At 42.7% G+C, this 59,013-nt stretch overlaps 2 protein-coding genes and 1 long non-coding RNA gene across 3 annotated transcripts in view; all 3 read right to left on the bottom strand.

Annotated features, from left to right (window-relative positions):
• Positions 1 to 10,241, bottom strand: part of vps13d (vacuolar protein sorting 13 homolog D) — an 81,863-nt gene extending 71,622 nt beyond the window's left edge. Inside the window, 7 exon segments of the mRNA XM_030733006.1 lie at positions 1,983 to 2,087; positions 3,000 to 3,116; positions 4,913 to 4,993; positions 5,564 to 5,754; positions 8,080 to 8,157; positions 8,742 to 8,930; positions 9,802 to 10,241. Of these exon segments, the coding sequence (XP_030588866.1) occupies positions 1,983 to 2,087; positions 3,000 to 3,116; positions 4,913 to 4,993; positions 5,564 to 5,754; positions 8,080 to 8,157; positions 8,742 to 8,838 (669 nt within the window). The 5' untranslated portion in view covers positions 8,839 to 8,930; positions 9,802 to 10,241.
• Positions 10,242 to 17,836: 7,595 nt separating this feature from the next.
• Positions 17,837 to 18,559, bottom strand: LOC115782552 (uncharacterized). The gene is made up of 3 exons (XR_004020162.1): positions 18,535 to 18,559; positions 18,306 to 18,450; positions 17,837 to 17,941 (listed from the first exon to the last, which is right to left on the bottom strand). It is a non-coding gene; the product is annotated as an uncharacterized LOC115782552 (long non-coding RNA).
• A 7,725-nt stretch (positions 18,560 to 26,284) lies between these two features.
• On the bottom strand, positions 26,285 to 58,751 carry lrrc38a (leucine rich repeat containing 38a). Its single transcript, XM_030734619.1, has 3 exons — positions 57,986 to 58,751; positions 40,446 to 41,171; positions 26,285 to 26,381 (listed from the first exon to the last, which is right to left on the bottom strand). The coding sequence occupies exons 1-2, from the start codon at positions 58,611 to 58,613 to the stop codon at positions 40,924 to 40,926; spliced, it is 876 nt and encodes a 291-aa protein (XP_030590479.1). The 5' UTR covers positions 58,614 to 58,751; the 3' UTR covers positions 26,285 to 26,381; positions 40,446 to 40,923.
• Between the last annotated feature and the right edge of the window lie 262 nt (positions 58,752 to 59,013).

Here is a 59,013-nt window from a genome sequence, read left to right on the forward strand (position 1 = left end):
GTCAGGGTTCATGAGCCTCAGAACTGCACCACGGAGCATTGGAAGAAGGTGGTCTGACGAATTGGGTTTTCTTTTACATCACGTGGATAGTCGGGTGTGTGTGCGTCACTTACCTGGGGAACACCTGGCACCAGGATGCACTGTGGGAAGAACACAAGCCACCAGAGGCACTGTGATACTTTGGGGTCTGCTGGGAAGCCTTGGGTCCTGCCATCCATGTGGATGTTACTTTGACACGTACCACCTACCTCAGCACTGCTGCAGACCCTTTCATGGGAACAGTATTCCCTGATGGCTGTGGGCTCTTTCAGCAGGATAATGCTCCCTGCCACAAACCAAAAATGGTTCGGGAATGGCTTGAGGAGAGTTTGAGGTGTTTACTTGGCCTCCAAATCCCCCAGATCTCAATCCAATCTGTGGGATGTGCTGGACAAACAAGTCTGGAGGCCCCATCTCAAAATTTGCAGGACTTAAAGGATCTGTTGCTAACATCTTGGTGCAGATACCACAGCACACCTGCAGGGGTCTAATGGAGTCCATGCCTCGATGGGTCAGGGCTGTTTGAGCAGCAAGAGGGAGACCAACACAATATTATGCGGGTGGTCCCTAATTTCCTTTGGGATCAATAAAGTATCTATATATAATGTTATGTCTGATCAGTGTATTTCTCCCATATTGGCTTCTCTTCACTGGCTCCCTGTTAAATCTAGAATAGAATTTAAAATCCTTCTCCTCACATACAAGGTCTTGAATAATCAGGCACCATCTTATCTCAAAGACCTCATAGTACCATATCACCCCAACAGAGCACTTCTCTCTCAGACTGCTGGCTTACTTGTGGTTCCTAGGATACTTAAGAGTAGAACGGGAGGCAGAGCCTTCAGCTTTCAGGCCCCTCTTCTGTGGAACCAGCTCCCAGCTTGGATTCAGGAGACAGACACCCTCTCTATTTTTAAGATTAGGCTTAAAACTTTCCTTTATGATGAAGCTTATAGTTAGAGCTGGATCAGGTGACCCTGAACCCTCCCTTAGTTATGCTGCTATAGGCCTAGGCTGCTGGGGGGTTCCCATGATGCACTGAGTGTTTATTCTTTTACTCACCTCTTTTTACTCTCTGTGTTTATACACCACTATTGCATTTAATCAACAGTTATTAATCTCTGGTGCTATATAAATAATACTGACACAAAGGTGACAAATTAAAGGAAAATCTTGAACCCTTAATTGTCACGGTAAGGTAATCTGCAAAGCTGTGGGTATAATTTCACTAGCATAGTTTGAGTCCCTGCAGGATTATGGATATCTGTGCAAACCCGCTCTTCGTTAATCTCGTGCTGTGGCCATTGCAATCATCAGCTACAACCCAACCTGTGGACTTTGGAAGGATTTGGACCAGCATACAGACAGCACTTTTTACCATCATCAGGAAAGCAAACAAGTGAATATTTTTGGAAGATTGCTGTCCGTTCTTTCAGCAGAGTTTCAGTGAACTGAATATTTTATGCCATTAGTCAGCATACTGAAGCTCAATGATGGCACAAGGTGGACCAGTACCCTAACTGAGACACTTCAGACTGTAGCTGTAAGTCTGGCAGTGCAGGTGTTCCACAAAGTAATCCAAAAACCTCCACGAGGTTGTGTTAGAACTCTGCATTTACTGGAACGAACACCACTCTTTCAGAATATTTAAATTGATGTTATATCTGTGCCGTTATTCTGAATTCCACACAGGAGGCTGGAGATCCTTTTGTTGCACCTGGAAATACAACAACTCACAGCTCACCACAGTAAGCTGTCATTCAGTGCTAAAACATTCAGTGCTGCCTGCCAAGGTTTGTGTAGCATTTCTGTTCTGGCTTTTGTATACTTCAGTGTGGTTAGGAGTAAGTTAAACATTATTTTAAAGACAAGGCATCCAGGAACTAAGCTGTAATACTCCAGGGATCACCCACCTAACTGCTGAAGTTAACCACATGACTGACCTGGATCTGATTAGTGGGCAGCTTTCCCAGCATTTCACACTCAGTATCCCAGTAGACACTGAAGTCTTCAATCTCCAGCTGCTTTTGTCTGAAGAGTTTCTGGACCTGCAAAAGAAAAGCACTGCTAAGCTCAAATCCAAAGACCCACAGGACTCCTTTATGGACAAAGGGAGCTGTTTACCTTCCAGTGTCTTTTGTAAATGTAATGCACGTCTGACAGATTGTGGCAGTTTTAGGGCATGTCTCAGTGATGCCGACAGAGAAACAGACTGACGGCCTTTAATGGAACATGTTTGATAAAGCTTCTAATTTTCCACAGAAAAAAGTGAACGGGCACTCAGAGTTTCCTTTGATGATCCTCTGAGGCTCATCACTGATACTTTCTAACAGTTATTTAGTGCTCTGCAGGGGAATATTGTGCTAATTTAACAACTCTATCTAGCTTATATGTAGTACGGTACAGCACAGGATGACCTGTGGTGACTGCTGGTTGCTTGTCTGTCACGGCCCGTTTCATGAAAGAGGTCGAGCACGGGCAGAGCAAGAATCCATTACATTTCGTTGTGTATCAGATCATTTTTTAAAAACACATCAGTGTTGTTAGAGGATGATTTATGCTCACGTTTGTTGTATGCTGTTAATTGTGTGGTTTTTTTTTTTTACACACACGTTGTTTCCTTCTAGTCTTTTTTCTCCATCAGTTGCTTCAGCTGCTGTTTGTCACTGGAAGATGTGACGTTACCTGCTGGCCCAAACTAATAGTATTAATAGCATGTGACGCAGCAGGTTTGGGGCAAAGCTATGTCAGTGCATAAACTAAGATGCAACAGAAGAGCTTCTTTAACTGTGAACTCTTCACTGGCACAATAACTAGAAGTGTCAGATGTCATAAATATTTGGGTTAAAAATGTAACTGGACTTGCTGTAACATCTGTTAAATTATCCACGCCAGTAAAAGTCAAATGAAAAGGAATGTTTGTATTTAATGGTTTAAAGGTGCTTTGAGTGAACACTTACTGATTCTCTGGAAGGGTTCTGAGCACATACGTTGTTGATGCAAACCCCAAAGGAAAAGGGCTTCTCTGGGTTGGAAAAGTCGTCCTCAAACCGCAGATGCACATGTTGGATCTTCAGCTACACATTAAATACACAACATCACAGTTCAGTCTGTAACTCAAGGTCAGATAATAATACCTGCCTAATTATTCTGGCATTTCAACCACAGTTAGATTAACAGTTGAAGGTGTTTATTTTGTACTTTACAGAACATGGACATTACAATAATAAAATATACATCATATTTGCACTTACACAGTTAACACATTCAAGTTACAGCCACGAGTCAAGACTTTCAGCTTTGAGTCAAGGGGTTGAATTAAGCTGGGAGGCAGCCTGTCTCCAAACCATCTCAGTCTGAGTCACACCAGCTTCACTCACTCTCAGACAGACTGCTGTCTCATCAATAAACGCAGACAAACCGCCAACACACTGCACTCAGCTGGAGTCGGTCTGCGCTGATGAGTGCAAGTGACATTACAATATAATCAGTCTCACAAATATGAGTTACTAAGGTTTGTCGCAGGCAATTTCACTGCAACTTGTGCTAAATTTCACATAGAAAAGGATGTGTTACTTAGCAACTGATATGTAATCAATGTATCAGCTGTGGGTGTCTCTAAGCTGGGAATGCAGTGCCAAAACTTTGACTCAAAGGCCCTTTTCCACCGACACGGTGTCGGTGCCAAGTGCTCGAACCGTTTTCCACCGCGAACGCACTCGGTGCTCGGCCGAAAAACGGGTTCAACTCCAGCACCTCCAGCTGATCTGGAACCAAGAACGTAAATGGACTAAACGTATAAATGGACTATTTCTTATATAGTGCTTTTCTACTCTGTTTGAGCACTCAAAGCACTTATACAACATGTTTACATTTACCCATTCATACAAGCACTTCCATGATTAATTAAGCTAAGTGCTTTAATTATCTAACATTCACACTCCAGTCGGAGAGCAACTTGGGGTTCAGTATCTTGCCCAAGGATACATTGGCATGTAGCCTGGAGTAGCCAGGAATCAAACCGCTGACCTTCCGATCAGTAGCAGCTATTAATGGGCCTGTCAGTGTGCTGGATTAACGTCTGAATGTTTCAATTTGTTTTTGGCCTTAATAAGTACCTTCAGAGTGACGTGCATGTTTGCACACGTGGCACAGTAACACACGGACGGCTCAGGATGTGACATTAAATATTTTTGTGTTCTTCTCCACGGTGTAAATGTTAGCTGGTACACAACAGATTTCAGGTCTATAACCATTTCCAACAAAACACCAACTCCTCTTCAGTCTCCTCTCATTAATATGAACTGCTACACTGTATTCAGAGAGGAACACAGATGAGCACGCGCACACTAACACACACACTAACACACATATATACATGTAGATGTATATAGATATAGTTTTGTACCTTTTTAAGATATTAATTTGCTCCAACTTTATTCTATGTTATTGAACAACATGCCATTGTTCTGTTGTTCTGTTTGTTGTGACTGAGAGGACAGTTTGGTAAATCGTGCAGAATAAAGAACTCAGAAACATTACGGCCTGTGATGGATGCTCTCCTACAGGCAGGAATCATTATCCAACACATAACAGAGACATCAGTGAATGGTTGGGGACACAGAGTGCATCCACTCCTGAGCCTCAAGAACAGGATGACCAGGTTAGACTTACCCCCCGACACACACACACACACACACACACACACTAACACACACACACACACACACACAGATATCTGCATTAAGGACATGACAAAATATGACATGGTTCCAATTCTGCTGATCAATAATTATTTAACCTTTATTCACAAAAAGTGGTTGGACACACGCCTTGTTTATGATATATTAGTATGCAGTGTTGGATGCCTTACCTCAATGTTTTCCACAATTCTGGTGACTAATGAGGCAGTCACAGAGTACCAGTACGACTCTCCTCTCTGTTCACACTCACTCTGAAAGAGCCAAAGATGTACCATAAATACTGTGGTCCTACTTCTGTACCTGCCCTAACTAGCTGAAGAAACATTCTTGTGCCATAAATAAGACTAATGAGAGCATTTATGTGTCGCTGAACGCTGTATCAGTGGTACCAATAGTTTTAGCAGCAGCCATTCCTGTGAAAATGGACATGGACCACAAATATGACCTTGTCCTTGAGCAAAATTTGGATGAAGGCCCATTAAGCGATCACTGTGTGCAAGTATGATCAAATATTCTGACACCTACAGTGTGTGTGTGGGGGGGGGGCCGACTGTGGATGTACAGATGCAGCTGTCCTACGTGCAGAGCTGAAAATTATTTTAGCACAATCGAGAATAATAGTTAGGTGGGACAACCTTAAATTCTTTTAGTGTGAACTGATGGAGTGACCTGCATCTACTGTGTCTATGCAGGCATGAGGCTTTTCCCTGTGAGGCTGAGTTTATCAGTAACCAGACAAACTTTAAACCATGAAATGCTCTTACTTTCTCCCCTCACAGTCGCTGGGGAAACACTGAAAAACGCACTTTTGTCCTACTTACTTTGAATTTGTCCTCGAGAGCTTTGAGGAGGCGTTTTTTGCGCTCGCTCTCGTCCTCTTTCTCCTTCTCGCTGTCATACTCCTGCAGCTGGGCAGGGCCAATGATCAGGTTGAGCTCGGACATGGAGATGACCCATGGGTCACTGTGGGGCCGGTAGAAAGGGATCTGGAGAGTGATCTTTCCAATGAAGCCTGGTGAAAGACACAGGATAAGTGCTTTTGGATCATGATGTATGGATCATGTCTCTTAATCATGCATTGGTCTTGTTTTTTTAACTGTGAAGACCAACTGCTGTCTTTTTTAAAGCAAAATGTCTCATTTGTTTATTTTTACCACAGTTTGCTAGCAGGCGCCGCCATTAGCACTAGCAACTGTTCGTAAACACACACACACACACGCACACACGCACACACACACACACACAAACACACACACACAAAAGAGAACTTTGTAGCTGCTCCATCCACCCTGTTTGTTTCACACAGAGAAACATCTGCAGTACGGAAATTAAAATGTGCAGATGAATCGTTAATACGAAAAATAATTTCTTATCTGATTACTCAATTAATCGATGGAATCATTGATAGAATACTCGATTACTAAAATAATCAACAGCTGCACAGCTTCACTGCGTTTCTTAGAAATGAGGCTGTATCTGAGCTCCTCTGTTAAATGGGTACTCCACCAGTTTCACATTAAACTTCACTTTACATCCTACTAGTATCTAATGTCCAGAGGTGGGATGTAATGAAGTACAAATACTTTGTTACTGTACTTAAGTAGATTTTTCAGGTATCTGTACTTTATTTTTCTGACTACTTTTTACTTTTACTCCCTACATTTTTACACAAATATCTGAACTTTCTACTTCTTACATTTTCAAACAGACTCGTTACTTTAGGTTTAAAACGTCTGAGAGAAGTTTTTATTTCCAGTCAGTGTGCCGTCAAACATCCAACAATCTGAGTCTAAATGAAGGAACAACAACACATAAGAGACAATCGTCCTGGTGTATCCTCCATCCCCGCAGTTTATCGCATACAAACAGATTAAAGAGGCAAAACCGTATAATTTATGTATCATATATAGTGCTATAATCAGGGCTAACAGGGGGCCGGGCTGAGGGCAGATGTCCGTAAGTTGTGCTCGCGGTACTTCCAGCATCTTAACTAGCACTGCTGAAGAGGAGCGAAAATAAAGGGAGTAACGTGTGGCAGGTAAATGCAACGTTTCTAAATGCTCAACAAATATCAGCAAACACACAAAGTGTGTGCAGTTTGTCACACAGTGTGTCTGCTAGCTAAAAGAAGAGCTGCTGTATTTCAGGGAGAGCAAAGAGAGAGAAGTTCACTCAGAGATGGAGAAAGAGGACAGGAGAGGAAGGAGAGAGGTTAGATTTAAAGGGAAGGACTGCAAAACAAACTGAGGTATGCTGACTTTGTGTTATTCAAAGATTGTATGAAAATACAGCAGTTTAGTGTGTAATAAACAGGTTAGCTTGTTGTACTGTATTTACAGTAAAGCTCTGTGTTGGTGCACAGAGGCTGTGTTCATGGTCAGAGTTACAGGTTACATCAGTACAGCAGAGATGAGTTTGAATCAAAGCTGCTGATGCTGAGATTCATTCACTGAATCCAACATTTACAGCCTCATACTTTTACTTTCTTACTCTGAGTACATTTCAGAGCCTGTACTTTTTACTTAAGTAAAAGAGTTGAGCCAGTACTTCAACTTTTACCAAAGTATTTTATAACACAGGTACTTGTACTTCTACTTAAGTACCGAATGTCTGTACTTGTGCCACCTCTGCTGATGTCACTGGATGGAGCTTTTCAGTTTTGAAGAATCTCCAAGCAACATATGTCAAAATATGCACAAAAATGTTTTCATACTCAAACCGTAGCAGAAACACGCTGGCTGGCCACGGCCGTTATGGGGAAACTCGAGGCAGCCGGCGGGGCTGCTGTGGGTCACAGAGGATTAAAACACACAACTGTAATTTATTTAGATATTTGGAGGCTGAGGCTCAGGAGTTAAAGCAGGCCGTCTACCCCACCCCACCCCCACCCGCCGTCCTCTGTTGAGCTAGCTACCACACCACTCCATTACATCTGCCTAAGAGGAGGAGAGAGGAATTCACAGGAGTGTGTGTGTGTTAGATAGAAAGTACGAATGTGTGTGAATAGGTGAATGAGGCATCTGAGTGCTCGTGTAGAGAACGATTAACCAAGTCTGACAAACCACAGTCACTACTTGATGGATCCTGGTGATGGCGCACATGAGGGTAAAGGTTCAGTAGTTAATGAACTTATGGGGAAGAAGAAGAAAGTCAAAAAAATAAAAATAATGGAAAGTGCACTGAGTGAGGGAAATGAGTGAGAATTTGTGTGAATTTGCATATGACCGAAATTAAATTATGATAACACACAAAGTGACACCACAATCTACAGAATAAAAGCATAATTTTAGGTTTTTATGAACTATGTGAACCTTCACACAGTTTGAGTGTGTCTCACCTGCTTTAACTTCAAAGGGTAAGTCAAACTCTCGGAGGGCATCCTTCCTCAGAGGGAGGTTCTCTAGCTCCACCGCACCTGAGGGACACACACACACACACACCGTGTTCTGAATTTAGTGAAATGAATGGTTAAACTGGGCCTCACAGCTGGTTACACTGTTGCACACAGCACATACTCTGTTCTAGCTGTGCTGACAGCCCCTTCAGTTACACACAGCTAACATTGCAGCACAGATCATTCAAACAGCAGCAGATCAAACCAATTTCAGTCCACTGGCAGAGCAGGGGGTGCCAGTGCTGATCACCCTGGAATTCATTTACATAGAATTATTATCCATAAACTGGTTAAGGCCTAAGACAATAAAAGCACACATTAAATTCACTGTGATGGATTATTTAGCCAGAGCTTGAGTGAAAGACATTTTTACGACTATTTTACTACCTTCAAATGTGTATTCAGGAATACTGAAGTATGCTTTGCAAAGTAATCAGCATTATTTTTAATGCAGTTCTGTTTTTCCCCCATTGTGCCAGTTTACAACATTAGAGAGGAAGAAAGTGAGCGACAGGAGAAATAACCCCCTTTTAACAAGACACCTAAAGAACTACAGAAACACAAGAAAGAATGAAAGAAGTTACAATGTCAGCACGGGTAATTACCTTTCAGAAGGGCGATAGAGAGTTGATCTGTGTTTAGGTTGCTAACATATTTTCCCAGGTATGTGTTTAGCACCCAGGCAACGAGGCCCTCCAACATCCTGGTGGCTCAGCGGTGATGTGCGCTACCCCGTAGTGGGAGGAAACTGTGACCCTCTTGATTGCAGGCCTTATGAGGGAGGTGTTCAATGTCTAATAAACACAGCAGAAAACCTTTATTTTACCACTTGCATAATGTAGCTTCAAAATTGAACTAATTTGCTATAAGACAGATACAGACAGGTGTCAACTTTAAGTAATCAACCCAAAGCTGTTCTGAGAGATGACTTTATCTTGATATGCTGACATTTTTTCTTGATAGGAGTGGTCTCTTCTGGGATGTCAGTGACCTCATCACTGAATGGTGTGACCAGAACTATGGGAGATTTTCTGACTGAGGGGTTAGACGGTGCTCTCCATCACCAACTTTAAAACGTGAACGGAGGAAATATCTTTTGAAACCATTGTGTTCATCCCTCCTGTAGCGATCCGGAGATTAGGGTAACCAATGCCAAGAAGGACTAAAGCTGCTCTAGCAGCATATGGTGGCCACACACCTCACTGAGCCACGTTTAAATGAGTTTCCCTTTAACTGGTCACCTGTCTTCTGCCACACTAAGAGACCGTAAATCAAGCATTTTATTATCGTTCATTACCTAAACTCGGAACGTGTTTCAGTGCAGCTTTCAAGGCAAGGTTTGCACTGACTTCACTCAACAACGGCACTGGAAACACGGACACACAAACTGCTGTCTGCTGTCCTTCAACGAAGGTGTGATAACATCTACAAGCTGCTATGCTCACGGTTTGCAGAGTTTGCAGGTAGTTTCACCACCGGAATAGTTCCAGTAGGTTAAAGCGAGCCGATCCCGTGTCGTCGCAGTAAAGAAGCAACACGGTTATATATGCCGGGTTAGCGCAGCACCAACTTCAGATGCCTCACCTGGAAAGTTAGCCCTTAGCGGAGCAACTAACATCGGTTAAAGGTTGCGAAGTTTAGCCAACAGCAGCGCCACTGACTCACCGCCAAAATCGACCCATCCTGGAGCTCAGGTCAGTGCCCTGTCAAAGCGCCCAGGACACTTAGCTGTACAGGAACACACACCCAGGAACAGTCGGCATATGCTCCAACATTAACCACAACGCACTGGCTAAATGAGGACAGAAGTGAAATTGAAAGCAAACTTATTGAACAGCGGTGTTCGTCAGCAGGAGCTCCCAACCCGAGGTGGCTGCGACGGATCAGAGCAAGCACGTTAGCCAGTATGCTAAATCTAGCCAGTCCCCATTTAGAGATCACACGCCAAAGCGGCCAGCCCGCGAACCGAAGCCGGCACTGAAGGCAACACAGCGGAGCCTCTCAACAAAAGCAAAAACCTGAGTAGCTGTCCTGTTTCAGTACTTTAGAGCGGTGTGCCGCTATATGGTAAATAAACACACTTCCGAATAACGTCGAACTTCCAACATACACTTCCTGTCACGTGACGAAAACAAACCATTCTTTTCGTGCGGCGTTTACTAACCCTGGGAAACGTTGTTACTAATGTTTCGTCATGAAACTAATTTAGATAAGGAAGCCTTTTGTTGCCATGGATTTGTACACCTATACAAATGCATGGCAGAGTGAGCATTTTCCCCGTATGTCTTTGTCATTAGTTCAAAGACTATTGTCACTTGACGTGTTGTCATCCAAATAATGCAACTGCTGTGTGCTGCCACTGACAAATGAAAGAGACCATAAACACAGCATGGGTCGGTGGTATGCTCCGGCAAATGTGTTTCACACTAGCGATGGGAATTCAAGCTCTTTTCAGAGAGCCGGCTCTTTAGGCTCGGCTCCCAAAGAAGAGCCGGCTCTTTCGGCTCCCATGTGGCTCCTCAGATTTTACTTTAAAAAATGTGTAGAATAAATTACTAATGTAAAAACATACATTATATCAAACGTTTCTTCATATACTCAGCATAGAATAGAGTGCTCCAAATGCAAATTATAAAAAAAAGATTGGAACTCAGAAAAACCAACAGCCTTTGAGGGGTTGAACCTGTTTCTCCTACCTGAAATGACCGGCCCTGTTTTGTTCTTCTAATTGCACTGATGGATGAACAATTTGTATATCTCTGTGCAGGTTGTTTGTGGAGCCTGCTTGATATGAAATTTTAACTTTGCAGTCTACACTCTGCCTATCACATAAAAATGTGTCCAAACTACGTTTTCTGTCACTCATTTTCCTCACCGTTCCCGCATGTAGCACCTATGTAAAGTGCAACTTCTTGTACCCCTTTCTGTCTGAGCGAACTTTGCAGGATCCTCTCCCTCTCTGGGTGTTTGTGTAATCCCTGTGCAGTGTGTCCGTGGCCCCTCCCCTCCCGCTCAGTGTAGACGCACAGATGCTACCACCCATCTTAACCAATCACCTGCAGCTTCCAAACAAACAAAAAAAAAAAAACAAAAAAAAACAAAAAGAAAAGAAAAAAAGAAACGGCTCACAATCAGGAGCCGGCTCGCGTCGTTCACTTCAAAGAGCCGGCTCTTTTAGAGCCGGATCGTTCGCGACCGACCCATCACACTTTTCAGTTCGGACAGCCAGCAGAGAGGGGCTTTCACCCACGGGCCATTCACAGTCCTCCAAAACCAAAGCGGAACTCACGGTTCAGCCTGAGGAGAGTTCTGTGGAGGGGATGTACAAAGTAGTACAGCCGGTCTGTGCTGTTGTTGGTCCGTCATCCCCCTGAAGTGAAAGCGTGTTAAAAACAATGTAAAGTGTCCACTGCAGGCGCCGTCTGTGCGCTGCATGCTGGATTTCTTCAGCAAGATACTAAACCCCAAGTTGCTCCTGGTGTGACTGTTAGAACAGAGTGGTAAATGGACTAGTTCTTATATAGTGCTTTTCTACTCTGTCTGAGCACTCAGAGCACTTATACCTGTTTACATTTACTCCATTCATACAAGCACTAAAATGATTAACTAAGCTAAGTGCTTTTTATTATCGAACATTCGCATTCCAACGCTTGGGTCGGAGATAAGCCGGGACGGAGATAAGTTGCGTCGGCTTAAGTATCTTGCCCAAGGATACATTGGCATGCAGCCTGTAGTAGCCAGAAATCAAACCGCTGACCTTCCGTGTGTTGTAGAGCGTTACTCAGCATACATCATTTGCGGGACTATAAATTACTTAAGAGCGGCTGTACCACATGCTGTGTACAGCGCCCCCATCTGCCAGCTGAGCGCTCTGCAGGCTGAGCCATAAACTGCTTCAGCTGGATTGAGACTGGCTAGAAATTAAAATGTTAATTGCAATATTCAAAGTTAATCTCTACAAAGAAATATGTGAAATGATCAAGAGATGATTATGGATAGATGTATACTGGTGGGAAGGGGGTAAAAAAAAGATGTCAAAAAACTTCTCAAATAATTGTTGCGACCTTATTGTTTCTCCCGGCTGTAACAGACGTTCTTCATATTTGACCTGATGTGATGGCGGTGTATCTGGAAGGTTTCTCAGCTGTGCACATTTAAAATGTGTCACACAAACGTGCTTCTGATATTTCTAGTGTTTGCTGACCTAGAGTACTTCTTCAGGATGACCGCTGGGGCTGACACCGGGTAACTGCAGCCCCGGCAAACGCTCACGAGCCGCGCAGGTGCGTACTTGGCACGTTCGCTCTGACGCAGCAGTCAGTGTACAGTTGGGAGGGGTGCATACGTGTTGACGTCACAGCTCAGCTCCACTGTGTTTTTCCTGCCTTTCCCTCTTAATTTTACTGTAATTAATATTTACAATGAAAATGTAACGCTTAAAAAATTATTATTTAACAAAGTATTTTAAGCACTTTGTCAAAATGCTCGGCTATAAAAGAACCATCAATGTGAAATCATTTGGAAAAGCTGCGGTAAACAATGGACTGATTATAACCTATAATATTAATAATCTAGAGGTGCTGACCTATATATAATATATATGTTATATATTATATTAATCTTATCTCTTGAGCTAAAGGACATCTGCTTGCATTTAGTCTTATTCATGACCATCATTAGTATCCTAACATTGAGATTTATTTGATCTGTTTCATTATTGTCTAATAAATATGAAATGTCACTTCTTTCATTTTTGGCCACAGCGGCTTTATTTGCAGTAGAGGAGAGACAGGAAACAGGGGAAGATACAGGGGAGGACACGTGAGCAAGGTGGTGACAGGGTGGAACTCAAACCTGCGTCACAATGTGGCACATGTATGTGGTTGCTGGCTTTAAGCACTAAGCCACCCGGACGCCCGAAATGTCACTTTTACATAGCGAGTTATTTCATATTGTCACCTACACGTGCTTTATCAGAGCATATGTTCTCTTGAATCACCTGCAAATTGTATTGATAGTATTAATGTATTGTGGCCTGCAGTTCTCCAGCTGCCTCGCTGGCATTTTCCTGTTCAGCATGTAAGATGTGTAGTGATTCCTCAGCCTCTTTCTGTACTAATGGTACTTGTAATAAATGTTTGTAGCTTTGGAAACCAGGTGCACAATGTGCCAAGTTACAAAAATTGAGAGGTGCACAACTGGCAGAAATGGGGGTTAGCAACAGCAGGCGTGACATCAATTTAATGTCAGCTTTGTTGGCCCTTACCTGCCCCCCAGCATGGCCTCCCAAACAGCTAAGAACTCAGGCAGGGTAGGTGACAGTGAGGAGGATGTGTAGTCCAAAACAGAAGCCCCCAGTACACGGTTTCCAATCGATTTTCCCCACTTGGTCTCACACGGCGTGGAAAAACCTCAGGTTATTGGTGACTGTTCTTAGAAACAGGAAGTTAGAGACCATAGTCAAATGTATTGCACCCACCAGAGCAGGCGGCACTGAAGGAAATGTGAAACCAAACCTAACGATAAGCGTAGATTTGGTAAGATGGTAATTCACATTCACAGCTTGCTGCTTGCTGCCTGTACGCTGGAGTTTTCACCGGTACATGAGAGGTCGCTTCCCTGCACCTTCAGGCCAGGTAACAGGTCCTGACTGTTGTTTGCACTAATGACAGTTCAGAGAACCCAGCCTTGTTTACAGAGCCTGAGTGGTTTTCTGTTATTGGACTTCTGTGCAAATCACAGCTGGCTTCCTTGTGGTTCCTCGGATACTTAAGAGTAGAATGGGAGGCAGAGCCTTCAGCTTTCAGGCCCCTCTTCTGTGGAACCAGCTCCCAGCTTGGATTCAGGAGACAGACACCCTCTCTATTTTTAAGATTAGGCTTAAAACTTTCCTTTATGATCAAGCTTATAGTTAGGGCTGGATCAGGTGACCCTGAACCCTCCCTTAGTTATGCTGCTATAGGCCTAGGCTGCTGGGGGGTTCCCATGATGCACTGTTTCTTTTCATTCACCTTATTTACTTTGTTTATACTCCACTCTGCATTTAATCATTAGTTATTATTAATCTCTGTCTCCCCCCCCTCCCTGAGCCTGGTTCTGATGGAGGTTTCTTCCTGTTAAAGGGAGTTTTTCCTTCCCACTGTCACCAAGTGCTGCTCATAGGGGGTCGTTCTGACTGTTGGGTTTTCTCTGTATTATTGTAGGGTCTTTACCTACAATATAAAGCACCTTGAGGTGACTGTTGTTGTGATTTGGTGCTATATAAATAAAATTTAATTGAATTGAATTAAAGTATTGTTTCAACTTTCAAACAATTTTAACAAAATTACACTTGATTTTCAAAACAAAAGCTCAAAAATATTAAAGCTGCTTTTTGGTATTTGTAAAAGATCATGATTTTTCATATACAATTCTCTATCCTGTCACTGCTTCCATAGCTCAATATATTTCTATTGTTGTGCAAGTAGGATGCCTGTGGATGATTTGGCCTGTCAAAATAAATTTCCCTTCATCATAAAATGAACACTGAACACATATTTCCAGCTGACTCTTCATCTAGTTTTTTCCTAAGCTAACAACATCATGCAGCCAATACTTCTCAGAAACTCCAAGAAGAAATTCTTATGAAGATGGTTCTTCATACACCCTGTTAGCTCCCATTGGCTGCTGACCCACCTGGCTGCAGGTGCATTGGTGCACTGTAAAGTTCTCCTGAAATGTTCTTGTAATGACGGTCAGAGCACAGAACCTGCTGTGCTGTGACAGTCACGCAGGTCCAGCCTGGGTTGTTTGGCTTACATTATTACAAATGGAAACCTAATGTCAGTTTGTAACGTAAGCTACGTTACAAAGTAAAGGTTCATCAAATATTGTTTCTGTTTGCACATACAGTGCTACAGTAGTCATGGAGGGTCTTTTCACTGCATTCTGGGACAAATACTAAGGTCAGAGAGCCAGTGGTCATTTGTTAATGAATACAAAGCAAATGAATGAATTAAAGTTTGATGCTCTGCTGAGTGGTTTATATAAATTGTCCATATGAACAACTTAATAAATTATGTAAACACGATGTAAATCTCTTGTGCTATGATATTAGCCCACATGAATGTTTGAAATAATACATGTTTGTGTTATTGGACCTAAGAGCTGATTGGTTGACCTGTAATCCCCATTACCCATAATGCCAACAGGCATCACAAATGGGTACAAAGCACAAACAGTTCTTATATTTTTAATAATATTCATCAAAAGTAACAAACAACCTTTACTGAATAAAAAAACATGGTGATTGATTTATTACATATGTACCTGAATCATAACCCTGATAGCACTCCAGCAGCTGCACCCATGGGCGACTAGTTGTGCAAACGTAACTGAAACATATGAAGTGTATTTAGGCAATATTTGTGTGTTCAGCTTGTGTGTCATTCGGCTCTTGTTAAATCTTACTGAAGCCAACATGTTTCTGAAGTCAGCTGAGCTGTGTTTGTGTTTGCCTCACATTTGTTTGTTTCTTTGTTTTCATTGTAAGCTGGAGACTGGAGCACACAGACGCTGAACTGTGCTCTACTTCTCTGTCCAAAGTGACAATAAGACGAGCAAAGTTTACATATTGTTTAGACAGAATCAGCTGTTGAACATACATGTGTCAGCATACATTTGCATTAACACAAGTAAACAAACGGGAAAAACCCCAAAATGTCGAATTCTGCAACCTCGACTTTACCTCCTTAAAACATTTCTCATTATACAACAACTGCAAATTAATTATATTTCATACAAGGAAAACCTTTAATTACATAAAACTATTGATAATATAATAATAACAGTATAAGAGTATAACAATACAAGTAAATGGCTGACATTCAAAAACTTAAGTCTTCCCCCTGGATGCCTGTTAGAGTGGCTGTCAGATGTCATCTTTATGGGGGAAAGAGTACAAGTACACAAGTATTATCAGCAACGTTTCAATAAAAAAGGGACTGATGATGTCTCAGAAGAATACTGCTTCACTGGAGTTACACACATGCCAGCATTTCTCAGAGCAGGACACCTGCCACTACATTCCTGAAGCTCCCAAAACAAAAACTGGTTTTGATAAAGCAACATTTATTTATGAGTACTGTAACTCACAAAATGTACTATCTATGGAGGACCTGGAGGATTGCATTCATCAAAATAAACCATTTGATGAATTATTAATTAATTGTGCAATAAAATATTCATTAGGGGGTGGCATGGTGGTTAACACTGTTGCCTCACAGCTACAAGGTCTGGGTTTGAATCCACCTCGGCCCGGGCCTCTCTGTGTGGAGTTTGCATGTTCTCCCTGTGTCTGCGTGGGTTTCCTCCCACAGTCCAAAGACATGCAGTTACAGGGGTTAGGTTAGCTGGTGATTCTAAATTGCCCATAGCTGTGAATGTGAGTGTGGATGGTTGTCTGTCTCTCTGTGTTGGCCCTGTGACAGGCTGGCGACCTGTACACGTGTACCCTGCCTCTCACCCTATGACAGCTGGGATAGGCTCCACCTGATGGCTGTGGGCTCTTTCAGCAGGATAATGCTCCCTGCCACAAACCAAAAATGGCTTGAGGAGAGTTTGAGGTGTTGACTTGGCCTCCAAATCCCCCAGATCTCAATCCAATCTGTGGGATGTGCTGGACAGACAAGTCTGGAGGCCCCACCTCAAATCCTACAGGACTTAAAGGATCTGTTGCTAACATCTCAGTTAAGATACCACAGCACAGCTTCAGGGGTTTAGTGGAGTCCATGCCTCGATGGGTCAGGGCTGTTTGAGCAGCAGGAGGGGGACCAACACAGTATTATACGAGTGGTCACAATGTTATGTCTGATCGGTGTTGGTTCTGTGCCCATAACGCTCTGAATGTTGTATACAGCAATGGGACTCCTCTGGAAGATGAGGACACATACATTCCACATCTGTTGCACACCATCTTCACGAAGGCTGTTCCAGCTTTGACAGCACTTTGAGTCCCCTTTTTGGCACCAGGCACCCGTACAGGAGAACCAGCAACCTGGACTGCTTTACCTCCTGATCTCTTTCTCCTTCAACCTTCATCAGTAATGATCATTCCAAAAGAGTCAGGAAAAATTCTTAAGAAGGAAGCTGGTAACATGGACATGTTTGTGAGTTATAGCTTGTAAGTTAAGATTAAAAACATTTAAAAGTATTTGATATATGAAGCTAAATTTTTCATTATATATGTTTAAACTGTGGATGTAAATTAGAGATGGTCGAGCAGAAAATGATGTACAAATTTGCTGATTTGAGATGTAATGACCCAGTGTTTATTTATAATTCCTCTTTTTATTGTAGATTGAAATATCAAACAATAAATTACTTTATTAATGTCTAAATAAATAGAATAAATTAAAAAGTAATTTGTAAATTGAAGTAAATTTACTAATAAATATTTTATTTCAAAATTAATTAACGTATGAAATGCTTTATTTTAAAGAGCACAACTCTCCTGGTCCTCCATATTTAGCAGAGTTGCAGCTCTGAGTAATCCTGAATGTGAAGTAGAAACATAATCATGAAGATATTCCCAGTTTCCCCCCTTCTCCTGCAGCTGGTACTCCAAAGGGAGGTGAAGGTCTGAGCATGATCAGCTGGAGCCTCCAACACTGAACACCAGTTTACAGTTTGTTATCTTTATTTTTGTGTCACACGCAGCTTTTGTACTGTTCCTGTTCGTGCAAGGCTTTGCCCACCAGCTCTAGCTGTTGTCTTTGCTGCTGCCAGCTCCGAACTCCTACAGCCACACACTCATCCCGACAGGCTGCTGCACACATATAAAGAGACGTTATTAGACCATGTCACTTCCCCAGACGCCGTCCTCCCGAACCCCCTGCACCAGCCCTCCACAAACCATTCCACACTACCACATACCCCATCACCCAACTTAGGCCGGGGAGCTGTCCGGCCTAACCTACTCTGCCCCTCCCCACGAGCGAAAGAGGAAGATGGCCATCTGCACACCCAGCCTATGGATCACCTTGAATTTGTGCAGTTGCAAATCTAGGTACCAATGGATGATGTGGGCGTTGGCATCTTTCATGCGATGGAGCCACTGTAGCAGCGTATGGTCCGAGCAGAGAGTGAGGGAGGGTCCCAGGAGGTTATAGTGAAGAGAGTCGACCGCTCACCGGATTGCCAAGCACTCCTCCTCGACAGTGCTGTAGCTGGTCTCACGCTCTGACAGCTTCCGTCTAATGTACACCACCAGGCGGTCGACATCTCCTATCTGCAAACCGACAAAACGGCCACCAGCCCTCTGCTTGAAGCATCAGTCTGCAGAACAGAAGGGAGGGAAAAGTTAGGAGTGTGGAGCAGGGGCTCCCCACAGAAAGCCTGCTTCACTTCTACAAACACCACCTGGCGCTGCTCTGTCCACTGGACCTGATCAGGGACACCCTTTCGGGTGAGGTCAGTTAAGGGTCCATTCAGCTCTGAACGAACCTGCAGTAATAACCAGCCTGCCCCCAAACCCACCTCACTTCTTTTGTGGTCTTGGAAGGTGGGCAGGATAAGATGGCTGCTGTCTTCTCCACCTGACGACACACCTGCCCACCTCCCAATTGGTACCGCCCTCCATCCAACCACACACTTCTTTGGGTTGGCTGTGAACCCCACCTGCCTCAGAAACTCCAGCACTGTGGCCACCCACTGCACATGCTCCACCCAGGTATCAATCACTGTGGATGATGGCATCATCCAGGTAGGCGGTGGCATGTGCAGTGTGCAGATGCAGCACCGTGAGAGGCTAGAAAGTGACCGGGGTGCCGAACAGGCCGCAAAGAAGGGTGACAGCCATGTCTTTTGTCCTGTCTTTTCTTTTCTTTCTTTTTTCTTTTATCTCTTTATTCACAAACCTTTAAGATGAATACATGTGCACAACACCACGCCTGTAAGATTTGTAAAAGGGGAAACTCCCAAGAAGCTGCTTTAGCTTATACAGGGACCCCAGCAACAAAAAAAACAAACAAAAAACATTACATTACAGTACAAAAACAATACAGTAATCCATACCCCCACACTAAAATCAAGTCAAAACATTTCTCCCTCCCCCCAACCAATCACAGCAGACGACCCCCCCTCCCTGAGCCTGGTTCTGCTGGAGGTTTCTTCCTGTTAAAAGGAAGTTTTTCCTTCCCACTGTCACCAAGTGCTGCTCACAGGGGGTCGTCTGATTGTTGGTTTTTTTCTGTACTATTATTGTGGGGTCTTTACCTTACAATATAAAGTACCTTGAGGGGACTGTTTGCTGTGATTTGGTGCTATGTAAATACAACTGAATTGAACTGACAAGCTGATATAACCCATGCAGACATGGCAACCTGCCAGTAGCCCTTGATCAAATCCTGTGTTGTAAAAAAGTGCCCAAACACTCCAGGAGTTTGTTGATCAAATTGTGACAAGTCTTTCTGAACTATTTGTGTCTTGCGTTCAGGTAACTGATAGGGTCATGAACACACGTCACACCTGGGTGAGTCTCAGAGCAGTGCTGGATGAGAATGGTGTGACCAGTCAAAGGGAGAACACATCTGCAAACCACTTTTGTAATGCAGCAACAATTGTTGTTTGGGCTGGAGTGAGATGTCATCACAGTGGAGTGAGGTGGGAATGATTGAGGGTGGCCGTAGCTCAGTAGGTAGAGCAGGTCACCTACTGATCGGAAGGTCAGTGGTTCAATTCCTGGCTACTGCGGGCTGCATGCCAATGTATCCTTGGGCAAGATACTTAACCCCAAGTTGCTCTCCGACCGTTCCGTCGGAGTATGAATGTGTGTGAATGTTAGATAATTAAAGCACTTAGCTTAATTAATTAATCATGGAAGTGCTTGTATGAATGGGTGTGCATGGGTAAATGTAAAATGTGTTGTATAAGTGCTTTGAGTGCTCATATCTGAGTAGAAAAGCGCTATATAAGAACTAGTCCATTTACCATTACCATTGAATTTGGCACCTCGGTCCCCAACTCATCTCTGTCTTTCACCAGGCTCACCAGAGAAACAGCTTCTGCCTCTCTCCATGCTTTCAGGAGGTTGAGGTAGGACATCTGTGTGGCCCATCTCCCATCCGACCACACTACTTAATAATCAATGTCTCCCACTTGTGCGACCACAAAGGGTCCTTGCCACTTGGTGAGTAGTTTTGAGCTGGACGAAGGGAGTAATGCAAGCACTTTGTCTGGCCGCAGCGCCCCAAAGCCATTGAGTGTAGGTGAATCTCCCATCTCCATCCTTGAGCCGTGGAAATGGTGGCACTGGTCCTCCAGGGAAAGCCCCAGCCGGTCCAACGCTGCCCAGCGGATGTGGCTAAAGCTGCCCCGCGACACCAGGGTTGAATTCCTAAAGTCTACAGTCTTGTATATTATTTTAGAGATCAAAAATTACCTACAAAGGCACAAAACCTTCACATGTAGGCTTATTATAAGTAAACAACAACAGTATTTTATTTCATTATGATTCCAATTGTTTGAAATGTTCACTGTATAAACATCCATAAAAATACAGGACAATATTCTGTATGAATGTAAAGGAATTTTCTGTATTGGTTATTTCCAGGTGTTTTTTATATATTTCTTTACTGCAGTGCACAACAGGAGCAAGGACCCCAAAAGGAGGGGAAATTAGGAGGGAGGGCAGAAATCACACTGACAGGCTTCATCTGGATTTTGGACTCTGGAGCTGCTGCTTATAGCCACACCTGCTAATCATGGTAACAGCACCCTCTCAGGGCTTACACAGCTGTGGCTGCTAGTTAGCTAACGAGCTAAAGTCAGTGATATATAGGTAACTGCTGTTTCTGCTGAAGTACTGACAGGGAGGAATAATTTGGGTATAATTTCTGATATAAGTTCTATAATTAAACTCACATTTTACAGTTGCCTTTATTTTCCTTAACACATTATAGATTATGTTTATGTCAAGCTTTTAGCCTAACAGCAAGCAGAGATATTTGTGTGTCTTCAACATTCAGATCTTTAGAGATTATTTTAAAGGTGGATCAACAGCTCTCACCAAATGCAGCACGTTTAGGCACATGCATGCAACTCTACATGTATTATATCAGATGCACTGTGGAGAGCATCCTGACAAACTCCATCACGGTGTGGTATGGAAACTGCACCAGTCAGGACAGGAAGGCTCTCCAGCGTGTCATCAAAACAGCACAATTCATCTGTGGAGCTGCCTTCCCATCACTACAGGACACTTATAATACCCGGGTAATAAAGAGGGCACACAACATCATCAAGGACCGTACCCACCCACAGCACACACTGTTCACACTCCTGCCGTCTGGCAGACGTTACAGGAGTGTAAAAGCAAGAACAACCAGACTAAAAAACAGTTTCTATCCACAGGCCATCAGGCTACTGAACCACTGACTGATTACCAAACTGTGATTACCTGCCTTTCTTTCATCTGTATATATCTGTATATATTGGACTTGCTTTATTATTTATTTATTTTTATTTTCTACTTTTACTTTCCTAATATACTAGTTCTTAAATTTTATTTTAACTTAGTTGCTTATTTCAATTGTTTGTAAAGCAGTCGCAAGTAAGAATTTCATTGCTCAGCATAACCACAGTGTTTTGCGGTGTACATGACAATAAACTTCTTGAATCTTGAATCTTGAATCTTGAATCTTATAGGTAAATTATTAATGATGATCCTCAGCAGGTCTGACCAAAGCATAACTCTGCTCTTTCTTGCTGGCTTTCAGAGGTAGAAATTCAATTTATTTTCAAGTTATTTTCCACCTCAGTTTGCTCAATATTAAACTTTGTAGTTTTATTCATTTTGTTTCATTTGCAGCTTAAAAGAAAACAAACAAAAAAACTTTAATTTCTTACATTTTTCCTCTCAGAATAAATCCCGACCAGGCCCAAATGTGATGCTCTGGGACCGTTTGCCCAGCGTTTTTGTTCCTTTAGCTTCTGTTCTGTCCTTTCCCAGTTTTCATATGGTTTTGATTCCTTTTCTGTTACAGTTTGTAAGTCCTGTTATTAGTTATATTGAGTCCCTGTGTTCTTATCTTCCTCATGTCTCTGTGGCCCTCTGTGTGTTTCTGTATTCAGTTTTAATGCCAGTGTGGTGTCACGTCTGTGTCTGTCTTAGTATTCAGTTATTTCCTGTTTTACTTTGTTAAGTCTTAGTCTTGTATTAATCTACTTCCTGTTCTTGTCCCGTTTAATTATTCCCAGCTGTGTCTCCACCTGTTCCTGAGCCTCTCGTTACCTTGTGTCTGTATTTAAACCCTCGGTCTGTGTCAGTTCTTTGTTGTGTCAGTGTGTTCCCCTGCTGTGTGTGTCTCCCTGTGCCACTGTTTTGTATTTAGTTCTGGCACCTGTCCAGCTCCAGTTTTATTGTTATTATTTCCTTGTCGTTCCCTCAATAAATCACACTAAGTTCAGTCCTGGGTCCAACCTTGCCTTCCACACAGCTCACCACGACTCCAAAGGCTGAGATGGAGGAACAGGACACATTTACCCAGACGGCTGAAGTTCCTGCAATAATGCTTGCTCTTCCCCCAGCCTCTTGTGTCATTTTGTAGTCATGTCTTATTGTTGACTTGTTAGGGTCTGTGTCCACAGAGGTTTTTGCACTGAAAGTGACCATGACCTCATTTTTCTAACATTTAATGGTCATAGAACATATCAAACTTTTCTCCCCTACCAAAGTTAAACAGCATGTTGAGCACAGCAGAGAAAAAGGTGAGCACTGAGAGGGACTGTCACTGAGGATTTTTATAAAAAATGGACACCCCGAGCACGGACTGCTGTTTTAAAGCCTTCATTAAAACATGCAGTTGTAATGGTGCTTTGCTCATTGTCTGCTCCTCATTGTCTTTGAAAAGCTTGTCAGTAAAACATGTATGGTATAATGCTCTTATTTTTAATTTAATGCTTTATTCTGTGTAATTTATTATATGAGCAGAAGTCTGAGGTCCATTTGTTCTGTTCTAATAAATGCAGATTTCATGAACACCTTCTTTTGATCGGTTCAGTTTTATTCATATTGCACCAGTTAGCAGTCTCAGACACTTTATACTGTAAAATAAAGACTACGGTATTCATCTAGGACAGTGATTTCCAAAGTGTAAAAAATAACAAATTCAGATGGAATTTACTCACAAGTACAGTACTGCATACTGTGTGTAGTTATATATTTATATAAATGTATTTGTTTAAATAAAAAGTGAATTCAAACTGGTAACAGGAGGTGGTTAGTTTGTGATATATTACTCATTACTCTGACCTAAATTTACTGCTCTTGTGTTAAAGCAGGGGTAGGGAACTCCAGGCCTCGAGGTCCGGTGTCCTGCAGGTTTTAGATGTGTCCCTGATCCAACGCACCTGACTCAAATGACTGAATTACCTCCTCAGTCTGCAGTCAAGTTCTCCAGAGTCCTGCTGATGACTTCTATATGTGCTGGATCAGGGACACATCTAAAACCTGCAGGACACCGGCTCTCGAGGCCTGGAGTTCCCTACCCCTGTGTTAAAGTGTCCCAGTGGCAGGTGGGTCACACAGTTTACATATGACTGGCTAACATTAGCAAGTTATAGCCAACAGCTTATGTTTGTTTTTTTAAATAAAACTTTAAGGGAAATGCATCACTTTCTCTTGTATTTTGATTAAGTGGGCTGCAGCACTCCTGACTTTGAGAATGGCTGATCGAGGACAAATGTTCACTGAGACTCAGTGAATGTAATTTGGTGGTCAGTTTTTGGACATAGCTCACTATATATGTTCACTGTCTCATGGATGTAAACTGCAGCTGTTTGGCTGACATGAAGCACCTGTGAGGCAGTGATTCTGCATATTGTTAAATGGAGTGTGTGTCAGTGTTTGTCAGGCACGTTTGAAGAAAACACTTTGAAGCCACTTTAATGCATGCTCATGAACATGAGGAAAAACTGTACTGATTAATTCATGTATTCCTATATAGTCATTTTATCATGAGACATTAAGATAAGATAAGATAAAACTTTAATGATCCCACAACGGGGAAATTTGCACATTACAGCAGCTCCGTACAGAGAAAAATGTAAAGGATGAGTCAAACAAATGAACTAAAAGTAGAATAGAATAAAATAATATAAAATAGAAAAATACTATACACATATACATAAGCACTATATACATTATATATATATATATATATATATATATATATATATATATATATATATATATATCAATGTCAGTGGATGACATTGATGGATGTTTGGATGGATGGTGTCATTATATTTTAGCATAGATTTTGGGTTGAAGAAAACAAAGGGCTGTTTAACATTAAATGTACCAGTAATTAAGTGTACCAGTGCTGTTGTGTACTAAGTAGAGATCATAACAAAGATGAAGATAGGACGTAATTGTATAGAAATGTTTGCTGAAGGATATGAAAAAGTACATTTAATGAGTATGAGTGGAAGGAAATACCTGTGAATGGTGATATAAGCAGAATTTTCCATTTTACTATTGATGGAAAAATCTGAACTTTCCATAAAAAAAACAGAAAATGTTCTGGCAGGAAGTTATCAGGATAGTTTTTCTTAATGGATTTTGTTTTTACCATGTTGGAATCTCATCAGATCCAGAGCAGTAGTGCATTTTATTGTAAACACTGCATAATTCATAACTTTCACTGCAGGTTTCATACAAGCCACCCAGCTGGTTGAAGTTGACCCTCTGTGGGCAGAGGTGGCATCTGGCACCCGTAACATTCCTCATATGAAAACTGAATTAAATCCTACTGTCACACATGCATGGGTGAGATAGAAATAATCCCACAGGCACAATTTAAACACTATCTTGATGTCGGCATACAAAAAAAAAATTAACTAGCAAGTTTGGCAATTTTTATTTCACTGCATATTGTTTGAGGAGGCCATGCATTGTTTACCACCGTTAAAACAAAACAAAAAAAGTCTTGGCTAATCTTTACATCCCAGGTTTTCCAACTGTATGAGATTAATAATGAAAGAATAGCTTTTCAAAATTGACCAACTTTCTTTAACAATAGATTTATAAAAACTAATACAAAAAGAAACTTCTGAAAGTCACATTACTATCAGCAGTGTTTAGAGTTTAGAAACTGGAAAAATAGTAACATCATCAGTAAGACTTGTGCTATCTGAGCATATTACAGTTTTTCTCAATTGCCAAAACACTGAACACTGCTGTCTGAACCAAATGCTCAGTGCCCTGAACCCATTTGTTGAAATGGTCACCTTTTTTGGCAGAACCTTAAGCACTTTTCACCTTGATAGACACAACTGGCAAACATATTTTCGCTCACTAAAACACATTTTGCACTGTGATGCACTGGGTTGCATAATGGTAAGCACAGGTAGCAAAAGGCGAGAGCACAGGTGTCTCAAATTAAACACAGCAACTGAAAATTGATCACACAGGTGGCTAACGATGTGAAGAAACCAATATAAGCCAGTACAAGGAGCCCTGGTTGTTGAGGCTTTTACTATAAACAGAAACAATCAGAGAGGAAGAGGAGTAGATACTGTATGCACTTTTGTTGTTGTAATGTATGTATGTATGTATGTATATATATATATATATATATATATATATATATATATATATATATATATATATGTATATGTGTGTGTGTGTATGTGTGTATGTATGTGTGTACTACAATTGCTAAACAGGAGTTTTGTTTTGAAAAACCATTTTTGTGAACAGTAAAGATCATCTCTAAAGACTTTATGACCTGATCGTTGTGTTTTCCTTTTTTCTATGTTGTGCATAATGACTGTTCTGTAGTGTTTTTCATTTTGATTGACTCGGGGTCTGATCTGACAGCACTGTTTGAGCTGTTTTGAGGCAAAAGTTTGGTTTTGCAGGAAGACACAGAGGTTTCCTGAAAGTAGTTTGAAAATTGAGTTTTGTGCTTACAGTTTAGAGACATGGAGGGATGTTTCAAGAAAAACTGTAAACCTGTCAGACTTGTATTGATCACACATTTCCTTTCTTTCCTCTTGCCCTCTGTTCTCCATTCTCTGCATTTTGTGTGAATGAATAGCCTAACTTAGTCAATGCCATAACTACCTGTAGCACAGGGTTTGATTTTGGACATTGCTCCTTGATCTTCAAACGTCATAGAGAGTGAGACCTTTTATCATCAGGGTTGCCATGACAAATTTGGATCTCAAGGCTGTAGTCAGGAATTCCACTGGACTGACTCTTTCTGTAGGGAAAAAAGGAAAAACTCTTTGGTATCTTTCAAATGTGCTCTGAAATGTTCTTTAAATTTCGATTTCCATCTGAATGTAAGCTGTGATAGACAATTAGTTTTCTCACAATGGTACAACAGTCTGTGAAGTAAAATAAAACTGCACCTGGATTATCTGGGTGACAGATGTGGTTTTGGAACAGATAATTAAAGAGAAACTCAATATTTACAATAACATTCAGTTCTATTCACTGTTGCAGCTCTACAAGGCTGCTTCAATTCAAATGCTTAGATCACTACATAGATTTCAATGTGTGCAGATATTCTTTACTGTACTGGACCTTTGCATGTCTGATTACATGAATGCTTACATTCAATTAAATTTTATTTGTTTAGCGCCAAATCACAACAAACAGTCGCCTCAAGGCGCTTTGTATTGTAGGTAAAGACCCTACAATAATACAGAGAAAACCCAACAGTCAGAACGACCCCCTGTGAGCAGCACTTGGTGACAGTGGGAAGGAAAAACTCCCTTTAACAGGAAGAAACCTCCAGCAGAACCAGGCTCAGGGAGGGGGGGTCATCTGCTGAGAGGGGGGGAGAGAGACAGAGATTAATAATAACTAGTGATTAAATGCAGAGTGGAGTATAAACAGAGTAAAAAGAGGTGAATGAAAAGAAACATTATGTGAACCCCCCAGCAGCCTAGGCCTATAGCAGCATAACTAAGGGATGGTTCAGGGTCACCTGATCCAGCCCTAACTATAAGCTTGATCATAAAGGAAAGTTTTAAGCCTAATCTTAAAAATAGAGAGGGTGTCTGTCTCCTGAATCCAAGCTGGGAGCTGGTTCCACAGAAGAGGGGCCTGAAAGCTGAAGGCTCTGCCTCCCATTCTACTCTTAAGTATCCAAGGAACCACAAGGAAGCCAGCTGTCTGAGAGTGAAGTGCTCTGTTGGGGTGATATGGTACTATGAGGTCTTTGAGATAAGATGGTGCCTGATTATTCAAGACCTTGTATGTGAGGAGAAGGATTTTAAATTCTATTCTAGATTTAACAGGGAGCCAATGAAGAGAAGCCAATATGGGAGAAATCTGCTCTCTCTTTCTAGTCCCTGTCAGTACTCTAGCTGCAGCATTTTGGATCAGCTGAAGGCTTTTCAGGGAGCTTTTAGGACAGCCTGATAATAATGAATTACAATAGTCCACCCTAGAAATAATAAATGTTTCTAATTTTAGAAATATTGCACAAATGCAAAAAAGCGGTCCTACATATTTGTTTAATATGTGCATTGAAGGACATATCCTGGTCAAAAATGACTCCAAGATTTCTCACAGTGTTACTGGAGGCCAAAGTAATGCCATCCAGAGTAAGTATCTGGTTTGACACCATGTTTCTAAGATTTGTGGGGCCGAGAACAAGAACTTCAGTTTGATCTGAATTTAGAAGCAGGAAATTAGAGGTCATCCAGGCCTTAATGTCTTTAAGACATTCCTGCAGCTTAACTCATTGATGTGTGTCATCTGGCTTCATTGATAGGTAAAGCTGAGTATCATCTGCTTAACAATGAAAATTGATGCAGTGCTTTCTAATAATACTGCCTAAGGGAAGTGTGTATAATGTAAATAGAATTGGTCCTAGCACAGAACCCTGTGGAACTCCATAATTAACCTTAGTGTGTGAAGAAGACTCCCCATTTACATGAACAAATTGGAGTCTATGAGATAAATATGATTCAAACCACTGCAGTGCAGTACCTTTAATACCTATAGTATGCTCTAATCTCTGTAATAAAATGTTATGGTCAACAGTATCAAAGCTGCACTGAGGTCCAACAGGACAAGAACAGAGATGAGTCCACTGTCAGAGGCTGTAAGAAGATCATTGGTAACCTTCACTAATGCTGTTTCTGTACTGTGATGAATTCTGAAACCTGACTGAAACTCTTCAAATAAACCGTTCCTCTGCAGATGATCAGTTAGCTGTTTTACAACTACTCTTTCAAGAGTCTTTGAGAGAAAAGGAAGGTTGGAGATTGGCCTATAATTAGCTAAGACAGCTGGGTCAGTGATGGCTTTTTAAGTAGAGGTTTAATTACAGCCACCTTGAAGGTCTGTGGTACACAGCCAACCAATAAAGACTGATTGATCATTTTTAAGATTGAAGCATCAATAATTGGAAAGACTTCTTTGAACAGTCTAGTAGGAATGGGATCTAATAAACATGTTGCTGGTTTGGAGGAAGTAACTATTGAAGTTAACTCTGAAAGATCAACTGGAGCAAAAGAGTCTAAATAAATACCAGCAGTGCTGAAAGCAGCCGAACATGAAGAATAATCTTTGAGATGGTTATGAATAATTTTTTCCTCTAATGTCTAAAATGTTATTTGTAAAGAAATCCATGAAGTCACTACTAGTTAACGTGAAAGGAATACTCGGCTCTACAGAGCTCTGACTCTTTGTCAGCCTGGCTACAGTGCTGAAAAGAAACCTGGGGTTGTTCTTATTTTCTTCAATTAATGATGAATAGTAAGATGTCCTAGCTTTACGGAGGGCTTTTTTATAGAGCAACAAACTCTTTTTCCAGGCTAAATGAGCATCTTCTAATTTAGTGAGATGCCATTCCCTCTCCAGCTTTCGGGTTATCTGCTTTAAGCTGTGTGTTTGTGAATTATACCACGGAGTCAGGCACTTCTGATTTGAAGCTTTCCTTTTCAGAGGAGCCACAGTATCCAAAGTTATACGCAGTGAGGATGTAAAACTATTGACGAGATAATCAACCTCACTGGGAGCAGAGTTTAGGTAGCTGCTCTGCACTGTGTTGGCACTGAAGAGCATAACAATGAAGGAATTAGATCCTTAAACTTAGTTACAGCACTTTCAGAAAGACTTCTACTGTAATAAAACTTATTCCCCACTGCTGTGTAATCCATTAAAGTAAATGTAAATGTTACTAAGAAATGATCAGACAGGAGGGGGCTTTCAGGGAATACTGTTAAGTCTTCAGTTTCTATGCCATATGTCAGGACAAGATCCAGAGTATGATTAAAGTGGTGGGTGGGCTCCTTTACATTTTGAGAGAAGCCAATTGAATCTAACAATAGATTAAATGCAGTGTTGAGGCTGTCATTCTCAGCATCTACATGGATGTTAAAATCACCCACTATAATTTTTTTATCTGAACTGAGCACTAAATCAGATAAAAAGTCTGAGAAATCAGACAGAAACTCTGAGTAAGGACCAGGTGGACGAAATTAGGATGGACAAGACTAAGAGTCAGGCTTTCAAAAGAATTAAAACTTTGTCTGGGTCTTTGATTAATTACAGTATTTCTGAATCACTAAAACATTAAACTCCATTCCCTAAACCACAGAGGCCTAAACAGATTTCTGGAATCTCACACTCTTTTGGCAGTTCAGGCACTCAGACACATCCGGAGCAACTCAAACACTCTTTTTTTTTGCAAAACAGCAAACACATTCTCAATCACTAAACACACTTCACACGTGTGTTGCTAAACCTTAAATACTGGTGGCAGAATGAAAATACAACTCCAACACTGCTGTCATCTGTTACACACAGCAACTCACAATTGAACATGTGTCCAATGATGTGACTCACTGCTCCATGCTGTACAACATCTGCCACACATTCTGCCACACTGGAAGTACTCTGATGTTCATTACAGTGCAATGTCCAAGTCCACTCCCCCCTTTCCCAGAATTGAACAATGACCACATGCGGGTGGCAGGAGTGTCCTTTTCACGGAACATATGGAAGTCCCTGGCCAGCGGGGTACCAATGTCACCCACTGTGCAGCCATTGGTAACTGGGGCTCCTCCACCATCATGCTAACCTGGAGCCATACAACACCGGACATCTCCTCACATTCCTGGGTGGTCTACAGGATTGCACGGCTGCGTGTGAACAGCTGGATCAGCAAGCAGTTCCTCCTATAGACGTCATAGTTTGGGACAATGAGAACTTTCACCGTGTGTCCAGATACACGAGTGGTTCACAAACAACATGAACGTGTTCCATCCACCTTACAGCCCCTTCCTCAGTCCAATAGAGGAGTTCTTCTCTGCATGGAGGTGGAAGGTGTTCCACCAACAGCCCTACACCAGGGAGAATATATTGGAGGCAATGGAGCACGGATGTGATGATGTTACTGTAGAGTCCTGTCAAGGCTGGATTCAGCACACAAGGGGGGTTTCCCCGGTCACCCCATTGCCTGTGATGTGGTTGAGGTCCTCTGGCCCCACACAGACATGATGGTGCAGACTGAATCTGGTGTACACTGATGTGCTTTCTGTTGTATGCTATTTATTTTATTTACATATTGTTTGTTTATCTACATTCAGCACTGTCATGTCACTCTATGGCAGTGTTTCACTGGACACACTTGGAATAAAAACATTTCCTTTTGACTTCATGCCCTGGATGCTGTGTTTTAAATTATTTGATGTAGTGTGAAACAGACGATCTTTCTGAATATATATTTTTTTGCTGTGTGTGTGAGATCTGACCATAGGGGTGGCTGTAGCTCAGTAGGTAGAGCAGGTCACCTACTGATCAGAAGGTCAGCGGTTCAATTCCTGGCTACTCCAGGCTACATGCCAATGTATCCTTGGGCAAGATACTTAACCCCAAGTTGCTCTCCGACCGTCCCGTCGGAGTATGAATGTGTGTGAATGATAGTTAATTAAAAAGCACTTAGCTTAGCAAACATGGAAGTGCTTGTATGAATGGGAGTGCATGGGTGAATGTAAACATGTTGTAATTGCGCTTTGAGTGCTCATACTGAGTAGAAAAGAGCTAGTCCATTTACCACAGTGTTTTGTTTTGCACACAGGTAACTGATTTTTGCAGTGATGGTTTGATTTTGACAGGAAAGTCTGGGATTTTGTGAAATTAGCTTGAGTTTTTGGACTTGTGTTTAAGGTTTTGGGAAAATAAGTGGCAGACTCAGGAAATGTCTGTTAACAGTTCAGAAATACTGTAACAGCCCAGCCTAGGGAAAAACTAGAGCCTAACATAAAAGTGAGTGTTTCCAACTCCCAAGGAAGGATCAATGTCACAGCAAATTTGCAGTCTTAAACAGAATTATTTATCTATCATTTTCAGGTAGATAATGTTATGACGGGCATGGCTAAAATGACAAATAAAACATTCTAAAAAAGAACACAAGTTACTCATCATTGAGGAAAAATGAAAACACTGGCCTCTTTCTCGCCTTGCCAACATAAAATGAAAAAACAAATGTGTTAAGAGGAAAAGGCTTCCCACCCCCCACAGCTACTAGGACTTTAAAGAAGGCATTTACAGTGTTTTCAATATACATATAAAACTTGCAAGTCTAGCTCTTCTAGACACAAAAATACTTGTTAGTAAAGCATTGCTCTGCAGGACACAGCATGGCTTGGCTAAGAGTCAGGAAGAAGGCAGAGCAACAGTCTGGTCAGGCCCCAGTTGCTCTTAGTCTTCTTACATAATGGGAAAACACAGACTAGGATGAACAGCACCAGGCAGGGAGGAATGAAGACAATATAAATGGTAAATGAACTGGTTATTAGATAGCACCTTTCAATGCTACATGAGCACTCAAAGCACTTTAGAAAGCATATCTCATGCAACCATTCAAACAAACATTTTCTACATCTAAGTGATTTCTATCTAACATTCACACACACATAATCACACTCTAATAAACACATTGGGAGCACCTCAGGATTTAGTATCTTGCCCAAGGCTACTTTATGGGATAGCCAGGAATGACCTGTTCTACCTCCTGAGCCACAGCCACTCCATAGATATTTAAGAGTAAAACAGTTAAATGTGGATTATTAAACATTAGGTCTCTCTCTTCCAAGTCCCTGTTAGTAAACAATTTAATAATTAATCAAAATGTTGATTTATTGTGCCTTACAGAAACCTGGTTACAGCAGGATGAATATGTTAGTTTAAATGAATCAACACCCCTGAGTCACAGTAACTGTCATAATGCTCAAAGCACAGGTCGAGGAGGAGGAGTAGCAGCAATCTTCAATTCCAGCTTATTACAGTATTTCTGAGCTGTTAACAGACATTTCCTGAGCCTGCCACCCATTTTCCCAAAACCTTAAACACAAATCCAAAAACTCAAGCTAATTTCTCAAAATCCTAGACTTTCCTGTGAAAATCAAACCATAATAGCAAAATCATTTGCCTGTGTGCAAAACAAAACACTGTGGTCAGATCACACATACAGCAAGTAAAAAATATATTCAAAAAGTCAAGTCACGTTTATTTATATTGCACATTTAAAACAACAAAAGTTGACGAAAGTGCTGTACGTAAAGTTAGAATTTAGAAACAATTCAGGAGGAAATTATTGTTGTTACATGTCAAACATATAACGAGCATTTCAGAACACCCATCCAAATACAGAGACAAAAGACAGAAGTGTTATGCAGCCTTGCTGCTGTCACAGGCGCTGGCATTTAAGAAGAGGAAAACAAAGCAAACACAATGGGATAGGTAAGGAGAAAAAAGCATCTCATATTTTGCCCCATAATGGGGGCACAGTATGAGGTTAAAAAAAACCTCTGCATAGTCAGCACATATAGCATGGGAGCGCTAGGGTGGGGAGAGGCAGGGGTGGAAGGAAGCCAGTGAAGGTGAGTGGGTTCATGTTACTGTGGACTGGCTCGGACCCCCTCCCCCCAGCTAACAGTTCCTGATAAAAGGTGGAATGTTCATCAGCAGCTCGGTTTGGGGATATCAATTCACACAGATCAGAAGATGGGACAGCGGGGGCGTAGAGCATCTGTTTAGAAAACATCCAGGAGAAGAATGAGATGATGGCAATCCCAGGCCATCAGGGAGCCAAATTTCTGATTCTACAATTGTTTTGGTACAGACTGTACTGATTAATTTGTTGACAGCCTTTAGTCTTTCTGGCACCTCTCAATGGTGAAAAATCCAATCATCCAAATTTTCTGGGTTCGTTCCTCGCCATGCAGAAACAACCACTTCTCCAAGATCTCATCCCTTCTGATTCAGCTCCAGATATACTGAGTCTGAGTTTGAGTCTGTACTGCTCGGCATTCCCATCACAGGCAGCCTTACCAAGGCCTGAACGGCTGCCCAGACTTTCTGAATTTCACGATAAGCCAGGTATCCCCAAGTCCAATCAGAAGGAATCCTGGTATCAATAAGGCAAATATATATATACAGCATCCTCAATCAACAGTACAGCCAGGCACGTCATCTTCCACCTTCCACAGGCATCCATAACGTAGCCAGCCAGGTATGTCAATTGGATAAGAGGAAAGAGGGCTCTCCTTTCCCCAATCTCCTCATGGTGAAAATTTGATCAATCAATAGCACTGAGATACCAGCTGACCAGATCCATAATTATAATTTCCAGTTTGGAAGCTGTGTGAAGAGAGGCTCTAAAGCAGCGAAGCAGCAAAGCAGGGTAGATAAGGAAGGGTTAGGGAGGGAAGAAAAATGACAATCTGTTACACACGACATCAAATAATTTAAAACACAGCATCCAGGGCATGTAGTCAAAAGAAAATGTTTATTTCAAGTGTGTACAGTGAAACACTGCCACAGTCAGAGTGACATGACTGAATGTCAATAAACAAACAATATGTAAATAACATACATAAATAACATACAACAGAAAGCACATCAGTGTACACCAGATTCAGTCTGCACCATCATGTCTGTGTGGGGCCAGAGGACCTCAACCACATCACAGGCAATGGGGCGACCGGGGAAACCCCCCCTTGTGTGCTGAATCCAGCCTTGACAGGACTCTACAGTAACATCATCACATCCGTGCTCCATTGCCTCCAATATATTCTCCCTGGTGTAGGGCTGTTGGTGGAACACCTTCCACCTCCACGCAGAGAAGAACTCCTCTATTGGACTGAGGAAGGGGCTGTAAGGTGGATGGAACACGTTCATGTAGTGCTGGTTGTTTGTGAACCACTCGTGTATCTGGACACACGGTGAAAGTTCTCATTGTCCCAAACTATGACGTCTACAGGAGGAACTGCTTGCTGATCCAGCTGTTCACACGCAGCCGTGTGATCCTGTAGACCACCCAGGAATGTGAGGAGATGTCCGGTGTTGTATGGCCCCAGGTTAGCATGATGGTGGAGGACCCCCCAGTTACCAGTGACTGCAAAGTGGGTGACACTGGTACCCTGCTGGCCAGGGACTTCCACATGTTGTGTGAAAAGGGCGCTCCTGCCACCCGCATGTGGTCATTGTTCAATTCTGGGAAAGGGGGGAGTGGACTTGGACATTGCACTGTAATGAACATCAGAGTACTTCCAGTGTGGCAGAATGTGTGGCAGATGTTGTACAGCATGGAGCAGTGAATGTCCTGATGATGCAGCCACAGAGAATCTGCTCAGATTGGGTTGGACCCTTTGTCCTGCTTCCCTCATGGTCATCCTGCAGACGAGGACATGATGTACAATGGTTGCTGTAGCTCATCGGTGATGACTGTTCTCGGTCGTCCTCATCCTCTTCCTCCTTGTCCGCCACCTCTCACATGCACTCTTCCTCCTGTCTGTCCATTGTAGAGGCACATGTGCCACCTGCACACTGAACTGACTTTTATTCTGCCCAGTTGGTCTGCTCACATCATTGGACACATGTGTGTTCAATTGTGAGTTGCTGTGTGTAACAGATGACAGCGGTGTTGGAGTTGTGTTTGCATTCTGCTGCCAGTGTTTATGGTTTAGCAACAATGTGTTCAGTGTGTTTAGTGACTGAGAATGTGTTTGCTGTTGCACAACAAAAAGAGTGATTGAGTTGAACCGGATGTGTTTGAGTGCCTGAACTGTGTTCATGGTTTGGCCAAAAGAGTGTGAGATTCCAGAAATCTGTTTAGGCCTCTGTGGATTTGGTTTAGAGTTTAATGTTTTAGTGATTCAGAAATACTGTAATATCTATGCATGCATTTACAGATTTGTCTACACATTTACAAATCTGATTACACACAGAACTGAATACCCACGCACATACTGGATTATGCATGCATGGACTGCAATTTGCACAGGCATGGATCTGAATACACACGCACGCACGCACGCACGCACGCACACATACGCACACAGTTGTTTTTGATACAAATAATAGCCCCATGAAGGCTTTTAAATATGTTAGAGTCCGCATAGACAAACAGCTGACAGCTACTCACACCACTGCCTGTATGGCCTAACACATTTAAAAGACTGTCATACTTAGTAACTCTCTGAGGGCACCATAGAGAGCCTTCTGAAAGGTTGCTTTACCACCTGGTTTGGAAATGCACCAGCAAGGACTGGAAAGCCTTTGAAAGATCAGTGTGCATGGCTCAGCACCTCAATAATTCAATTTAACAAACAGTCATCTCAAGGTGCTTCATATTGCAATAATTACAGAGAAACCCCAACAATCAAAATAACCTCCTAGACCCCCTGGTACTGAGAGGTGCCAGAAAGACTAAAGGCGCTCAACATATTAATCAGTAGAGTCTGTACCAAAACAAGTGTAGAATCAGAAATTTGGCTCCCTGGCGGCCTTGGACTGCCGCTTATCTCATTCTTCTCCTGGATGTTTTGTAAACAGATGCTCTACACCCCCGCTGTCCCGTCGTCTGACCTGTGTGAACTGATATCCCCAGCCCGAGCTGCTGATGAACATTCCACATCTTATCAGAACTGTTAGCTGAGGGGGGAGTTTGACTCAGCCCCACAGTAGCCCGACTTCCCGCTTCTCGCCTCTGCTGGCTTCCGTCCACCCCTGCCCCTCCCCACCCCAGTGCTCCTGTGCTATAAATGTGCTATATGCGTTTTTTTTTTTTTTTAGCCTGTCATGTCTGGCAGTTTTCACAATCGGAATATGATCCGAATGCTCTGGTGTACCAAACATATTTGCTTTCCCAAGAATAGCTCTGTAAGTTTTACAATAGGCTACTCTTGTTAGTATGTATTACGTTTGTATTTTAATTTTATTTTATTTATTTACACCAGGCCTGACAGGCAGAAAGGAAAGGGTAGGAAAAGGAGTGAGAAAGAGAAAAGAAAAAAAAAGAAAAGAGAAAAAAACAAAAACAAAAAAAAAACAAAGATGAGAAAAGAATAATCAAAGAATGATATCCACAACTATACATACACATCCACATATCTACACATGCACACACACACACACACACACACACACACAATCCTGCTGTTGCTTCCAAATAATGTGTGTATGTGCCTCTGTCATGGAACGTACTCACCAATGGGGGCAAGAAACTGCAATCACGCCCCCCGTGATCCAGAGGCGAACAGGGAAGGACCCAGGGGACGCGGCCTATCCACGGCCCACCAGGACATCAGAAGACGAGAGGCCACACATCCCGATGGCAACTGCGCACACACCCCAGAGGAGGAAGGAGGGAGACCCCAGACGGACCCCCCCCACGGCCAAACGGCAAGAGTCCAGAGAGCCAGAGGCAATGAGCAGCCAACCCCCGCCACAGGCCAGCACCCCCCCACCGAGCCGCGAATGCGGCCACAAGGCCCCAGGCGCCCGAGAACCGCCCGACACCAGCAGAACCCCCCCCTCCACGCTAAAGAGGTCCGAACCACCCCCAGAACACAACCGCCAAGGGAGCGGGTCAAGAGCCACGCCAAGACATTCGGCCATGAACCCCGGGACCCACGGGCACCCGACACCCCAGGGGCGCCAGTGGCAACCAGTGGGAAGCAGCAGGAAGCAGTAGGGAGTGATAGGGAGGGGTGACTCCCACCCTCCGCAACCATGTCCCACAGGTGCCAAGGCTCAGCAAGCCACAGACCCAGGCACAGACACACACGCACACACACACACACACACACACACACGCACACACAAATCATATACTCATACTCACACATATGACTGTCACGCATTCATGCGCACACACACAGAACTTACATGGACACCAAGTGTGGGTGAGAGGGTACCAGCACAGAGCCAGCAGCACCCCGGCGAAGCAGCCAACCCGGCCCCAAACCACTAGCCAGTCCCTACCCCAGGCAGGGTGCATGAAACTAGAGTGTGGAAGACCCACCCTCCTTCCACTCAACGTGTTTGGAGTGATATGTTGGGTGTATATGAGTGTATGGAGTGGGAAGAATATGTATGTGTGTGAAAACTACAGTGCTATTAAAATTGGAGGGACAGATGTAATGAGCACTGAGCAACAGCGCCCATCCACACCACCCCCCAAGGCCCTCAATGTCCAAGATGTAAATAAAATTGAGGAGCACGCAGCAGTGAACAGAAGTGGGGCCACCTCAGTGGCTCCACACACTGACCACTGTGTGACACACCTGCCCACCAAGGCATGTGTACTATGACGTGTTGTGAGCTGTATAATGTAATAAAAAAGGGAGAGTGGGACATCACGCAACATAGTGAGCAGAGCCAAAGAAGTGGCCCTACTCACCGCAGCACAAGCCCCCCTCACCCAAGACCCTACGTGTGTGTGATGTAATGTTTGACTGAGTGGGAGGAGGAGAAGAGCCAGGATATGTAAGACCGGGAGGTAGAGAACTACCCCCAGAAGAAGAGAGCCAGCAAACTACTGGCTCACTAAACACCCCAGTTCCCTACACCCAACCACAGTACAGGGAAGGCCAGCACCCACAGTCCACACCACAGACAAGCACAACACAAAAACACCCCCCCCACACACACACATACAAAAGACAACATATCACACACACACCCACCACACACATACAAATATCTCTTTCTCACACACATACACACACACACCCACCCACCACACACACAAATATCTCTCTCACACACACACACACACACACACACACACAAGTGTGTTTTGCTATCTTTGTGGGGAATTTCCATTGACTTCCATTCATTTCTACAGCCTAAACCTTACCTTTACCCTTTTCCTAACCCTAACCATCACATACCTAACCCTAACCCTAACCTAAACTCAATTCATACCTTAGCCCTAACTCTGACCCCTGACCCAAAAACAGGGTTTCCCCTTGTGGGGACAAGGTTCCAGTCCCCACAAGGAGCAATTGGTCCCCACAACGTAGTATATGTCAGGAAAATTGTCCCCACAAGGTATTATAAACATACGCACACACACACACACACACACACACACACACACATACAAATGTCTCTCACACAGACTCAGGACCAGTGTGTGTGTCTCACACAGACTCAGGACCAGTGTGTGTGTGTGTGTGTGTGTGTGTGTGTCTGTGTGTGTCTGAGTCCGGGACCAACGGCCCCCTGTGGGAAACTACTGTTCCCTCACCTGCGTGCCCCACCACCCCAAAGGATGTGCGGGCACCCCAGAATCCCGGAATGACGGCCAGACATCTCGACGCGGGCCAACCCACCCCACTTGGCGGTGTGCCCAAGGGGGCACAGACCCCCCCAATGCAGGGAGGAGCCCAACCGGGAAACGGGCAACCCCGGGCACCAGGGCCCCAGACCCCACACCCCGACCCCCGCGGAGAAAGCCGGCCACCCGGCCCGGAGCCAGCGCCCACCACCACGGGCACCCCAGTCCCACGCCCCAAGCCCATAAGAGCGCCCGTCCAAGCCCCCACCACCAACATCCAGGGCCCGTACACAGAAACCACAAAACGGCAGTCCCCGTCTCCCGTCCAAGGACCATCAGACACCCAGATCCCCCAGCCCACCCCCAGCCACCTACCGGGCACACCGTGAGATGAGACTACAGCCGATCACCCATATGCGTTTGCATATAGCACATTTTGTTTTTTTGGAATCTCGTAAAGGTGCTCATAATGAGTGAGGACGAGATTAATTTTTTTAACCTAACTATCGTATTGTTTGCTTTGTTCCCCTCTTATCAACGGTAGCGCTGTACAACGGCTGCATGACACCTGTCTTCCCTGTTTGTGCTGTTGTTTGTCTTCTTTTTGGATGGGTGTTATGGAACTCTTAATTTCCCTGACGGAACTCTCCCAAGGGATTAATAAAGTTTAAATCTATCTATCTATCTATCTATGAGCAGCACTTGGTGACAGTGGAAAGGAAAAACTCCCTTTTAACAGGAAGAAACCTCCAGCAGAACCAGGCTCAGGGAGAGGGGGTCATCTGCTGGGACCGGTTGGTAGTTGCAGTGGTGCTTCAGGAAGGCCCTGACAGTTTTAAAGGGTCCAACTGTGAATTATTTTATCTCCTAGTAGGAGAAAAAGGAATTCACAGTTCACACACCAGCAGAGTGAGGAACTATTAAAAGGCTATCAAATACATGAGTACACACTACACAGGCACATTATACACAAATATATTCTTATCAGCTGTGCACTGCCTTCAGCTGTTTTACACATCTTTTCCTTTTATTGATTTTTTCTATGTATTTATTATTATTAAACTACTTTTATTTATTTATTTTATATTGAATAGGAGGCAGCACGGTGGCGCAGTGGTTAGCACTGCTGCCTCACAGTTAGAATACCATCTGGAAGGCCTGGGTTCGATTCCACCTTGGCCCAGGTCTCTCCCTCTCTCTGTGTGGAGTTTGCGTGTTCTCCCCGTGCTTGCGTGGGTTTCCTCCGGGTACTCCGGTTTCCTCCCACATTCCAAAGACATGCACTTACTGGGGTCAGGTTAATTGGCTAATCTAAATTGCCCATAGGTGTGAATGAGAGTGTGAAAGGTTGTTCGTCTTTCTGTGTTGGCCCTGTGACAGGCTGGCGACCTGTACAGGTGTACCCTGCCTCTCGCCCTATGACAGCTGGGATAGGCCCCCCGCGACCCTGAACAGGATAAGCGGAAGCGAATGGATGGATGGATACTGAATAGGAGAACTCCCTTTAAGTATTTCAAATATTTGTGGCAATAAACATCTCAATCATTTTTATTCTTTTTTCCCTGTCACTTTGATATTTAGTCACCACTTGGTTAGGTTTGGAAAAAGTTTGTGGTGACGGTGCGGTGACCGTGGGAAGGAACAAAAAGTTTGTGTCCCTAACCCAGGAAACCAAAAATAGCAGTTGATGTTTCATAGTAGTAAAATGAAGGGTGCTGATGGGCCAAGACTCACCACCTTGCTATGCATTAAGAGGCTGCACTTATTTCACATATTCCTGAAAACCGCACTGACAGCAAAGGTGGTGTCAGCTTCATCTGTGACTGCTTCCTCCTTGCAATATAGTCATCAGAAATTTTGGATGATTGCATTTTATTTACGGTGCTGGAAGATCCCTGATTTCTTACAGTTCCAGTGCTTTTCAGTGCACACGTCTCCAACTATGACCAACTTAACATCTCAGTATTAATGAGAGGAATGGTGTCATCACTGTGCAATAGTACAGCTCCTTTGTTCCTAACAAAAATAAAATAGGTTTTTACACAGTAAAAGGTTGATTTGTTGCCAGAATTATTTATCTCAGCATTTTCACCTCCTCCACCTTGTTCTCAGTTTTGTTGAGCTTTCTTATTGGATACCAATGTGCTCTCAGTAAGAGTTTTGTATAAAACACTTGCTTTTATGTAATCCATTTCCCCTTTTCCTCTGACCATCAGTCATTTCCTTCCTCCTCATCTCCTTTACTGACTTTGCTAAGGCGCTGGAAGCAGTGGACTGTGGAAGCGAGGAAAAAGCTGGTCATGATGGCTGCTACAGAAACAGAGATGCCAGAGAAAATGACGATGAGGTAGTCAGTGAGGGTGAGAGTTCCATGACATTCTCTGAAACTGTCTTCAGAAAGTAAACTCAGAGCAAGCCGCCGCCCATCCTGAGGCAGGGAGCACTCTATCCCTTCCATACCTGGGGGAAGAGAAAACAACAAGTCAACCAGGTGACAGGCAGACACTGGACTTTCTGAAAGTCATCCACCTCCAGCTTGACTCATCCGCAAGGCTATTGGGTATGCAGACCGAGGATGGCATTAAAACTCCCACCCACTCTAATTTTCTAGCTGACCAGACACATGAAATAGCTGACCAATTATTAAAAGAGATGACTGAAGTAATTAAATCTATGATTCACTTTGGTTTTCACTATGTCATGCCAATTCAACACGTTTGTCTCAGGGTAGTTATACAGGTCAATAGGTTTTTTGTAATTTTGCCTCTGTACATCACCATGATGGATTTTAACAATTTCAATTTCAATTTTATTTATTTGGGACAATGCACATTAATAAAACAATCAATACTTTGTACAGATTGTAAATGAGCCAGATTATAGCATATTTGCTAATTTTCATCTGTAGTCCCTAGACAAACAACAGAAGACATCATGAGTATACAATAACAGTGAAAAGACAACACATTGACAAACATTCAAACAATATACAAGTGAAAATGAAAATTAGTGAAAGTGCGAACATGTCTGGGAACTTTTAATAAACTGCTTAAGGTGCTTTTTAAAAGTACTGTAAGTGGAGCATTCTCTGATGTTAGTCGGTACATTATTCCAGAAATGACCCCCTCTGACTGACAGAACCGTTTGTCCAAAGGTTGTTTTTCTACGGGGGATCTCAAGGTCTCCTCTGGAAGAGGCTCTGGTGCCAAAACCTCGGTCAGATCTTAATTTAATGTATGTAGAAAGTGGAAGTGGAGAACTTTATAGATTAAGCAGCTATTTTTAAATGTAATAACATTTTCAAAATTGAGCATGTTGTATTTTTCCAAAATATTACACTGATGATATGACAAGGGCTTTTGATCAAGGATTTTTATAGCTTTTTTAAATAATATTTCTATTGGTTTTAAGAACGTGTCTCCAGTGAGTGACCAAGATGTAATGCAATAATCTATATGTGAAAATATCATTGAATGTAGAAAAATCTTAGCTGAATTAATTGTCATTGATGGTCTAATTTGTTTGAAGTTATTTAAATTAAATTTAATTATGCTTGCTGTAAGTTTTATATGTTTTTTAAAAGACAGTGTGGGATCCATTGTAACCCCAAGGTACCTGAAATCCTGCACAAGATCAAGCTCTTTTCCCCCCAGGAACACACTAGACCGCTCCAGTTTTATAGGCTTTTTTGTAAACATCATTGTAACTGTTTTTTTCTTATTCAGCAGTAAGGAGGACTGAAGGAGCCAGTGTTGTATATTCTCCAGGGCTAATGTGAGGATTGAAGATGCTTCCTGTGGACTTTTTGCAGGTTTAAAAATAACAGCATCATCAGCATACATTTGGAAGTGGACACTTTGACACACATTTGGCAAATCATTTATATACAAAGAAAACAAAACTTGTCCCAAAATAGAGCCCTGGGGAACCCCTGCTGGACAGTCAAGGTATGACGACGTTGTGCCCCTGACAGTCTCCTGTTGGATAAGTAAGATTGAAACCAAGCTAATGCATCTTCGGCAAACTTAAAATAAGTCAGTTTGGATAGAAGGACCTGATGGTCTACTGTATCAAATGCCTTCTTTAAATCCAGAAAGACTGCACCAACACAGGTGGTTTTATCGAGCAGGGATTTCACTGTTTCTATAAAGACACAATTTGCCGTCTCTGTGGAATGATACTGGCGAAACCTGCATGGGGTGCAGAAGAGAATGGTGGCTGAGATGTTTATTCAGCAGCTTGGCAATCCATTTTTCTGCAACCTTAGAGACAACAGGGAGGATGCTAATGGGACGATAGTTAGAAATATTTGATTTGTCTCCTGATTTAAAAATTGGTGAGACTATGGCAGCCTTCCAACTTGCTGGAACTGTTGCCATTCTGATGGATAAATTTATCAGATGTGTTATTGGACAGACCAGTGCATCTTTGTGTGTTTTTAAAAAGTGTGTGTCAAGCCCGTATGCAGCTTTAGTTTTTTAAGCCCTCATTGATTGAATTATACTAGCGACCAGCCCTCCCCCTAGTTGTTGTGCCTGATGCTTCAAAGTGTGCAAAAAAGTTGTTGAGCCTGTCAGCGCTTGGAATCTCTGCCACATGTTTCCTGTGTCACAGAGGTGTCCCTGGATTTTCTCTGAATAAGTGCATCTCACAGCCTTTATCGCTTTAGAGAGCGTAGACCTGGCTGAGCAGAGAGCAGTCTTGTCTCCTGTCCGGAAGGCTTCAGGCTGTAAGTAGCTTGCGCACCTCTGTAGTCATCCAGGGTTTTTGGTTGCCATGCGCAGTGAAGATCTTGATGTCAGTGACATCCTCTGTGCATTTAGCGATGTAGCTGGTTACCACCTCATCATATTCCTCAATGTCTATGTGATTAGGCCGCTGTCTTCAAAACCTCCCAGTCACTATGTCTGAAGCAGTCCTTAAGTGCAGAAGCTGCAACACATGCTCCCATCAAAGTGATGCTTTTTTCAGCGAAGGCCTTGCAAATTTGGGCAAGGCAATGTTAAATAGCATTTCTTACACCAACAGAGTCCACAGTGAAACAAGCAACGCTGAATAAAACCGTAATTTAACAGATTTTTTCCTATAAATTTTACAGAACTTTTCCTATAAAAAATATATTGTTTTGTTTTTTGAAAGTTAAAATGATTAAATTCTAGTTGAATGTTGTAAATACATACCATCACCCTCCTAAAATAATGGCCTAACTCTTACTTAACTGTCAAAAGGTATAATTATAGTCTTTTTACAGATAGTGTATTTTATAAGATAAGATAAGATAAAACTTTAATAATCCCACGACGGGGAAATTTGTGCATTACAGCAGCTCAATACAGAGAAAAAATGAAAAGGATGAGTAAGAACAAATAACTAAACTAAAAACTAAAATTCAATAGAATAAAATAAAATAGAATAAAATAGCAAAAAACTATACACATATACATAAGCACTATATACATAAATATATAAATATATAATTGGGTAAAATTGGGTAAAATTACAGAAAAGCAATCAAAATAGAAATGCATCCAACCTTGCATACATACTTAGTGCCACCTGATTTAAAATAAACTGTTTTTATGAAATAGCAAAATGTCTCTGTTTAAACATTTGATTTTTTTTTAAAGTTCTGCTGTGAATAAAATATAAGTTTATGTAATTTATAAATCTTATTTTTATTTACATTTTATCCTCTTCAATCACAACACAGGAATTTTGGTGGAAAAAATAAATCTTTTGCCTGTTTAATCTTTTTAGGTAGGACATGTCAAAAAATGTAAATTATAATACAAGATATAACTATAGAAAGTGATGTACACAATTGTGTATGCAGCGATCAAGTGGATTATGAAGTGTCCCCAGTTTTTTGGAATTATATTCTGTGTTTATCCTGTTTAACTGAGCCCTTTTCTGCTTGAGTAATTCCAGTGTATGGAGCTTCTTTTTTAATAGTCTATTTGTGGACACTGCGGGTGAAGGGAGCTGTCAATTTGAAGCAGGCATCCTGTGGAGCATGGCTTGGAGACTGGGTGAGAGCCCCAGTTTCCTCAGATGTTGTGCGACTGACACTGTGTGTGTTGAAGTCAGGGACAGTGCCTCTGGATTAGCAAACTGGCACAGTGGTACCCGTTTTAAAGAAGGGGAAATAAGGTATGTGTTCCACCTTCAGGGGGATCAAACTTTTCAGCCTGCTTGGAATAATTTATGCCAGGATACTGGTGAGAAGAGTCTGCTCCTTTGTAGTACCTGGGATTCAAACATAGGTGCATCATCCATTTGTGAATCTAAAATAGTTCATATGCTGTACCTGCTACATAGTCATGGTGAACTTTAAACCTTTAACAATTCTAGGGCCCGTACACAGGCCCAAAATAATTTGCCAAAAAAAATCCAGGATTGTTAAAGGGTTAAACCCTTCCACTGAAAAATAAATAATAATAATAATGAAGATCTGAAGTAAACTCGTCACTGAGCTGCCTCATGTTCCACATCCTCAATGAGGAGTTAAGGGTATCTCTCATTAGAGAGGCTCTCCTGTATTGGACCAAGGATTCCAGGGTGGCATCAGCAGGCATCGTGGCATTACAGTTTTTCTCAATGCTTTCCGCACAAATACTGCTATTTGAGACACAATGACCACAACATGTAACTCATGCACCAACCCTCTGAACCAGTTCTGCTAAACTACGAGCACAATTCCTGCTTTACACTGAAACTGCAGTTCTAAAACACACTTTTTCAAAACACTACACACAATTTTCATGAACAACACACTGTGATTCACAATTCTTAGTTAATTCTCCTACTATGCACACTGACTCATCACATGGGCAAAACACCTGTCACACCGTTTTACAATTAGCAATCAGGAGATATAGCAGTTGATGCTTTTCACGGCTTGGCCAGTGAAACCATTGCTTGTGATGTGGACGAGGTGCTGTGGCCAGTGCGAAACAGAAGAGAGGATGCAGCAAAGGTTTTTTTGTTTTTACTGTAACTGTGTACAGTAAATTCTTCTGTTTTGTATGTAGACCACTGTATGTGCACCTTTGTGTTGGCTGGGATGTTCAGTGTGTACATTGTTTTGTGGGAAAAATAAAATATATTTGTTACTGTGTATTTGTGTGTTCTGAGTATAAAAACAATACTTTAAAATATTTTACAACACACTTATGTATGTACTGTCTGTAGTAAGTGTAACTCTGAACAAAAAAGAGTCATTATGAAGAATGGAGAAGAAGTGTTTTCCATTCATCACAGAGTTTTACATTGAGCACATCAGTGTTCAACTGATTTAAGACTGAAGCATCAGTAATTGGAAGGACTTCTTTGGACTAATAAACATGTTGCTGGTTTGGAGGAAGTAACTATTGAAGCTAACTCTGAAAGATCAATCAGAGAGAAAGTCTAAATATCAGTAGTATTAAAAGTAGTTGTACACAAAGATATGTCTTTGAGGTGTTATGAATATTTTTTTCTAATGTTTGAAAAAGTATTTTTGAAGACATTCTTAAATAACTAATAACTTAAATAACTATATATATATATATATATATATATATATATATATATATATATAGACATGTACATTATATATATCTGAAAAATCATCTATTAACTATTGTTAATGGTTACTAAATTACTAAATAACTATTGTAACTTATTTGATTTTATCAAAACCGTGACTATAAAATGGCATAAATAAATAAAAATAAGTACATGTAAATTAAAGTAAATTATTGAAGAGCTGTTCGTTTCTGCACTGCAAGCTGTGTGTGTGTGTGTGTGCGTGCATGCATGTGCGTGCATGTGCGTGCATGCGTGTGTGTGCGTGTGTGCGTGCATGTGCGTGCGTGCGTGCATGCGTGTGTGTGCGTGCGTGCGTGTGTGTGTGTGTACTGGTACACTCTAACAGCTTAAAAACATTTTTTCACTGTGCAGAGAAGGTACTTCCATTTTATCCTGATTCCTCTGTGCCCAAGAGTCACTAAACATCATTGTGAAGCTCTGTGTGTGTGTGTGTGTGTGTGTGTGTGTACATGAGTCACTCTAAGACCAGAAGGGGTTTTCCACATGAAAAGGGACTCAGTGACCTTACTTGGTGATATTCCAGTCACGTGGCACTAAGACAGGCAGCCAGACTCCTGCTCTCACAGCCATGAAGAGACAAACACTTTCTCACTTTTTCTTTAGCTCTTCCTGTTTGAGCACAGCTGCTGAGATATATTCATAATAATGTGTGAACCAAGACATGCAGGAGCTCACATGGACACAAAAACACAAATATTGACATGTACATTATACTGTATGCACAAACAAAAGACAACAGCGCACATACAGTGTGTTTACAAACATGTATACGATAACAAATGCATCGTTCTTTCCTCAGGTGCAAACTTGCTACAGTAGGCTACTGCCTATTTAATGCAATTCAGTGTGACTACTGGTCTCACATTTTATCTGCCCTCTGCTTCTCTATCTAATTTAATTCTTCAACCCACTGCTTCAGCCAATACTTAGTTATTTTAGTCCAGTTATCATTTAGTCAAGCTATTAATCCACTACTTTTAGAACTTTGAGTCAGCTGCTAAGTTACTATTCTGATACTATTAATTTAATCATTTGTTTAATTCTTTTATTTAAGCAATCAATTAATTAATTCACTATATAATAATTTGATTGATTTTACTTTACAACATTGTAATTTTTATTAAGTGAAAAGAGTAAAGACAAGCCCCAACACCACCTGCTGAGGAAAGGTGGCACGTTGATTCAAGCATATTTTTAGAATATGGATATTTTAGGTCCATCAGTTTTCAAAAATCATTTTGTAGTTTTGCCTCCGTGCATGTGCACAGTGAATGTTAAACAATGTGACTAAAGCTTTGGTTCAGGGGGTTAAATAAAATAAAACTAAAACTAGTTAAAATTAAATGACATGAACAGATAATGGTGTTAAGTCATTAAATCTGCTTGGGTTTTGTTCCCTCCTTTATGTATGCAATTGATTTACAGGACCAGTGGCTACAGTATTTCACAATCGCTAAAACATTAAACCTCATTCCCTGAACCAAATCCACAGAGGCCTAAATGAACTTCTCGAATCACACACGTGAACACAGTTCAGGCACTCAGACACATCCAGTGCACAATCACTCTTTTTGTTGTGCAACAGCAAACACATTCTCAGTCACTAAACACACTTCACACATTGTTGCTAAACCATAAACACTGGCAGCAGAATGCAAACACAACTCCAACACTGCTGTCATCTGTTACACACAGCAACTCACAATTGAACAAACATGTGTCCAGTAATGTGAGCAGACCAACTGGGCAGAATAAAAGTCAGTTCAGTGTGCAGGTGGCACATGTGCCTCTACAATGGACAGACACATACAGAGAGGCAGAGGAGGAAGAGTGTGAGAGGTGACAGAGGAAGAGGACGACCGAGAACAGTCATCACCGATGAGCTACGGCAACCATTGTACATCATCAGTGTTGACGTCACTGTTTCTCCTGCTGTTGTTCATGTTAAGGTCATTTTTCATAGTTCATTGTTCATGTTTACTATAGTGTACTGCTGGCACCTGACCAGCGCCACTTTGTGTTCAACGCTTTGAGCAGACTGTTCATGGCCAAACACCTTCTAGTGTGGCTGAGTTCAAATAATTCTACAAAGAAGATTAGACCAAAATTTGTCCACTGCAATGTGAAAGACTCGTTGCCAGTTATCACAAATGCTTGATTGCAGTTCTTGCTGCCCAGAGTGGCACAACCGGTTATTAGGCTTAGGGTTAGAAAAAGAGGTGGAAACAGTACAGACATCCTATACTTATGTAGAAGTACATATGCGTGTTTAAAAAAAAAAGTACAGGCTCTAAAATGTAGCAATGTAAGAAAGTAAAAGTAGCTCTTTGGAGGATGTTTCTACCTGTTATTTTTTGTGCAAAGCTAACTGAACCCCATCTTATATTACAGTATTTTTGAATTGTTAACAGACATTTCCTGAGTCCACCACCCATTTCCCCAAAACCTTAAACACCTTAAAAACCTTAAAATCCAAAAACTCAAGCTAATTTCACAAAATCCCAGACTTTCCTGTCAAAATCAAACCATCACTGCAAAAATCACTTGCCTGTGTGCAAAACCAAACACTGTGGTCAGATCACACACAGCAAGTAAAAAATATATTCAAAAAGATCATCTGTTTCACACGACATCAAATAACATCAGTAGTCAAAAGAAAACGTTTTTCAAGTGTGTACAGTGAAACACTGCCACAGTCAGAGTGACATGACAGTGCTGAATGTAGATAAACAAACAATATGTAAATAACATACATAAATAACATACAACAGAAAGCACATCAGTGTACACCAGATTCAGTCTGCACCATCATGTCTGTGTGGGGCCTCAACCACATCACAGGCAATTGGGCGACCGGGGAAACCCCCCCTTGTGTGCTGAATCCAGCCTTGACAGGACTCTACAGTAACATCATCACATGCGTGCTCCATTGCCTCCAATATATTCTCCCTGGTGTAGGGCTGTTGGTGGAACACCTTCCACCTCCACACAGAGAAGAACTCCTCTATTGGACTGAGGAAGGGGCCGTAAGGTGGATGGAACACGTTCATGTAGTGCTGGTTGTTTGTGAACCACTCGTGTATCTGGACACACGGTGAAAGTTCTCATTGTCCCAAACTATGACGTCTACAGGAGGAACTGCTTGCTGATCCAGCTGTTCACACGCAGCCGTGTGATCCTGTAGACCACCCAGGAATGTGAGGAGATGTCCGGTGTTGTATGGCCCCAGGTTAGCATGATGGTGGAGGACCCCCCAGTTACCAGTGACTGCACAGTGGGTGACACTGGTACCCTGCTGGCCAGGGACTTCCACATGTTGTGTGAAAAGGGCGCTCCTGCCACCCGCATGTGGTCATTGTTCAATTCTGGGAAAGGGGGGAGTGGACTTGGACATTGCACTGTAATGAACATCAGAGTACTTCCAGTGTGGCAGAATGTGTGGCAGATGTTGTACAGCATGGAGCAGTGAATGTCCTGATGATGCAGCCACAGAGAATCTGCTCAGATTGGGTTGGACCCTTTGTCCTGCTTCCCTCATGGTCATCCTGCAGATGAGGACATGATGTACAATGGTTGCTGTAGCTCATCGGTGATGACTGTTCTCGGTCGTCCTCATCCTCTTCCTCCTTGTCCGCCACCTCTCACATGCACTCTTCCTCCTGTCTGTCCATTGTAGAGGCACATGTGCCACCTGCACACTGAACTGACTTTTATTCTGCCCAGTTGGTCTGCTCACATCATTGGACACGTGTGTGTTCAATTGTGAGTTGCTGTGTGTAACAGATGACAGCGGTGTTGGAGTTGTGTTTGCATTCTGCTGCCAGTGTTTATGGTTTAGCAACAATGTGTTCAGTGTGTTTAGTGACTGAGAATGTGTTTGCTGTTGCACAACAAAAAGAGTGATTGAGTTGAACCGGATGTGTCTGAGTGCCTGAACTGTGTTCATGGTTTGGCCAAAAGAGTGTGAGATTCCAGAAATCTGTTTAGGCCTCTGTGGATTTGGTTTAGAGTTTAATGTTTTAGTGATTCAGAAATACTGTAATGCAATAATAAAACAATATTATTACATGAGAATACAAACTTTATTTCAATCCAAATCCTAATTCTAATGAATGCACTCAGCTTGAACACTATTATGAGTCATTCCGTCTCAGATCACCTCGCCCTCTCAGATTTTGGTGAATTTTTTATATGGGTAGTCTTTTGTGAGAAAAGGCTATTTTTCAAATTTCAGCTCAATCAGAGCAACAGCTCCTGAGATGAGGTGTTTGGTCTCCATTTTTGCCTCCGTTTTGCATACCGTTTTTGGTAGGGTGTGGTGGGGGGTGTGGACTTTTTTTTGGGGTGGGGTAGGGTGAGGGTGGCCGGGTCTTGCTGGCTGGGCTTTGTGGCTCTCCCTTTGCTTTTCCCCTATCCTTCCCTTTTTTATACATTTGGATTCCTTATATAAAACCTACTTTTACTTTTGAAAATCAGACCATTGGTTGCGGAGTTAAGGTAATTTGAATTTCAGATGTCGAGCCCCTTTTTTGTGAAAAAGCAGGGAAAAAAAAGTAAAAAAAAAAAGAAATGGGGGGGGGGTGGGGAGGTATCTCAGGAACTGTTGAGCTGGAAATTGAAAATTACCCTTTTCTCACAAAAGACTGTCCATATTCCACATCCATCCATCCATTCACTTCCGCTTATCCTGTTCAGGGTCGCGGGGGGGCTGGAGCCTATCCCAGCTGTCATAGGGCGAGAGGCAGGGTACACCCTGTACAGGTCGCCAGCCTGTCGCAGGGCCAACACAGAGAGACAAACAACCTTTCACACTCACATTCATGCTCTCATTCACACCTATGGGCAATTTAGATTAGCCAATTAACCTAACCCCAGTAAGTGCATGTCTTTGGAATGTGGGAGGAAACCGGAGTACCCGGAGGAAACCCACGCAAGCACGGGGAGAACATGCAAACTCCACACAGAGAGAGGGAGAGGCCTGGGCCAAGGTGGAATCGAACCCAGGCCTTCCAGATGGTATTCTAACTGTGAGGCAGCAGTGCTAACCACTGCGCCACCGTGCTGCCCGTATATTCCACATTTCATCAAAATCTGAGGGGGTGAGGTTTAAGCCATTGGGTAAACTGATATGGAATGGCCCTCATGTACAGCATGAGCAGAGAAAAAAAAGAGAATTTAAAAACTCCTTTAATTGTTGTTACCTACATTGTAGAGGGTGACGCTGCCTCATCGTCTGAACAGAAAACGAGTGCAGTCAGGGGTTACAGTGGGATTCAGCAGGAGGGGGGACCCTAAGATCAGTTGTAGTGGCTCAGCTTGGGGAAAACAATAAAAACTTTCTATTGTGAGCTCTAGTAGTTTTTTAAATTTTTTTGTCAGGCTGTGATCAGCTGCTGTTGCTCTTTGTAGATTTACACAACTGAATTCAACAAGACTCAGTATTTCATGAGCTTCATCCCCTACACTGACAGTATGCTGTTTATACTGTTTTTATACTGACAGTCTACAGTTGGTATAAAGGTGGAATTCAGTGAATGAATCTCAGCATCATCAGCTTAAATTCAAACTAATCTTTGCTGCACCTGTAACTCTGATCATGAACACCACAGCTGCTCCACACCACTCCAACACTGAGCTTTACTGTAAAATCCCAACAGTACAGCAAACTAACCTGTTTATCCTGCACTAAACTGTAGTATTTTCATGCAACCTTTGAACAGCACAAAGTTGGTTCACATCATACACAGATCCAAGCTCTGATTTAAAAATGTAAGCTTTAAATGTCCAGTTTATCAGATGTCACTGAGCAGTCCTTACCCTTAAATCTAACCTCTCTTCTTCCTCTCCTCTCCTCTTTCTTACATCTTTCTCCATCTCATCATCACCATAATCGTTCTGGGAAACAGCAGCTGGACCTTTAGCTAGCAGACACACTGTGTGACAAACTGCAGACAGTTTCTGTGTTTGCTGATATTTGTTAAGCATTTAGAAACATTGCATTTAAAATTACCTGCAACACGTTACCGCCTTTATTTTTGCTCCTCTTCTGTAGTGTGAGCTAGATGCTGAAGTACTGCAAGCACAACTTACGGACAACATCGTTCCAGCCCGCTGTAACCCCTGAGTACAGCGCTATAAAACATAAATGATGTGGTTTTTAACTCTTTCACGTCTTTGTATGTGATAAACCCCAGGGATGGATACGCCAATACAACTGTCCCTTAATGTGTTATTCTTCCTCCATTTAGACTCAGATCGGTTTGATGTTTTTAGGCACGGTGACTGGAAATAAAAACTGCCCTCAAATGTTAAACCTAAAGTAACGAGTCTGTTTGAAAATATAAGGAGTAGAAAGTACAGATATATGTGTAAAAATGTAGGGAGTAAAAGTAAAAAGTTGTCAGGAAAATAAATACTCAAGTAAAGTGCAGATACCTGAAAAATCTACTTAATGACAGTAACAAAGTATTTGTACTTTGTGACTTTCCACTTCTGTTTAGTGGGCTGTTATTTTTGCACTTAGGGCCAGGACAATAATTTTTTTCCATTTAATAAATTTAATCATCATTTAAAAACTACATTTTGCATTTACTCTGTTATTTTTGTCTAGTACTAAAATGTACTAGACAAGTAGTCAAATGTGTCACAAATATGCAAAAAATCCATCCATCCATCCATCCATTCTCTTCCGCTTATCCGGGCCGGGTTGCGGGGGCAGGAGCCTAAACAGAGAAGCCCAGGCTTCCCTCTCCCCAGCCACCTCCTCCAGCTCATCCGAAGGGACCCCAAGGCGTTCCCAGGCCAGCCGAGAGATATAATCTCCCCAGTGTGTCCTGGGTCTACCACGGGACCTCTTCCCGGTGGGACATGCCCAGAACACCTCACCCATCCTAATCAGATGCCTGAGCCACCTCAACTGGCTCCTTTTGATGTGGAGGAGCAGCGGCTCTACTCTGAGCACCTCCCGGATGGCTGCACTCCTCACCTTATCTCTAAGGGAGAGGCCAGCCACCCTTCGAAGGAAACTCATTTCTGCCGCTTGTATTCGCGATCTTATTCTTTCAGTCACTACCCAAAGCTCGTGACCATTAGGTGAGGGTAGGAACGTTGATCGACCGGTAAATCGACAGCTTCGCTTTTACACTAAGCTCCCTCTTCACCACAACAGACCGGTGCAGCGTCCGCATCACTGCAGACGCAGCCCCTATCTCTCTGTTGATCTCCCGCTCCCTTCTCCCGTCACTCGTGAACAAAACCCAGAGATACTTAAACTCTTTCACTTGGGACAGGAACTTGTCCCTGAGACAGAGATGGTACTCCGCCCTTTTCCGGCTGAGGACCATGGCCTCAGAGTTAGAGGTGCTGATTCTCATGCCAGCCGCTTCACACTCGGCTGGGAACTGTTCCACTGTGAGCTGGAGGCCGCCCCCTGATGAAGCCAACAGGACCGCATCATCTGCAAGGAGCAGAGATGAGATTCTGAGGCCACCAAGGAAGAAGCCTTCTGCCACCTGGCTATGCCTAGAAATTCTGTCCATAAAAATTATGAACAGAATCGGTGACAAAGGGCAGCCCTGACGGAGTCCAACACCCACAGGAAATGAATCCGACCTATTACCAGCTATACGGACCAAGCTCTCACTGTGGATTTACAGGGACTGAATGGCCCGCAACAACGGGCCAGACACCCTATACTCCCGCAGGACCTCCCACAGGAAACCTCGAGGGACACGGTCGAATGCCTTCTCCAAGTCCGAAAAGCACATGTAGACTGGTTGGGCAAACTCCCACGCACACTCGAATATCCTTGAGAGGATAAAGAGCTGGTCCAGCGTTCCGCGACCAGGATGAAAACCGCATTGTTCCTCCTGGATCTGAGGTTTGACTAACGGATGGACCCTCCTTTCCAGCACCCTGGCATAGACCTTACCGGGGAGGCTGAGGAGTGTGATCCCCCAAAAGTTGGAGCACACCCTCCGGTCTCCCTTCTTAAAGATGGGGACCCCCACCCTGGTCTGCCAATCCAATGGCACTGCCCCAGATCTCCACACGATGTTGCAGAGGCGTGTCAACCAAGACAGCCCTACAACATCCAGAGCCTTCAGGAACTCAGGGCGAATCTTGTCCACCCCAGGGCCCTGCCACCATGGAGTTGTTTAACCACCTCAGTGACTTGACCTCAGTGATGGTCAAGTCATCCCCCTCATCCCCAGACTCTGCTTCCACTACAGAAGGCGTATCAGTGGGATTCAGGAGGTCCTTGAAGTATTCCTTCCACTGTCCGACTATAGCCTCAGTTGACGTCAGCAGCACCCCACCCTCACTATAAGCCATGTGAGTGGAGCACTGCTTTCCCCTCCTGAGTCGCCTGATGGTTTGCCAGAATCGCTTTGATGCCGTCCGAAAGTCTTTTTCCATAGCCTCACTGAACTCCTCCCACACCCGAGTTTTTGCTTCGGCCAATGCCCGAGCTGCATTCCGCTTGGCCTGCCGATACCTGTCAGCTGCCTCCGGAGTCCCACAGGCTAACCAAGCCCGATAGGACTCTTTCTTCAGCTTGATGGCTCCCTTCACCTCCGGTGACCACCATCTGGTTCGGGGGTTACCACCACGACAGGCACCAACCACCTTGCAGCCACAGCTCTGAGCAGCAGCCTCAACAATGGAGGTGCGGAACATGGTCCATTTGGACTCAATGTCCTCAGCCTCCCTCGAAATGCTGTCGAAGTTCTGCTGGAGGTGGGAGTTGAAGATCTCCCAGACTGGGGCTTCTGCCAGGCGTTCCCAGCACACCCTCACAATATGTTTAGGTGGACCAGGTCTGTCCAGCATCTTCCCCCGCCACCTGAGCCAACTCACCACCAGGTGATGATCAGTTGACAGCTCAGCTCCTCTCTTCACCTAAGTGTCCAGAACATATGGCCGCAGATCTGATGATACGATTACAAAATGGATTATCGACCTGTGACCTAGGGTGTCCTGGTGCCATGTGCGCTTATGGACATCCTTATGTTTGAACACACTGTTCATTATGGACAAACTGTGGTTTGCACAGAAGTCCAATAACAAAACACCATTCGGGTTCAGATCGGGCAGGCCGTTCCTCCCAGTCACGCCCCTCCAGATCTCACTGTCATTGCCCACGTGAGCGTTGAAGTCTCCCAGCAAGACTATGAAGTCAACGGATGGAGAACTCTCCAGCACCCAGCCCAGCAACTCCAAAAAGGGTGGGTACTCTGAACTGTCATTCTGCACATAAGCACAAACAAGAGTCAGGACCCGTTCCTCAGCCTGAAGGAAAGCACAGGGAAGCAACCCTCTCGTCCACCAGTGAAAACTCAGACGTGCAGGCAGCAAGCCGGGGGGATACACGAATACCCACGCCAGCTCGCTGCCTCTCACGGAGGGCAACTCCAGACTGGAACAGAGTCCAGCCCCTCTCCAGGAGACTGGATATGCAAAAAATAATTAAATATATAAATCACAAATAATACTTTTATATACTTTTTTGCCGCACAATATAAAGAGCTCAGATAAAAGATAAAAATATAAAATAAAAGCAGTAAACAAACAAACAAAAAGAAAAAAACACTTCCTGTTTATCTTGGTGTGAAGAAAGTAAGGAAGTAACTAAATAAAGAAAATAATTTAGTTATACTATTGGGGAAAAATAGAATAGAATAGAATAGAATAGAATAGAATAGAATAGAAGAATTTATTGTCATTATAAATCAAGATATACAATGAAATTGTGTTCCAGAACATTTATCCAAGAAATACAAACAACAAAACAAACATGGGGAGACAAGCAAAGTAATGTCATGTAAACTATCCTTATAATACACTGACAGAAGGGATGCTGAGGGGTCCAAGGCATACCCAGCACCTCCATCCCCATCAGGTGCCCCAGTCCCAGGAAACGTGTACATGTTTGTACCATGCAGTCATGTTAATAAGACAAAGTACTGTACATGCTGTGATTCAACAGCTTTAGAGAAAATAACTTGTTTCATGAGTATCAGTGTCTCACCTTGTTGTGGAGGAATTTTTGACCACTCTTTTTTATAACATAGCTTCAGTTCATTGAGGGTTTCAGGCATTCATTTGAGCACAGCTTTCTTAAGGTCTCAACACAGCATTTCAATCAGGCTGAACTCTGAACTTTGACTGGGCCTTTGCAATGCCTTGAGTCCTTTCTTTTTCAGCTATTTTGTTGTAGATTTGCTGCTGTGCATCATTGTCTTGTTACATGACCCAGTTTCAACCCAGCTTTAGCTTTTGGACAGATGGCCTCACATTTGACTCGAGAATACTTTCATATACAGAGTAGTTTATGGTCGACTCAATAACCACGAGGTGCCCAGGTCCTGTAAAACAAGCACAAATGGCTGTGCTTGACAGTTGGTGTCAGGTGTTTGTGCTGATATGCTGGGTTTAATTTTCTCCAAATACGGTGTTGGGCAGCTTCACTTTGGTCTCATCTGTTCAGAGGCAGTCTATTGTTCCAGAAGTCTTGTGGTTTGTTCAAATGCAACCTCGTGTCCACTCCTGGGACAAATGTGGCATTGTGTTAACGCACACCTGAATGCTCCAGACCAGCAAACTGCCCAAATTTCTGCCTTTATAGAGGTGCTCACACTTGAAGAAAATCAGTTAATCAAGTGCATTTGATTAGCATAAGCTGGCTGCTACTTACTTTCTTAATTAATTTGGAAGCAGTAAAGGTATACTCAGTTTTTCACAGTACTCTATCACGTCCTGTTAAAACTTTCATCTTTACATAACTGCATATTCATGTGTCAGTCTTAGACAGTGCAATGCATTAAAAGAGGAAAGTTGTCATGACCTCATGCCTACCCTTTTAAAAAAAATCCTTTCCATTGTCTTCCCCCCTATTTGGGTGTTTGTGTTTACATTAGGTATTAATATACCAGTACTCTGCTACTGTAGTGCAGTAATAGAAGCAAGAAGTACACAGGCTTTAGTTCAGGGCAGAAATTTCTAAAGGTCAAGGAAAGGGGGCTAAGGAACCCCACTGCATCTACCCACCATCCTGCGACCTATTTCTAGCATATTGGAGGGGCCGTCCACTGGAGGCACAGGGCAAATTTGGAACAAATTGCAAAGAATGTCAACTCATTAAAGCAAGAAGCTAGTGCTATTCTACAGTAAATTAAACCACAACAAAACCAAACAGAGGAGGCAAAAATAAATGGTGTGTCAAGTAGACGTTGGCTGGCTGTTGATATTATAGCTTATGCCACAGTTATGATAACTGCAATAATGTAACTTCAGCAAGAAAAATATAATAACACTAAAAATACTACTACTACTACTAATACTAATAACTAATAATAACAAATGTCACAAAACAAAGAGCGAGTGAGAGGTGGAGAAGACAAAACAAAACTATGGATGTCTGTCATATTTCAGATATTAGAACAATAATAATCGTTGTCTGGAGTGCTAGTTACTACTATGTAAGCACATGTTTATATTAATTACTGTAGCTGAAATCAACAGGTGCTGAGATTTAGTAGGAAGCAGCTCAGTTATCATGTGTTTTTGCATGTGTGTGCATATATTTATGCATGTATGTGTGTCTTACAATGATTACAATACATCTCAGGGAAATAATTATATTTCTCAACTGCACATCCATATTTAAGCAGCTTACATCTTACCCGTTGGGAGCTTATGCTGGTTCTTTGTCAGCCAAACAAACAATTTGGCAAAGTGGCAGTTGCAAAGCCAGGGGTTGCCCTCCAAACGCACCATCTGAAGGGAGGGCAGAGGTTCCAGGACCCGGACATCCAGCCCTGTGAGACCATTCCTCTCTAGCTCCAATTCCCTCAAAGAAGTCAGCCCTGTAAAAACGTCTCTGCCCACCATAGTTAGATAGGGGTTGTCCCCTAGACGCAGTTTAATCAGACTCCTTGATTCCCCAAACGTTCCTGAGGGGATTTCAGTCAGGTTATTCCTTCCCAAATCCAAGAAGACTAATCTAGAGGAGGTGCTCAAGGTCCCCGGCTCCAGCTGGGAGAGGGAGTTATTCCTTAGGTCCAAATACACCAGATCTGTGTAAAGGACCAGGAAGTCAGAAGGGATCCATGGAATCCAGTTGTTGGAGAGCAGGAGACGGCGAACGTCCAGAGGGATGGAATCTGGCACTCCAGTTAGACCTTGGCCAGAGCAGTTCACAGTATGGTGGTCAGGGCACAAACAGCTGGTTGGACAATTCTGGCCTCGTGTGAGCAAGGTGGAAGAGATCAAGGCAAGGAAAGGCTTCAGCCAGTTAATGCATGGTAACATTGTCAAAGGGGCATTAATCAGGAGACAGGGGGTCAAGGGGTATTGACAGGAGGTTAATGTGGCATCAGAGAGGCAAACGGATAAACAGGTTATGACCACAGAAGGGAAAGGGGAAGGAAAGGTGAGACACTGTTGGTTCAGCTGGCATCCTTCCGTGCTTTATGCTGTAAAGCAAAAATAAGCCAAAAAGCCATGGAGTAGAAAAAGGACGCTGTATTCCAAGAGATCATGTAGCAAGCAGTCAGGATCAAACAGGAGGCTGCTGGCTTTGAGGAAAGACAGGGGAGGAGCAAAAGAGAGAGTGTGCAAGAGCATCGGGAGGAGGGGGGATGTGAAAAGGGAGCAGATTAACAGAAGGGCTAACAAACCAGAAGCGATGAGGGTGGGGCTTATAGGGGTG

Source organism: Archocentrus centrarchus, chromosome 7 (genome assembly GCF_007364275.1).
Source record: "Archocentrus centrarchus isolate MPI-CPG fArcCen1 chromosome 7, fArcCen1, whole genome shotgun sequence".
In the NCBI taxonomy this organism is placed as follows: Eukaryota; Metazoa; Chordata; class Actinopteri; order Cichliformes; family Cichlidae; genus Archocentrus; species Archocentrus centrarchus.

Bases quoted from the DNA above. Each gene is read 5' to 3' on its own strand.
- lrrc38a (XM_030734619.1), bottom strand. From the start codon at position 58,613: ATGTTACCATGCATTAACTGGCTGAAGCCTTTCCTTGCCTTGATCTCT. The intron at 41,172-57,985 runs GTAAGATGTAAG...CTCTTCCCCCAG, and splicing joins CCAGCATAAGCTCCCAACGG to GTATGGAAGGGATAGAGTGC.